Source organism: Pantherophis guttatus, chromosome 4 (genome assembly GCF_059756535.1).
Source record: "Pantherophis guttatus breed Tessera chromosome 4, ASM5975653v1, whole genome shotgun sequence".
NCBI classification, from domain to species: Eukaryota; Metazoa; Chordata; class Lepidosauria; order Squamata; family Colubridae; genus Pantherophis; species Pantherophis guttatus.
The window spans coordinates 133,881,431-133,953,519 of record NC_142066.1 but is presented as its reverse complement, the minus strand read 5'-3'; the positions used below and the strand labels follow the sequence as shown (position 1 = coordinate 133,953,519).

The window sequence follows — 72,089 nt, the reverse complement described above, 5'->3', positions numbered from 1 at the left end:
ATGTAATGGAAGCCACCATGCAAATTTCTGGAGCAAATAATTCTATTAAGATAAACTGGGCCCTTACTAGATAGGTGCATTAATATGCAGCAAATTGGGAAGTTGTTTTTTATTTTCTACACAAAGCATTCACTTATGATTCCAAAATTCTGGAAAGTATCTACTATGCAGCAAAATGAAGGAAGATACACAAGCAAAAACTGATAACCACAAGTCTTTTTAAAGCAATTTTCTTAGTCAAAGGAATGGTAGTAGGAATAGTTCAAGAGACTGTTCTTCCCAGCACTGGGAGGAAAGAAGCTAAATTCTGCTTTTGATATATTATTTGTGATTATTGTTATACAGTATAAGGAAGAAAAGTTTTCCATTATCTTATTCCAAACTTTTTCAAGCTCTCTGTTTTTAAAAAGCTTTCATAAACCTTGGTAAAAATTTAATAAATAATAAAGTACCTGTTTTGGATTGGTTATGATGGACAATGTGCTATCAAATAACAATTACTCAGACTTCACAGCTAGACTTTCTCCAGGATGAATGTGATTGAGTAAATAAATAAAACAAATCTTAAGCCCCCCTCTAGGTAGTGAGGTCTGAACATATCTTTTAAAACATATTTAAAAAACCAGCTGCCACCAGTTTGGCAGATCGAATCTCACCAGGCTCAAGGTTGACTGAGCCTTCCATCCTTCCGAGGTCGGTAAAATGAGGACCCAGATTATTGGGGGCAATATGCTGACTCTGTAAACCGCTTAGAGAGGGCTGTAAAGCACTATGAAGCGGGATATAAGTGCTATTGCTATTTATTAACCAGGAATAGAAGCTCTTCCTAACATGTCCAACCTAATAAGGTTTTACAAGGCACCAAGTTATAGATTGTTTTAACAACTGTTTGCTGAATAAGAATATCCAACTGCTTATAAATAGCAAATATAAACAATTTATACATAGTAGAAAGACACATCTTCTGTGAATCAGTTTGATTAAGGCACCAGATTAGAAAGTAGAAGACCATAACTTCATGTCCTGCCTTAGCCATGAAAGCTAATCATGGACTAGTTACTTTCTCTCAACTCAACCCACCGCACAGGATTGCTGTTTTGGGGAAAATAGGAGGAAGAAGGTGTGTTGGATATGTTTGCTGCCTTGAGTTACTTCTAAAAATGATAAAGATATATACATACATACATATACATATATATATATATATATATATATATATATATATATATATATATATATATATATATATATATATATATATATATATATATATATATATATATACATATACATATACATATACATACATACATACATATATATGTTTTCTGAGGTTTTCGCGGGTATTTGTATGTAGGTCTTTGGTTATTCGGGTTTTCTCCCGCATAAAATTGTAAGTACTTGGCGACGTTTCGACGAAGTCTCATGCGTCATCTTCAGGCTGGTGTCTTCGGCCTGTCGCCAAGTACTTCCAATTTTACGCGGGTCTTCTCCCATGTAAGATTGAGAGCACTTAGGCAACGTTTCAGCAGAATCTCATCTGCCATCATCAGGCTTATGCAAGGGGTCTTCTGCAGCAACTGCCGTTACTATTTCAAATCTGGTGCTGTTAGTCTGCTTTGCTGGGATGACCCCACCTCTTTGTTCTGATTGGTAGGGAGTCCCAGTCTGTGTCTATTGGCTTGGCTTCAGGTGTATGGTCGGTTTTTCTCCACCAGGTGGCAGGGCTTCATCTTTGTGGCTGGCTGGAATGTGATTTGGCTGGAGGTCTCGGGGTGTGTGTGTCTGGCTTCTGGGGTGTAGATTTTTCTGTCTGTGGGTGCTGGGACTCGTTTGTTGACAAGGGCTAGTTTCCAGATGTCTGGTATTTCAATGGCTTGAAATAGAAAAACACCCCCATAACATGAATAAATGTGAGATATCTCCCGCCTACCAGACATCTGGAAACTAGCCCTTCTCAACAAACGAGTCCCAGCACCCACAGACAGAAAAATCTACACCCCAGAAGCCAGACACACACACCCCGAGACCTCCAGCCAAATCACATTCCAGCCAGCCACAAAGATGAAGCCCTGCCACCTGGTGGAGAAAAACCGACCATACACCCGAAGCCAAGCCAATAGACACAGACTGGGACTCCCTACCAATCAGAACAAAGAGGTGGGGTCATCCCAGCAAAGCAGACTAACAGCACCAGATTTGAAATAGTAACGGCAGTTGCTGCAGAAGACCCCTTGCATAAGCCTGATGATGGCAGATGAGATTCTGCCAAAACATTGCCTAAATGCTCTCAATCTTACAAGGGAGAAGACCCGAATACACCAAGACTTGCATATATAAAATTTATACTTTATATTCAAATTTATACAAAGTAAAACACTTCTCATTTTTCAATAGAAAAACACTTAATCTCTCCCCTGGCTCAAGCTGATGAAGGGAGAACTTGTGGCTCAGTGGTTAATGCAACTGCCTAACATGCAGGCAGCCCAAGTTTGAATCCAAATAAGGGTATGGATAGCTGATGAGAGCTAAATAGATTGAAATAGATCTATACTGCAATGCTCTCTACATGGGGCTCCCCTTGGGATGCACCCGGAGGCTGCAGTTGGTCCAGAACGCGGCCGCGCGGGGGATTATGGGAGCGACGGGGCGCTCACATATAACACCTCACTTGCGCGAGCTACACTGGCTTCCTGTGGTCTTCTGGGTGCGCTTCAAGGTGTTGGTGACCACCTTTAAAGCGCTCCATGGCTTAGGGCCGGGGTATTTGCGAGACCGCCTTCTGCCGCCGATAGCCTCCCACCGACCGGTTCGCTCACACAGAGAGGGCCTCCTCAGGGTGCCGTTGGCCAGGCAGTGCCGGCTGGTGACCCCCAGGGGGAGAGCCTTCTCTGTGGCAGCACCTGACCTCTGGAATGACCTGCCCCCTGAGATACGCAAGATATCAGACCTCCGGACTTTTTGTCGGGCTGTGAAGACACACTTGTTCCATCTAGCTGGGCTGGCTTGATCCCATCCTCTCAGTTTTGTAATCGAATTTCGGTTTTAGTTGGATTGTTTTAAATTCGGGCCAAAATTATCTAATTGTTTTTTTAAATGTTTTTAAATTTTATACGCTATGTTTTATCCTGGCTGAGTCCCGCAGGAGAAGGGCGGTATAGAAATATAATAAAATAAAATAATAAATAAATAAATAATATACTAGTCTCCCTTTATTTCTTTATCAGCGAAATATAAATTTGGTATAAAATGGTTTGTCGTGAATGTGACTGCTTGAGGGCTCCTGTATTGGAGCTGAAAGGCAAAAGGGAAGCAGTATGCTCCCTCCCACATTATATTTATTTATTTATTTATTTATTTATTTATTTATTTATTTATTTATTTATTTATTTATTTATTTATTTATTTATTTATTTATTTATTTATTTATTTATTTATTTATTTATTTATTTATTTATTTATTTAATATACCGCCCTTCTCCCAAAGGACTCGGAGCGGTGAACAGATAAAATACAGAAAATACAAAAATTAAAACAATATTAAAAACCAATTAAATTAATTTGGGCCACAGTTAAAACACTCCCATATTAAAAAACCCATAATTTAGCAACTTAAAATTAAAGCAACTTAAAAAATATGGTCAGGTCAGCCCTGCTTGACGAAACAAAAATGTTTTTAAGGCACGGCGGAAAGTGCACAGATCCGGGATCCGCCGTATCTCCGGGGGCAACTCGTTCCAGAGGGTCAGTGCCCCCACAGAGAAGGCTCTCCCCCTGGGGGCTGCCAGCCGACATTGTTTGGCCGATGGAACCCTGAGGAGCCCCTCTCTGTGGGAGCGTACTGGTCGGTGGGAGGCTACTAACGGCAGAAGGCGGTCTTGTAAATACCTGGGCCCTAAGCCATGGAGCGCTCTAAAGGTGATAACCAATACCTTGAAGCGCACCCAGAAGACCACTGGGAGCCAGTGCAGCTCGTGCAGGAGAGGTGTTACATGGGAGCGCCGAGTCGCCCCCATCACCACCCATGCGGCTGCATTCTGGACCAGTTGGAGCCTCCGGGTGTTCCTCAAGGGGAGCCCCATGTAAAGAGCATTACAGTAGTCCAAGCAGGACGTGACGAGGGCATGAGTGACTGTGCGTAAGGCATCCTGATCCAGAAAGGGACGCAACTGGTGGATCAGGCGAACCTGATAAAAAGCCCCCCTGGCCCCAGCCATCATATGCTCTTCCAAAGACAGCCGTGTATCCAGGAGGACACCCTAGTTGCGAGCCCTCTCTGTGGGGGCCAATGACTCACCCCCAAAAGTCAGCGATGGTACCAACTGACTATATCGGGATGCCGGAAGCCACAGCCACTTGGTCTTGGATCGGTTGAGCCTGAGCCTGTTTCTCCCCATCCAGATCTGCACAGCCTCCAGGCACCGGGACATCACATCAAGGGCATCGTTGGGATGGTCCGGGGTGGAGATGTACAGCTGAGTATCATCAGCGTACAGATGACACTTCACCCCAAAACCACGGATGATCTCACCCAGCAGCTTCACATAAATGTTGAACAGAAGGGGCAAGAGAACTGACCCTTGTGGCACCCCACACACAAGGTGCCTCGAGGTTGATCTCTGCTCCCCTGTCAACACAAACTGTGACCAGTCAGAGAGGAAGAAGGAGAACCACAGCAACACGGTGCCCCCTACTCCTAACCCCTCCAACCGGTGCAGCATACCATGGTCGACAGTATCAAAAGCCGCTGAGAGGTCTAATAGGACCAGGACAGAGGAACAACCCCTGTCCTGAGCCCTCCAGAGATCATCCACCAACGTGACCAATGCTGTTTCCGTGCTGTGCCTAGGCCTGAAACCCAACTGGAACGGATCTAGATAAACCGTTTCCTCCAGGAACCGGGGAAACTGTCGCGCCACCACACTCTCAACAACCTTCGCCACAAAGTGAAGGTTGGAGACAGGACGATAATTTGCTGGGTCCAGGGAAGGCTTCTTAAGGAGGGGCCTCACTACTGCCTCCTTCAAGGTGGCGGGGAAGTTATCCTCACTCAGAGAAGCATTGATAATCCCCTGGAGCCAGCCTCGTGTAAACTCCCGGGAGGCCAGTACCAACCAGGAGGGACACAGGTCCAGTAAACATGTGGCCGCGCTAAGCCTGCCCAGAATCCTGTCCACGTCCTCGGGAGCCACAGAGTCAAACGCCTCCCAAATGATATTCTCAAGGCCCACCTCCATCACCCCGCCTGAAACTACCCAGTCAGAGTCCAATCCTTCCCGAATCTGAGCGATTTTGTCATACAGATATTGCACAAAGTCCTCAGCTCTTCCGTATAAGGGATCGTCCCTCGCTCCCTGATGGAGTAGGGAGCGGGTCATCCTAAACAGAGTGGCTGGGCGATTATCTGATGATGCGATAAGAGCGGAGAAATACTGAGATTTCGCCGCTTTTATCGCCACTAGGTAGGTCTTAATATGAGACCTCACCAGTGTCTGGTCAGATTCGGATCGGCTGCCCCTCCAACTGCTCTCTAGGCGTCTTTTCTGGCGCTTCATTTCCCTGAGCTCCTCGGAGCACCAGGGAGCCACACGGGATCGGCACTGGGTGAGGCCGCAAAGGCACGATGCGATCCAAGGCTCCAGCGGCTGCCCTATCCCAGGCGGTTACCAGGTCCTCGGTCAAATCGTGAGCCAGAACCTCAGGAAATGGCCCAAGCTCCCTCTGGAATCCATCCGGATCCATCAGGCGCCTGGTGCGGAACCACCTAAATGGTTCTGCCTCCCTGTGGCAGGGGGCAGCAGTACAGAAATCCAGTCAGAGGAGCGAATGATCAGACCATGACAAGGGTTTGATGACTACATCCCCTATATCTAGATCATTCAGCCACTGACCTGAGACAAAAATCAGGTCCAGAGTGTGTCCCCTGTGTGCGTCGGGCCATGAACTACCTGGGTCAGGTCCATAGCCGTCATGGAAGCCATGAACTCCCGAGCCGCTTCCAACATCTCGCCAACGGACGGCAAGTTAAAATCCCCCATAACCATGTCTGGGGGTATCCACCGCCACCCTGGCTATCACATCGAGCAGCTCAGGCAGGGCCGCTGCTATGTGGCAGGGAGCCAGGTACGCAGTCAGCAGGCCCATCTAAACTCCACGACCCCACTTCACAAGGAGGGACTCACATCCGGCTATCTGAGGAACAGTGGCCTCCCTCGGACTCAGATCTTCTTTAATAATAACCGCCACCCCACTGCCCCCACCCTGAGCCCTCAGCCAATGGAACGCGCAGAAACCTGGTGGACACAGTTCACCCCCCCTCCTGTTCCAACCAGGTCTCTGTAACACCCGCCAGGTCCGCACCCCCCTCCTGTATGAGATCGCAAATGAGGGGGGCTTTATTTACCACGGACCTGGCATTGCACAGCATCAGCTGAAAACCCGGGCCCTGAGGATCTGGACTACCCAGGGAACAAGAGGAGCCTTGGGGGCCGGAGCGCGCAATCGCTTGAAGATAACGAGTGCGCACTCCCCGAACATGGCCCCCTGCTCCCGCCATATCTGCCCCTCCCATATCTGCCATATCTGCCCCTCCCAACCACAGTACAGATGGAACAACCCTCCATAGTATGGACACTGCCCCCCTCCTTAATTCCGGACTGCACATCCCCTGTAACGCCGTCCCTCGCCGGGCTAGTCCCAACCCCCCATAAATTATCCCTCCCAGAACCCCTTAAAATACTATCTAAAATCTTACTCAAGAACCCCCTCAACCCCCTTCTCGCACCAGGCCACCTCTCGGGGTTCCAAAACCCGTCATTAAGGTAGGCCCTCGATAGAGTGGAGGGCCAAACCTGCAAGAGGGGGGAATCTCGCAGTGCACATAGCTCCGCTGCCGAGTACATCCAATAAGACCAGAATGGGAAGGCAGTTTAGTAGGGTCCAACAGAGTCCTAGGACAGGTCTTCATATAAGTAGCAGCCCGGGCTCCCCTGCTCTCTCACAGCAGCGGAAGGAGTCGGTTTATACAGTCATTCAGAAGGAATATGACCCAGGAGCTCCTGGAAGCACGAAGCCGAGAACACCAGCCTGAAGATGACAAATGAGACTTCGTCGAAACGTTGCCAAGATATATATATGTGTGTGTGTGTGTGTGTGTGTGTGTGTGTGTGTGTGTGTGTGTGTGTGTAAGTTTTGGTGTATTTGGGTCTTTTCCCATGTAAGATTCAGAGTATCTTGGCAACGTTTCGACGAGGTCCCACTCGTCATCTTCAGGCTGGTGTCTTCGGCTTCGTGCCTGTGCGAGCAAAACGTGATCGGAGCTGCCGTCTCTATATAAATACTGGTGGGGAGGTGTGGGGTCCTGGCTTTGTTGCTGTGAGCGGGTTGGTTGCCTGTGTTGTTACATCTTGATTAATTGATGGAGTTGATGTTTGCAGATTAGTTGGCTGTTTCATAACATCCTGTGTGGGTGAGGTCCTTGATGTGTGCCCATTAATCTTTTGTGTTTTAACGACCTGGGTAATGGGCTGTGTGTTAACATCCTGAGTTCTAGTGTTGTGATATCCTGAGTTTTTTGATGTAATGTCCTGAGCAGATGGCTGTGATGCCACATCCTGGGCTTTGGTTTGGCTCCGAGTTTGAGGTCTTGCCATGTGTTCATGGCGTGTGTCAGTTTGCTTTGTGTGGGGATCGGAGGGGCGTGCAGCAGCTGTATATACACACACACATATATATACACACATACATACCCTGTTCCCCAAAAATAAGACATCCCTGATAATAAGCCCAATTGGGCTTTTGAGTACATGTGCTAAAATAAGCCTCCCCCCAAAATAAGCCCGCCCCGAAAATATTTAAACGCAGAGCTGGAAATCAGGTAAGATGGCCAGAAGAGCCCCATCTTGCTCCACATGCCCTAAAATAATAAGACCTCCCCAAAAATAAGTCCACGCGCTTATTTCGTGGTTCAACAAAATATAAGACAGCGTCTTATTTTCGGGGAAACCATGGTATCAGTGGTGAAATTCAATTTTTATTTCCCTCCCTCTCTCCCTCCCTCCCTCCCTCCCTCCCTCCCTCTCTCTCTCTCTCTCTCTCTCTCTCTCTCTCTCTCTCTCTCTCTATATATATATATATATATATATATATATATATATATATATATACGTGTGTGTGTTTGTGTGTGTGTGTGTGTGTACAGTTAATATTTCGGGTTTCTTCCCGTGTAATTGTGAACATATCCCTAAAAGGGTAGAAGCGACGTTTCGACAGAATCTCATCTGCCATCATCAGGCTTATGTGAGGTGTCTTTTGCTGTAATGGCAGATGAGATTCTGTCGAAACGTCGCTTCTACCCTTTTAGGGATATGTTCACAATTACACGGGAAGAAACCCGAAATATTAACTGTACACACATATATACCCGTGAAAACTTACATAGATATATATATATATCTATCAGTGGTGAAATTCAATTTTTTTTTACTACCGGTTCTGTGGGTGTGGCTTGTTGGTCGTGGCAGGGGAAGAATACTGCAAAATCTCCATTCCCACCCCACTCTGGGGCCAGCCAGATTCCTAGTGGTCTCATAGATATAATTTAGTGGTTAAAAGTATAGAAGTAGCTACATAGGAACAGAATCATAAATCACAAAGGTTGGATTCACTAATGTTTGTGATGGACTGTTGTAAGGGATAGATTCCCAGGAGGAAGAAGGTGCATTCCAGAAAAGAAAGAGGCAACTCAGTCCAGATACTACAGAGAGAGAGGACAGCTCTCTCTAATAAAGAGACATAGAATATCCTGCAGGTGGGTCCTTAGTCTGGCAAGAGTTTGTCTATACGTGTGAAACAAAGACCTTGGAAGAATTATGACCACTGCCATTCTTAGTTTTTGGTTTGATATGTTTGAAGAACATGAAGCATGCAAAAAGAAAAAAAAATGGGGGGGGAATGAGGTTCTTTTTCAATCTTTTAAATAATCTGAAATAGTGAAAATATGCTCAGGCAAAAGCAGAGTTGATAATGGTAGCATGCCTTCTTTTTAGGAAAACGTTTTATTGTCATTTATATCTATTATGGGAGAAGGAGCATCTCTTAATTGAATATCCAGAAGAGTTTCAAAGTCCAAATCAGATCGGTAATGTAATGTATGCATTTAGCTAATTATTCAATACCTGATTATCAAACAAAGCATGGTGGTTAATAGAACCACTGTGTAAAGGCATGTTTCGTTTTAAACCCAGCTAAAGCAACACAACAGGCTAAGCTGAAAGCAAACAAAGTTATAACTTAAGTCCTCCTTTAAGGGGGTTCCCACAGGCCCATTAACCCTCTTGTCACCCTGGAGGTTTGGGGTTAAATGCTCCCTGATCCACCTAAGGCTAGGGTTACCTCGGCCATCTGGCCAGGGCAGGTGCTATCGAAGGAAGCCGGCTCAAGTTAGTGGGAGGGGACCGAGCGCCGACTGAACATGCTCTTATCTTCGGCGGCCACCGCAATAAATTATGCCGAGGGAAGCAGTCTGCCCCATTCCACAACCCCCGGCCGGCATTCCGGGCTCGGGCTATACTTAACCTCTCCGGCGGGCTCGAGGGATGACGTGCTCGTCTTGCTGGAAGTCTGCACCGTATTAGGCAATGCAAGCAAGCCAGGGCTTATCCCCCCCAGTCGCCGCGCGCTGCCCCGCCAATGCAGCCCCCTTTCTCCGCTCGCCACAGTGCCCAGCAGGTGCAGCCCCGTCGGTAGTTCAGAGAGGAAGCCTTTTGACCTGGGACGGGGAGAAGGAAAAGTTCCATTTTCGACCCACCACCGGCTCCACCGGCAACACCCCGCTCACCCGGCAGTCATGGTGATGTTGTAGAAGATCAGCCAGGCTGTGGTCACCGAGCTGCGAGGCCGAAGCACTTTCTTGCCATTCTCCTTCTCTTCCACCGACCCGTTGCCGGCGCCGCTGTCCTCTTCGTTGGACGCCATGGTCTCTTCCCCCGAGGCCAGGCGCAGACAGATCGAGGCACGCCGCGTCCGCGAAAGGGACGGAGGGGAGGAGCAGAGCAGGCGGGACGGGGCGCAGGCGGGGCGGCCAGCAGGACAGGATTTAGGCACTCGGGCGGCGGTTTAGTGGGGGCGAGGGCGACTGCCTCCGCCTACCTTTCCTTTCCTGCACAAGGTGCCTCCCACTCACAACTTTGTGTTGGGTTCATGTCGGCAAAGGAGTTGTCACTTGCCGGGGGCGGGTAAGGAGGGGAGAGGGCTTTGCTTGTCCTACGAAGGGCGATTTTCAAGGATAGCCAAATGAACATACTCCATCCCAGATATATTCGGAGTCGGACCTCCTTCCTCATTGTTTACACAATAATAATAATGGGAAGTGCAAAATCTTCTAATAGGAACGAGACTTCCCCAACCTGTTGCTGTCTAGGTGGATTGCACTACATCACCTCTTGAGTTTTTTTCCAATTCCGAAAGAAGCCTTTGGGTTTGCAAGTCGTGGTTCAGCACACTTGGAAGGCTTCAGACAGGATTCTTCTGCAAGGCAGTTTGCACATTTCAAGAAGTCACAATTCTCCTTATTTAGAGAAAGAAAAATGGGTGCAGTAATTACTTACATATTTAAGGATTTCTGCTAGGCTGAAAAGAAGGCTGGTTTATGTGTGATTCTGGTTCCTTTCTGATTACTCTTAACTACACGATTATAACCAGGCAGTTTCATGGGTTTTTTGGAGAGCAAAATGGAACTTCCAAATCAAAGGTAGCAGACCTCTGTGGGTAAACAATATATTGCAGTAACATACATATTCTGGATACATTCCAGGAAAGCTTGCTTCTTCCTTAAGGCATCACTAAACTGATGGGTGCAAAATCACTAAATGAACAGTGCAAAGAAATAGAAGAAAACAATAGAATAGGAAGGACCAGAGATCTTTTCAAGAAAATTGATAGATATGAAGGGAAGGTTTCATGCAAAGATGGGCATGATAAAGGACCAAAATGGCAGGGACCTAACAGAGGCAGAAGTGATTAAAGTGGCAAAATTACACAGAAGAGCTATATAAGAACAAGCTTAACGTCCCTGATAACCATGATGGGGTGGTCACTGACCTTGAGCCAAACATCCTAGAATGTGAAGTCAAATGGGCCTTAGAAAATCTGAAGAACAACAAAACTAGTGGAGGTGACGGTATTCCAGCGGAGCTATTCAAAATCTTAAAAGACGATCCAGTAAAAGTGCTACACTCAATTTGCCAGCAAATTTGGAAAACTCAACAGTGGCCACAGGTTTAGAAAAGGTCAGTTTACATTCCAATTCCAAAAAAGGGCAATGCTAAAGAATGTTCAAACTATCGCACTATTGCACTCATTTCACATACTAGTAAGGTTATGCTTAAAATCTTACAAGCTAGGCTCCAGCAGTATGTGGATCGAGAACTACCAGAAGTACAGGCAGGATTTCGAAGAGGCAGAGGAACTAGAGATCAAATTGCCAACATACGCTGGATCATGGAGAAAGCTAGGGAGTTCCAGAAAAATATCTACTTCTGCTTCATTGACTATGCTAAAGCCTTTGATTGTGTGGATCATAACAAATTGTGGCAAGTTCTTAAAGAGATGGGAGTACCAAACCATCTTATTTGTCTCACATATATGTGGGTCAAGAAGCAACAATGAGAACTGGACACAGAACCATTGATTAGTTCAAAAGTGGGAAAGGAGTCCGGCAAGGCTGCATACTGTTGCCCTGCCTATTTTAACTTATATGCAGAGCACATCATGAGAAAGGCGGGGCTAGATGAATCAAAAATTGGAATTAAGATTGCCTGGAGAAATATCAACAACCTCAGATATGCAGATGATACCACTTTAATGGCAGAAAGTGAAGAGGAACTAAAGAGCTTCTTGATGCAAGTGAAGAAGGAGAGTGCAAAAGTTGGCTTGAAACTCAAAATTAAGTAAACTAAAATCATGGCATCCAGCCCTCTCAATTCCTGGCAAATAAATGGGGAAGAAATGGAGGTAGTGACAGATTTTATTTTCCTGGGCTCCAAGATCACCGCAGATGGGGACTGCAGCCAAGAAATTAAAAGACGCTCCTGGGGATAAAAGTTATGGCAAATCTAGACAGCATACTAAAAAGCAGAGACATCATCCTGCCAACAAAAGTGTGGCTATTCAACCATAGCCAAGGCTATGGTTTTTCCAGTTGCAATGTATGGCTGTGAAAGTTGGACCATAAGAAAGGCTGAGCGCCAAAGAATTGAGGCCTTTGAGTTATGGTGCTGGAGAAGACTCCTGCGAGTTCCTTGGACTACAAGGCGATCAAACCGGTCAGTCCTAGAGGAGATCAACCCTGTCTGTTCTTTAGAAGGCCAGATCCTGAAGATAAAACTCAAATACTTTGGCCACCTAATGAGAAGGAAGGACTCGCTGGAGAAGAGCCTAATGCTGGGAAAGATTGAGGGCAAAAGAAGAACGGAATAACAAAGAACGAGGTAGCTGGATGGAGTCACCGAAGCAGTAAGCGTGAGCTTAAATGGACTCCAGAGGATGGTAGAGGACAGGAAAGCCTGGAGGAATATTGTCCATGGGATGGGTCGGACACGACTTTGCAACTAACAACAACAAACTGTTGGGAGGTTTGCTAATTTGACATGATTCAGCAGACTTTCTCTTTGTAACACAGTGTTTTCTTTTGAAAATGAGAATGAATGCATTGGCATGCATGTCTGAGATAGTTACTCTCATTTTTAAAGATATTGTCATAATGTAGACTACCTCATTCTCAATCCACCATGGGAACACTTTATGTTCCTTTTATGATGTCAGTTTTCAGGTAATGTATTTCTTCTTTTAGAAAATGGGTAGACCTGTATTCAGAACTAACTTGAGTGACAGGTTAATGGTTGAATATCTTCATGTTAGTTACCTGTCTGTTGAATATTTTGAAAGATGGCCAAACCCTCAAACCAGGCATTTACCCATAATTCCCCAAGCCTTCCCACCATATTTTAAGGAGAACAACTGACAACTACTTTTCCAACTGGGTGAATATGTAGAATGGGAAAGGAAATGAAGACTGGGAAAAACTACCAATTACTCTTTTTAAATTGTTTCATAGGAAATCTATGCAGACAGGTTCAGAGGAAGGTGAAAATTTGGCTGTAGCAGCTATGCAAATTATGCTGGTACAGGTAGTTTTCACTTTGATTATTCTTTTAATAACTGCTCAGAGTTACAATGGTATTAAAAAAGTGACCCATGATTGTCCCAAAGGTGCTTTTTTCAGGAGGCAACTGGATTTTCTTGTTTTTTCTTTGAAGATGCTTCTCATCGAAGAAGCTTCTTCAGCTCTGACAGGATAGTGGGGAATGGAAGGATTTATACTCCTTGCAGATAGCTGGTCATTTACATCCTGTCAGAGTTGAAGAAGCTTCTTGGTTGAGAATCGAAACGTCTTCAAAGAAAAAACAAGAAAGTCCAGTTGCCTCCTGAAAAAAGCACATTTGGGACAACCATGACCTGGATGACTGAAAATCTCTACAGATATTTAGCTTTGGGATGAACATCCTTTGAATGGTGTGGGAGTAGGGATGGAGGAACCAGGAGCACTACTCAGGTGACCTTGAGGACACCTCCAAGATAAACCTCCAAGTGCTTCAACAACCCTCTAAAAGGGTGCAAATGACCAGCTGTCTGTAAGGAATATAAATCCTTCCATTCCCCACTATCCTGTCAGAGCTGAAGAAGAAGTGAAATGTCTTCAAAGGAAAAAACAAGGAAGCCCAGTTGCCTCCTGAAAAAAAAGCACCTTTAGAACAACCATGACTGGATGACTGAGAATCTCTACAGACTTTTGACCCATGATTAGCTCTTGCACTTATGACCATCACAGCATCCTCATGGTCACATAATCAAAATTCAGGTACTTGGCAATCAGCAAATGGTTATGACACTTGCAGCATCCCAGGATCGTGTGATTGCCATTTGCGACCTTTTGACAAGCAAAACCAATGGGGTAGGCCAGTTTGCTTAATGGCTATATGAGTCACTTAACTATCAAAAGGAAAAAAGTCATAAAATCAAACAGAAGTTACTTAACAACACATCATTTTGCAAAGGAAGTTCAGGTCCCAAGGCCTACCTGTATACTTTTCTGCTGGTTTAAGGATGGGAGGAGGAATGTACGTTAACATGACTGAGGAAGAACACTTAAACAAACTAAAAAAAAAATAGATTCAGCAGAGAACTCCAAACAGCTGTTCTGCTCTGCAAAATAAAGTTCATAAATATGCAGAGAGCCCAACTGAGATTATGAAATACCTTAGTCAGTTTTAAGTCAATCACTTCTAGGCTGAATAATCACGTTACCTAGATGTTAAAGAGATTTCTTAGAACATGATAACTCTCATACTGATTAATATAAGAAAACATATTTGGATGTAACTTTTGTTTTTGGGATGGGATAAAATTTGTAAATAAGCTGGTGTTCATAAAGAACAAAGCATAACCATTTTCATTAGAACTACCATGGGAGATATGGAATTACATATCTTGAAAAACTGGTTTTTAGTTAAATCAGTAATTAAGTGTCCTAGAATGGCGTACAGTTTCAGTCTGTGATGAATGAAAATAAACTAGGATGCAGAATCCCTATTATATAATTATTAGTCTTTGGGTGAGAGATTACATGCAGCTTAATGGATGTGGGGTGCTGAGATTGGAGTTAATGAAATGACCATTTCAAAATGAGATGGAAAATAGAAATCACTTTGGAATTTTAAAAACATTGAAATAATATTTATTCATGTATTTGTGTAATGATAAATCTAGTCCTCTAAGCTTTTTCAGAATGCACATTGGTTTCTAAATTTTATATTTTCTTTCTTGATATTTATATTCTAGTATAATGAAAAATGTCAAAAGTGGGAAAACTCTGATTTAGGTCAATATATCAAACCAGGATTTATTAATCTGGACTTCTTAAGTATACTAATCCAATTCAAATAGATCTTTAGCCTTTTCTTTAAAAAGACTGAAGGATATGGTAGGAAAATGTCTATGGAGATTCTCAATCATCCAAGCTTGCCCAAGAGGCACACCTGCAGAATATCCAGCACTTACTCTATTATTTCCAAATTTAGCAAATTGTAGTGAGTTACCATCACTTGTACCCTCACTTGTACCCAGATGAACAAGAGATCCAAGGTTATGTAGATCTTATGTAGATTTTATGTACAGATTGTATGTTCCTCAGCATCTAGACAAATTGGGCCTTTTAGGCTTCAATACTCCTTTGTGCAACTGGATTCTTGATTTTCATATTGATAGGCCCTAGTATGTGTGATATTTCTATATTTCTAACACCATTTTCTTGAGCACAGGTTCTCAAGGTTGTGTCCTAAATTTGCTGTTCTTCACCCTGTTGACCCATGAATGTTGTCAGTGGTGGGCTCCAACTGGTTTAACAACTAGTTCTGTGAGCGTGTGTGAACGCACGCACCTAACATGCATGCATGTTCAAAATACAACAATTTGAAGCTCAGCTGCTTACCTTCTATGGCAGCCCTGGTAAGTAGACCAGCAGAAGCACGGAAATCAACTGTGGCACATAAATCAGCTGAGCCAGAAAGGAGGAAATATAGGACAGGATAGTGCGGGGTTGGTGGGCAGGGCCAGCTGATCCTCAGAACTACCGGTTCGCTAGAACCGGTCTGAATCGGCAGCATCCCACCACTGAATGTTGGGCAAGTTTTGACATTAACCATATTATGAAGTATGTGGATGATACAAGAGTAGTGGGCCTTATTCAGGACAACAATGAGGGTGCTTATCGCAAGGAGGTAAAGGGTTTGGTGAACTGGTGTATTAAAAACAGACTTGTTTTAAATGTTGGAAAAACTAAAGTGTTCACTGTCAATTTCAGAAAAGGCAGGCACAGCCACACATCTGAGTATTAATGATTCACCTATGGAGGTGGTTAGCAACATCAAGTTTCTTGATGCTAACAAGTAAGCTAGCTTGGTTGCTCAAAAAGTAGGCTAGCTTGGTTGCTCAACAGTGAGACACTGGTGAAGTGGACACAGCAGCCCCTGCATTTTCTGCGTTGCATGAAAAAAGTACATCTTCCTTCCCTTCTCCTTACCACTTTCTATAGAGGGATGATCAAGAACATCCTGTCCAGGGGTGGGTTCTACTTACCTTTACTACCGGTTTGCAACGGGCCGTGCACGCGCTTCACTCGTGTGTGCACACGCTCTTCTGCACATGCGCAGAAGCTTCTGCGCATGCACAGAAGCGTTCTAATGATATCGGGGTCAGTGGGCAGAGCCTCCAGCCGGTTTTACTACCGGTTCTATAGAACCGGTCCAAACCGGGGGCAACCCACCACTGATCCTGTCATATCAGATTGTCGCTTTGGACAGGAAGGCAGTGCAGAGAGTGGTGAAGATGGCAGAGAAGATTATTGGCAGTTCACTTCTGTCTATATACGACATAGCATATAAGCGATGCTTGAAAGGGTTCGCAGTATTGTCTGGGACACTACACAGCCTCTTCATGATCTCCTTTCCTTGTTATCTTCTATGATGAAGCTTTGTGGTATCTGAAGCAGAACATCCCAGATTCAGAAACAGTTTTGAGTATAAGACGCACTTCTCCCCCCTAAAAGTGGGTGGAAATGTCTGTGTGTTTTATACAGCAAAAGTTGCCAAAGCCCCGCCCACCTGCTGGCCTCCAGCCTTCAACCATTTTCAGCCTCCGTGCATCGCATTTTCAGCCTCCCCATGCCCCGCGGGGATCACCACAGCACATAGCCGCCAATCACTGCCTCCGCACATCATGGTTTTGGCCTCCGCGCAATGCATTTTTTGCCTCTGCACACCCCGTTTTTGGCCTCCGTGTGTTGCATTTTCAGCTGGTTCCAGGCTGCGGGGATCAGCAGCAGTGGCGTATATGTATTTACATGTATACGTGTGTGTGTGTGTATGTATATATATATACATATATATATATACATACACACATGTGTGTGTGTGTGTATATATATATATATATATATGATAGTAAAGGCTATCTATCTATCTATCTATCTATCTATCTATCTATCTATCTATCTATCTATCTATCTATCTATCTATCTCATCCCATCCCATCCCATCCCATCCCATCCCTCCATCCATCCCTCCATCCATCTATCATATTTTTCGGACTATAAGATGCACCTGACTTTAAAATTCACCTAAATTTAGAAGAGCAAAACAACAAAAAAAAGTTTTTGGGCTCCTTTTTGGGGGCATTTTTTGGTCCATTTTTGAGGCTTTTTTTGGCCCATTTTTTCCGAAAAGAGCTGAAAAAAACCCTCGAAAATAGGCCAAAAAAGGCCATTAAAACGGGCCGAAAAAAGCCTCAAAACGGGCCAATCCCCCCCAAAATGGGCTGAAAAAGCCTCAAAAATGGGCCAAAAAAGCCTTAAAAACGGGCCAGAAAAAGGCCCTTAAACGGGTCATATGAAGGCCAATAAATAGCTATCAGATGGGCGGGGCTTCAGCAATATTCGGTCTATAAGATGCACAGACATTTTCACCTTTTGGGAAACAAAAAAGTGTGTTTTATAATCTGAAAAATACGGTATCTATCTATCTATCTATCCATCCATCCATTTAGAATATTGAGGGAACAGATTTCCATCATAGGCATATTTTATAGAGGTGCAAAACAGAATTGTTTTATTGATAAGGATGCCAAATATCATTAATCAAAGATCATTCATAGTGAAAAGACACTGCAGCCACATTCCTTGAAATTCAGAAATTGCCAAGCATTTTCATTATTACATTAAATTGATCATAAAGATAACTAGAGAAGAAGATAAATAAGGAAACAAGCACACTATACTTTCTTAAATTTGCTTCATTTCACTGAACATTTAAATTCAGTAGATATTTTATTTATTTATTGGTTCGATTTATATGCCGCCCTTCTCCGGAGACTCAGGGCGGCTTACAACGCGTTAAGCAATAGCCTTCATACTTTTGTATATACCTGCTTAGTAGGGCTTTTGGCCCCCCCAAGCGGTGTTCTTTTTTTTTTTTTATTGCAAAAGTTTTACAATTACATTTTCACCCCTTTTTCCCCCCATCCCCCCCCCCAAACTTCCCAACCTCCCTAACCCTCCCTAACCCTCCCCTCCCCCCAGACTTCCCTATAATATACTCATAACTGGTAAAAAAAAACACACAAAAAAACCCCTTAGTATGACACTTATGTATAAACTTGAACCCCTCCCTCCCCTGTATAATTTTTCTTTTTACCTCATTACATTAAAATATTTCTAATACATTATTTTCAAATAAAAGCTATTTGATACTTTCTAGTTTGATATTTGTTCTGAACATATTCTATCCACCTTTTCCATTCCCATTCATAAGTCTCTTGTGAACAATCTTTTAAGTATGCTGAAATCTTCGCCATCTCTGCAAAACTGGCCATCTTCAAAGTCCATTCTTCAATAGTGGGCAAGGCTTCATTTTTCCAATATTTACCTATCAACAATCTTGCTGCTGTTATCATATACAATATCAATTTTGTTTCACCCGATGTAAAACCCTTAACTATACCCAATAAAAACAATTGTGGAGAGAATTGAATTTTTTTCTTCAAAACATTCTGCATGACCCACCAAATTTTTATCCCAAAAGCCTTAACTTTCCTACAGGTCCACCAAACATGATAATACGTAGCATCCAAACATTCGCATCTCCAACATTTTGGCTGAACATTAGGGTACATACATGACAACTTTTTGGGATCTAAATGCCATCTATAAAACATTTTATAGAAATTTTCCCTCAGATTCTGCGACTGTGTAAATTTAACATTCTGAACCCAAATTTTTTCCCATGTTTCCAACATCACTGGTTCTTCAAAATTTTGTGCCCACTTAATCATACAATCTTTAACTAATTCAGTTTCTGAGTCCCTTTCTAGCAAAACATTATAAAGCCTTTTGATATGCATTGGACCTTTCTCTTTTATATGTCTAACCAATTCTTCCTCGTGCAACATAATACCAGTTTTTTGGTCCTCTTTCCATCTCAATTGTAATTGATTATATTGTAACCAAGTTAAATTAATCCCTTCGTCCAACAGTGTCTGCAATGTCTTCAGCTGCCATCTGCCCGCATCTGTAATAAGAACCTCTTTGTATACCCCCCCCCCCCGAGTGACATTATATTTGTATTCCACAAAGTATGACCAAGATCCAGCCATAGCGGTATTTTATAATCCCATTTGAGTCGGTGCTTCTTCCAAACTCTCATCAAAGAGTCTCTAAGTATATGACTTTTAAATACTTTATCAACTTTGTCATCATAAAATAAGTAAGCATGCCATCCAAATTCAAGATCAAAACTTTCTGCATTCAATATTCCAGCCTTTTTACTTCCAAACCAATCACTTGTTAAAGTTAAAGCTGCTGCATCATAATATAACTGTAGGTTTGGAAGTTTAAGACCTCCTCTTTCTGGAACATCTTGCATAATTTTCAATTTCACTCTCGGCTTTTTCTTGTTCCAGACAAACTTATTGAGTCCAGTTTGCCAGACTTTCAATTGTTTATCACTTTTAAGCACCGGAATCATTTGAAACAAAAAAAGAAACCTTGGCAAAATGTTCATCTTAACTGCTGCTATTCTTCCAAGTAGAGACAGCTGCAGTTTTTTCCAAGTCTCCATGTCTTTCTGCACCTCTCGCCACAACACCTCATAGTTATTTTGAAACAATTTCATGTTTGATTCTGCAACCTGAACTCCTAGATATTTTACCTTAGGTACAGTCTCAAAACCTGCCCTCCTTTCAAGCTCATGTTTACGATCTTGTGTCATGTTTTTAACTATCATTTTAGTCTTTTTTGAATTCAGTCTAAAACCTGAAACTTTACCATAGTCTTGTATAATGTCCTTCATCAGGATTATTGATTCCATTGGTTGTGATAGGGTAATAACCAGATCATCTGCAAATGCCTTTATTCTGTAATCCTCTTGCCTAATCATTATACCTTTCAAGATGTTAGAGTCCCGTATTGTATTTAGCAAGACTTCTAGTGTTAGAATAAATAAAAGTGGGGACAACGGACATCCCTGTCTTGTTCCTTTTTCAATTTTAAACTCTGTTGTCAAACTTCCATTAATAATAATCTGTGCCTTTTGCTCTTGGTAAATTGCTGAAATCGCCTGTATAAATTGATCCCCAAAATCCATCTTTTTTAAAGTCTTTAATAGAAAATTCCAATCCACTCTATCAAAGGCCTTCTCTGCATCCAAAAAGACCAGCACTGCAGGAATCTGTTTATTCTTCTCAAGATATTCCAATAAATCTATTACTTGCCTTACATTATCCTTCATGTGTCTGCCCTCGATAAATCCCGCTTGATCATCATGAATCACCTTTTGGATTACTGGCATCAACCTGTTGGCTAATACTTTCGCATAGATTTTATAATCTGTATTCAGAAGAGATATTGGTCTATAGTTCTCTGGTTTTTTAGGACCGACTTGTTCTTTTGGTATCAAAGATATATAAGCTGTTGTCCATGATGGGGGTATTTTACCCCCTTGTTGAATATTGCAAAATAAATCTCTGAGTTGTTCCACCATTTCAGCTTCCAAAGTTTTATAATACACTGCGGTCAAACCATCCGTGCCAGGAGCTTTGGCTGTTTTTAACTGTTTAATTGCTACTATTATCTCCTCCTCTGTTATAGGATAATTCATTCTTTCCTTTTGTTGATCAGTAATTTTTGTAACTCTTTTATCATTTAAATATTTTTCTATAAGTCCATTCTGCACCTCCTCTTTGGCATATAGTTTGGTATAATAGTCCACAAAAGCTTCTTTAATTAATTTTTGTTGAAAAATTTCTTTCCCTCCAATATCAATACTATCAATAGTCCGTATACTTTGTTTTTTCCTCAATGTGTAAGCCAACCATCTGCCCGGTTTATTAGCGTTACAAAATGTATTATGCTTCGCATATTGTAAGTTTGTTGCAACTTGTTCCGCCATAAGCATTTGAAATTGGTCTTTCAAAAGTTTTATAGCACTGCATATTCTTTCATCTGTTGGATTTTTAATAAGTAACTGTTCTTTATTCTTTATTTCTATTTCCAATTCAGATCTTTTCTTTTGTCGAAACAGTCTATGTTTAGAGTTCATGTAGATAAGTACCCCTCTCATATAAGCTTTACTTGCGTCCCACACAATTTCAATTGGGGTACCTTTATTCAAATTTATTTCAAAAAATTCTTTCAAATGCTTTTTAAGTTCTATTGTATTTTTTTCATATCTAAACAAGTTCTCATTTAATCTCCAAGAACGTCTCTCAACCTTATCCATCTCAATTTCTATCCATACTGGGCTATGGTCAGTCAAAGTTCTTGGAAAAATCTTTGTTCTTTTTGTCTTGACAAGTAAGTCATCTGACAGCAAAATAAAGTCAATCCTAGAGAAGGATCTGTGTCTATCAGAAAAAAAAGTATAGTCCAATTCTTTTGGATTATGTATTCTCCAAACATCTTTTAGTTCCATATCTTCTTTCATGTCAAAAAAAGTCTGTGGTAATCTGATCCTAGACTTTGCCAGACTCTTTTTATCTAATTTAGAATCAATTACTCCATTCCAGTCTCCCATAATTAAAATAGATCTGTAGTCCCATTGCAGTATTTTAGTATGTAACATCTTATAGAAATGGTCCTGTTGTTGATTGGGAGCATAAATTCCAATCAAAAGAATTTGGCCATTTGCTGTAAGCAATTCAATTGCTACAAACCTACCATCTTCATCTGCTTCTATAACTTTAACTGTTAACTTTTTATTTACATAAATAACCACACCATTCTTTTTTTGCGAAGTTGAAGATATAAAATGTGTTCCTAGTTTGGAGTTTATCAAATATTTTTGATCTTGAGTTGTGATATGCGTTTCTTGTAAACAAATTATATCATTATTAAATTGTTTCAAATATGTAAATAATTTCTTCCTTTTCTGTGCTGAATTCAACCCGTTAACATTCCAAGATAAACACTTAAACGTCATCTTCATCTTTCTGGAGCAAAGAGCAGAATAATCGAAGGTCATCCGAAAGCTTCGATCTTGCTCCCCCCATGGCTCCAGTCTCTTGTGCAGTACTCTTAACTGCCTTATCTTGTCTTTCCTGTTGCTGTTGTTGCTTTTGTTTAAGTAACTTAGATTGAGCTCGAGTTATGCATTGATCCTTAACTTCGATCATCCGAACCGGGTCCAAGATTGGAGAAGATTCCAGCAAAGGCTCATCCAGAAAACCTCCTTCTGCGCCTTGCATTTCCTCTAATTCCTGCTTAGACTGTTCTTGCAGTTCTCGTTGAGGTTGCTTCTCATCACTCTCCTTAATCTCCAAAACTGTAGATGTACGTGGGGATGGTGTTCTTTCCTTAAGAATAGTAGTGTAAAAGTGCTCTGCCTTCTCCACGGTATTCAAACGATATCTTTCTCCCTTGTATCTGAAAATTATACCAGCTGGGGCGTCCCACCGAAATGGTATCTGTAAATTTTGCAATTCCTTAACAAGAAAGCCAAATTCTTTTCTGGTTTTCAGCATTTTAGAAGGTAATTCTTTATAAATTCCAATTCGTGAGCCCCCCACTTGCACAGAAGTGTAAAAAGATTTTTGCAGGATGTCATTTCTTATCTCTCTATCTGTAAAATATATGACCACATCTCTGGGCAATTGTCTTTGTCTGGCCACCCAAGAATTCACTCTGTAAATTTTATCTATTTTGTGAAAAACCACATCAGGATTAACTTGTAGAATCTTGGCCAGGGCCTCAGAACAAACCTGTCTCAAATCCTGTCTTTCCTCTTCTCGAATTCCTCGAAGCCGTATGGCAAACTCCATTGCCCTGAATTGTACCATCACAATCTCATTTTCAACTCTTTGCATTTTATTGTCAACATCAGCAATTTTATAATCATTGTCTTTCATCTTAACATTAACTTCTGATTTAAGTTCTTCAACTTTAGAATCAACTTTCACAATAAATTCTGCCAGGCCAGACGCCACTTCTGATATTTTTTTGGTCACCTTTTTTTGATTCTGTTTCACCATATCTTTAACTTCATTAATTTCCTGCATAAATTCCTGATGTGATTTTTGAAGTTTATCATCTATCTCCTGTTGAGATTTTTGAAATTTATCATCCAAAGTTTTAGAAATAAATTCTTTTAAATCTCCCACATCAAAATCTTTTTTCTGAGTCTGTATCTGTTATACTGGGGGAGGCTGTGCTTTATGTGTGGGAGATCCACCTCCTGTTGCCTTCGCTTCCTGCTTCTTTGAGGCCATCCTGCCACGTAGGCTGGTTTTACTAAAAAGGGAAGTTCTTCTTCCTCTCCCACCTCCACAAAGACTTCTGAAAAAGTCCCCCAGATTTAATCAAATAAGAACCAAAGTAAAGCAAAGTCCAGTATTGAAAAAGGAGAAATTTCTCTCTTATTTCTCTTGTTGCAAGCGAAGCAACTTCGTAGCAGTTTAGAAACTTTGTAACAAAGCAAGATGAGTTCAGCAATCCACACTCGCCAGCTCGTTAACGCTAAGGCTAAGCACCATGGTTTTACAGTTCACTTTCACTCATCCGCATTTTTTCGCTCAGATTAGAAAGCCAAGAAAACTCTAATACTTGCGATTCCGAGTTTCAGGGTTCAAGTAACAGTATGCTGCTTATTAAAGCTGGTTCCTTTTCTTTCAGTTTAAAGTTTCCTGTAGCCGGCTTGTTCTGCAGAAGCAAACTTGTCCCACGCCGCCCGGAGTTCCAGCAGGTTGAATGGGAGCCGCTCCTGTTCCCTCCCCAGAAACTATTCCCTGGGGGGGTTGCAGGGGCTCAACCTGTGCCCTGCGATCTCTCTTCAAAAATCCTAAAGATTTTTGAAGTTTTCGAGCCGCTTCTTAGTCGCGAAGCGGCTCTACAAGCGGCGGGGCTGGCGGAGCTTCAAAAGGCACCGCTGCCGCCGAAGACGAGGAAACCGGAAGTCAAGCGGTGTTCTTTTTATATAAAGTCAGCTTATTGCCCCAACAATCCGGGTTCTCATTTTACCTACCTCAAAAGGATGGAAGGCTGAATCAACCTTGAGCCTGGTGAGATTTGAACTTGCAGTAATTGCAGGCAGCTGGTGCTATTTAACAGCACTGTAGTCTGCTGCGCCACCAAGGCTCTTGAAGTCATTGGTAGAACACTGGCACACCTATAAAGAATCCAACAATTCAATATATTTTGATAACATATTGCAAAGTTAATAACTAAAAAAAGATTGCTAGGTTTTTATTTTAAGAGTTATTTCCATAAGGATCAAATGTAGGATTTTGTTATTTTACCAGCTTCATCTTTATTTATCAGCTTCATCAGTTACTTTTTATAAAATATAAAAGTTGCAGCAGCAATTGTGAGGGCAGGGTGTGGGTGGGGGTTTGTTCATTACATACTCAGATTGGTAGCTCTGGTATCAGAAATGAGTATTTTTGGCTATCTGCTGAAGAATAACTATCATATTGAGTATCTTAGTGAACCAGGGTCCACAAGAAAGCTTTGTTAGGGCTAATAATACTTTGAGATAACAGCAATAAAGAAAATTCTTTGCAATTGTGTGGATTTTTGTAGATTTTGAAACAGCACAGATTAGCTCTGTGCTGTTTCAAAGCCAGCTTTGAACCTGTCACTGGCTTTGAAAGATGAATTAGAAGAGAATTGATGCTGCTATAGGAGAAGAACAGAGCTGGTGAGGGAGTTAAATGCATCATCAGTTTAGAGTCCCTGTCTTGCCACAAGAGATCCAAATCCAGCCCCCCACCCCCTGAATTCCATTGACCCTTATCTAGCACCAATTTAGTGCTGTCTGTTACTTGATTATATATTTGTGTATAAACTTTGGTAATATTTCAGAATTACAACTTAGCCTATGGTCCTGATCCATTGTGCCTGACAGGTACCCTGTTAACAGCGAAGTAACAAGCAATGAAACAAAACATTCTATTTATTAATTAAATGTATATGCTATCCATCTCACAGTAGAACTGGAAAGGCTTTTAGGGTATGTTCCACCCTTGGCCCCTACTATGTTGGCATCAGTGTTCTCTCCTTTCCTCTTAAAGTCTACATTTTAAAGCCTTGCAAGAATGGGTAACTCTAAATTTTGGGGCCCACTGATTCCAGGACTATGGTTTGGTGCTAGATGATGTTGCACTGCCTCAGACAGACCCAATGCACAATTTAGGAGTCTCTTAGATTCACAACTCCTGCCCAATGAGCAAGTGAAGTTATGGCTAGGAGGTCTTTTGCACAACTTGGATCAGAATAGAGCAGGAGGTCTTCTAGTCCATTCCCCTGCTCAAACAGGAGATCCTATATCATTTCAGACAAGTGACTGTCCAATTTCTTATTAAAAACCTCCAGTGATGAAGCACCAACAACTTCTGATGGCAAGCTGTTCCACTGGTTAGTTGTCCTCACCGTTAGGAAGTTTCTCCTTAGTTTCAGGTTGCTTCTCTCCTTGATTAGTTTCTTGTCCTGCTTATAGGTGCTTTAGTAAATAAATTGACCTCCTCCTCTTTGTGGCAACCTCTTAAATACTGGAATACTGCTATCATGTCACCCCTAGTCCTTCTTTTCTCTAGATTAGCCAAAACAATGTCAAGGTTCTGACTGACGAACCCAACCCAACACCATTGTCACCAACCTCAAGGGGGAAGCTGCAGATTGGTGCTGGAAGGGGTGCTGGAATTAGGGAATGCTGATGCCTTCCTGGCAAAGCTCAGACTCAGATATCAGGATGACACCGAAGTCTGGCGAGCAGAATCAGAGATGTCAGGCTGGGGTTACATAATCCTGCAACCGTTCTTCGTATGTTTTACTCTCTAGGCCTTTAAGCATCTTAGTTGCTCTTTTTTGCATTTTTTCCAAAGTCTCAACATCTTTTTTATAATGTGAAGACCAAAACAGTATTCCAGGTGAGACCTTACTAGGGCTTTATAATGTGGTACTAATGCTTCATGTGATTTTGATTCTATGCCTGTTTATACAACCAAGAATTGTATTAGCTTTTTTGGCTGCTGCTGCACACAGCTGGCTTATGTTTCAGTGATTGTCCAAGGTCCCTTTCACAGTTACTGTTTTTGAACCAGGTTTTGCCTAATCTGGTTTTTCCTGCCTAAGTGTAAAACCTTGCTTTTTTCCACATTAAATTTCATGTTGTTGGATCGGGCCTATTGTTCAAGTTTGTCAATATCTTTTTGGATTCTGAGTTTGTCTTCTGGGGCATTGGCTATTCCTGCCAGCTTAGTGTCATTTGCAAATTTGATGAGTTCCCTTTCTATTCCCTCATCTAAATCATTTATGATGATATTGAAGAGTACTGAGCCTAAGACGGACCTCTATGGCACCCCACTGCATACTTCCATCCATGTAGATGTAGTACCATTAAGGACAACTCATTGAGTATGATATGTCAGCCAGTTACAAATCCATCTGTGGTGATGCTATCTATCCCACATTTTTCTAGCTTACTAAGAAGTAGGTTGTGGTCTACTTTGTCGAATGCCTTGCTGAAGTCTAGAAGTGTCCACAGCATTTTGCTGGTCTCCTAATTTAGTCACTTTGTCAAAGAATGAAATAGGTTCGGCATGATCTGTTTTTAATAAACCCATACTGGCTTTTAGTTATAACTTTGTTTCTAGATGTTAATCTTATGCAGTAGTTGCATCGTTTCCTGAATCAGCAGGCCCTACTTAAATCATGCCCTAATGACCTACAGACTGGACTCCTGCAACAGGCCCTATATGTCCTTGAAAAGGATGGTTCAACTGGTACAGAATGCAGCAGCATGAGTAGTTATGCACACTCCTAGAACAGTGTATGTTGCACCTATGCTCCTAAGCAACATTAGTTGCTATTTTGCTTCTGGTTCCAACTCAAATTGCTGATTTAAACCTGAAAAGCCCTTCATGCCATAGGATTGGTTATGGAACTAAGGAGATCTAAGGAACCAACTCTCCTTGGCTATTACAACCAACCACATTAAATCTGGCAGAGAAGTCATGCTACAGGTATATCAGCTAGGGATCTACATTTGATGGGTACTAGGAGTATTGCTTTCACTATTGCAGAACCTGCTTATGGAAGTTTCTTGCCCCCAGTCCTGAGATTAAATCAGCTCCATATCTTTTGACATTCCAGAAGTCTCTTAAAACAAATTTGTATTATTTGGCTTGGGGCTACGGAAATATGCCTAAATTGCACTATTGCTTAGGTGGCCATTTTTATCCTCTTTGCCTAGGGTTTGCATATTTGTTTTTATACAGTATTTACCTTTCAATATGGATTTTATATACATTGTTTTTATATTTGTTGTTTGCTTCACTTGTACCCACTCAAGAACCACTTTATGTGAGATAAGGCAGAGATATAAATTTGATTAGTAAATAAATAAAAACATTCCTCTATTCCATGCAAGAATCCAGAGTAAAGCATTCCAGATAGAAGGCTGCATAGTGTTTGTTGAAAGATCAAAGACTTTCCATGGCCAATGAGGGAGAGCGGACCACTTCTCTGGTTATTTGGTTCCATTGTTGAATTGGTACAGCTAATGGGATATGGCGGAGCTAGATTGCTATAAATGAGAACCAGATTTTAAATCTATAGCTAGCTGCAGAAGCTTATTGTGTGAACAAGCCAGTCATTTTTTCAGCCCAGCTGTCAAGATTATCATTGTAGGAAAGATAGGAGGATTATTGCCCTGAGTTCATGTATGAAAGGCTGGATAAAAATCTAAAAAATTAAGTCCTGTTACTGCTATTGTACTTTATTACATTTTAGATTTATTAGTAATTATTAATTTATTATTATTAATTTATTAGTAATTTTAGGTTGACATATTGTTATTGTAGTCCTCGCTGAGCTAACGGCCGGAATAAAGGTTTTGATTTCATTCAAAATTTCTCTTAATAGGCAATTGGGATTATAGTACAGTATAATTATAGTAGAGTATTCCAGGTGTGGCTAAACAATCCTTTGAGATAAGAGCCATAAGACCTCCAGTATTCCATTTAATTTACGTCATAATAACGTCCTTTAAAAAAAATGTGTTTTTCCCCAAGTAAGGTCCTCCTAAAAGAGCACACAGTAAAAAGATCTGATTCAAATTTCTTCTCATCTGTTCGAACAATTGGTCCCTAGGTCTACCAAGCTCTCTATTCTTAGCTTCATCTACAGCTGACGCTTTAAAAACAAAAACCTGGACTCTACTGCCCAAGTGGCCCTTCCATCTCTATGATTTTCTGCCCGAGGGGGCCTCATTGGAAGGCCCACCGGCTCTTGCCCTGACCAAGCCTGAAATTATTAAATGTTTCACTTCACCCGCGTATCCCTATGCCCTCACGCAAATCATTTTGAAATGTGGAGGAGCCTGTTGAAAAGCGTAAAACTCTCCCTCCCCCCCTGAGCCTCGGCAGCTGAAATGCCGGACTTCAGGCAATGCGGAAGACACCTCTTTCTCTCTCCCGACGCGCACTGCGTGGCCGGTTCCCACGGAGGCGGTGTCTGAAGCGCCAAGCGGCGAAAGAGAGAAACGGGAGGGGAGCTCCGGGAGAAGAGCGTGGAGCGGGTGCGGGGCGGAGCTTGGTCCGCTTCGGGTCGTCGGTGCCTTCGGTCGAGTCGAGTCGTCGGCGTCCGTTTTCTATCCTACCTCACGAGGTCGGTGGGGGGGAGCGGGCGCTACTCGCCTTGCTGAGCCGTTCGCCCACCTGGGAAAGATGCCTCTCTTTACCAGCAACCCCTTCGATCAGGATGTGGGTAAGTGGGTGAGGGAGGCCCACCTGTCGTCACGCCAGCCTGGGCCCTGTCCAGAGCGGTCCTCCTCCTGGACACTTCCCTCCCCCTCCCCCACCCCCCCCGCCTTCTGTCCTCACGATGTCGTCATCCGGGTCTTTGTGAGGCTCTGCTTCATCCCCCCCACCCCCTCCTCACAATGGGACCGTTTCTTCTCCCTTCCTCGGAAGAATGCCCTGGCTTGGATTTTGCCTCGGGGACTGGAGCAAAGCGGGGTTGAGTCCCCTTAATTAGGCCAGCCTTCTTTAAAACCCACCTTTCCCTGACACGGTGCCCTTCAGAATCATTAACTTCAGCCCCCTTCATCCCCCCGTTCGGGGGTCTTCGGAAGTGGGGAAAGCTAAAAACATGAAGGAACATCGAGAAAGTTCCCTTTTATCTTTTATTTTCTACCCCAAACCGTGCATAAGCGCACCAGCGTGCTTACCGTCCCTGTCCTAATGTTCCCTTTATTTATATTCATTTTATGTATTCAATTCATGCTTATGAATTGAATACATATATATATATATTATGTATATATTATATACATATAATATATACTTACACATATATTATCTAATACGTATTTGACAAATAAGTGTTGTTAACTTGTTTTCGGTCTTGCTGTAACGCCCAACACCCCCCCCCCCCAAGTTGAGAGTGATTCCAAATTAACCACGTTTACAAAATAAACCATTCTCCCAAAATAATAGCTCCAGTAATTAATTTTAGTGCCATATACCACATGGGATTTTGATTTGTCTGGTCTTCGGTTTAGAAACATTAAATCATGGAAATGTAGTACCTACTGTACTTTTGACAATTTTTAAATAATACTGTTTCCCTGAAAAATAAGACCCTGTCTTATATTTTTTTTGAACCCTGAAATAAGCACTTAGCCTTATTGCTATGCGCTCAAAAGCCTGATTGGGCTTATTATCAGGGGATGTCTTATTTGGGGGAAAACAGGGTATTCTCTTGAGCTTTTTAACTATCTTTTCAGGAACTTTTTAAGTTGATACAACCTCAGCATCATGCTTGAGTATTATTCGATATTAGTAGTTTTCCGTTTTATTGGCTTACTGGCTTTTTCTGTTGTAAACAAATATGAGGAAAGCCTTATAATAATGAAATAGCTATTCTTATGTAGACTTTCATCTCTATGATTGGAAGTAGCTTTTAACCTGAAATATATGAGGAACACTCCTATACCAACATTAAATCATTGCATATTATAACCAAAATGATATTTATCATTTTCATATTTTATTAGTGCCTTTGGTGTAAGAATTTATACAGTGCAACTGTATTGTTATTCTGAAAAATTGATTTGATTATTTGCAGTGAATTATTAAATAACTCCTCTTTTTCCAAGAGAAAGAAGTGAACTGAGAGTGCAGAGGTTAAGACAGAGTAGGCAATCTAGTCTTTTGAGTCAACATATTATCCTTGGTCAACATTGCCAAAATATCTCAAGAGATTGATTTGGAAATACAAATCAAAGCTTCCATACAAAGCTTAATACTAAGAATCTTCAAATTTAAAGTTATATGATATGTAGACAAATGGAAATGCAGACTACTGTAATTTGTCACCAACAAAGCATGAAGGATATTCAACAAATATGAAATAAAGTTAATTCTTTTTATAACTTCATTAGTTGCAGTCATCAGTGATTCATAGGAACTTGTGACATGTTTGTCACAAGGTTGCATTAGTTAATATGCAGTAAACAAACAATATATGAATGGAAAATGCTTCATTTGTATTAAAGTCTAGAGAAATTCAAGGATGACTTCTCGGAGTGACACAATGAATGTTTTGACAAGCCCTGCCTTGTTTTATCAAGCTGGTAGAGAAGCAATTCGTTAATAGATCATATTCTCCTATCTACATTTTACTTTCCTGTCATGTTTTTTTAACAGAATGTAGGAACAGGCTTTTGTTTGTAAGCTTTTCAAATCACCTCCCTATACCTTCCTCCAATAATGAGCTGTTTAAATATTTGAAATTTCAAGATTTGAAATTAAGGCATAGAATAAGAAAAAAAGGAGATATAACTAAATCTATACTTTTAATTATATCTCTTGACATCTCTCTATTTTTGCAAAAGATAATTACCACATTTATATACCTTACCACATCTATATACTGCTTCATAAACTGTCTTTTGTTCTTTAAACATCTCACTTTCTTTTGAGAAGCTAATTAATTCTATCCAACCATGATTTTTCTGTTTTTCCCCTTCCTCTCAAGCCTTTTACTTTTCCTGAATATATCATTTGCTATTCAATGCTCATTCATTCTGTCAATTTGAGTAGATCACTTAGGTCTTTCTTATTGGTCATTCAGTTTTGTGGTTTATTCACATTCATTCAGCATCCATTCATTTTTTTTATTGTATCCACCACACATATATCTCAAGTCACCCATTCCCACCTCATACAACTTTTATGTTTCTTCTGGCATAACAGTTTCTTATTTTCATACAACATAATGTGCAGAAGCACACAGCTTAGTTCCGTGATGGCTTCCGATATATGACTTAGTTCTGTGATGGCGAACCTATGGCACATGTGCCACATGTGGCACGTGGAGCCATATCTGTGAGCACGCGAGCGTTTCCTTAGCTCAGGTCCAGCACACTTCCGGAAGTTGGGAAACAGGCTGTTTCTGGCCTCCAGAGGGCCTCTGAGGGGTGGGGAAGGTTGTTTTCACCCTCCCCAGGCTCCTAGAAAGGCTCTAGAGCCTAGGGAGAGCAAAAAACGGGCCTTCTGGTCCCATCAGAAGTTGGGAAACAGGCCGTTTCTGGCCTCCAGAGGGCCTCGGGGAAGGGGGGAGGCCATTTTCGGCCTCCACAGGCTCCAAGAAAGCCTTTGGAGCCTGGGGAGGACGAAAAACGGGCCTACTGGGCCCACTGTGCCATTGCATGCCAAAAGCAGGGGGAGCACGGGGGGAGGTCATGCATGGGGGGCAGGGCATGACCCCCCGTGCTCCCCCCGCTTTTGGCACGTGATGGCAAAAAAGTTCGCCATCACTGACTTAGTTGAATAAACTATTCCTAGTAACAAACCACATACTGCTTTTTTACTGGAATTTCCACATCTTTAAATTTCTCCATCAACTTTCCCATCTTTCATGAAATGTTTTGTTTCATGAAACAAAAGCCCAACCACCAGCCCATGGACTGGTCCATGACCTGTACTGGACCATGATCTCTTAGGTTTCGGGTCACACATGGGCCAGACGAACAAGCAAAGCTTCATCTGCGCATGTGCGGGATTGAGGTGGTGTGCAACACCCCCTTCCCCTAATCTATGGAAGACAGTTTTTCTTCTGTAACTGGTCCCTGGTGCTGGAAAGGTTGGGACTGCTGAAGGTACACATTTTTATTTTTTATTTTTTATTTTTTTGCCATTTCTGTACAGGTAGTTCTTGACTTACAACCACCAATTGCGCCCAACATTTCTGTTGCAAAATAAGACATTTGTTAAATGAGTTTTGCCTCATTTTATGAATTTTCTTTCCACAGTTGTTAAGTGAATCACTGAAGTTTTTAAGTTAGTAACACACTTGTTAAGACTTTCCCATTGACTTTGCTTGTCAGAAGGTCACAGAATATGCTCATGTGACCCCAAGACATGGCAACTATTGTAAATATGAGTCAATTTCCAAGCATCTGAATTTTGATCATGTGATCATGATGCTGCAATGATCGATCGTAAGTATGAAAAATGATCATGTCACTTTCTTCAATTGCGTTGTAACTTTGAATGGTCACTAAATGAAGCTGAGGATTTAAGTTGAGGACTACCTGTATAATATGAAAATAACTATGATTTTTACATTCATAGCTCACATAACTTGTCTTTTAATAAGGGAATAATAATGACATTCTTCATCAGTTAGGATGGAGTATTCACACATGCATAAATAAGCAAACCATAGCTATACTTTAATATTTTTCCTGCTACCAAGTTTACAGTTGCAGCCATATTATTTTACAGGGTTCTTACAGCATTAAAGTATTTTAAAATGAAGGACATAAATAGTTTTGATTGTAATGTAGCAAGACTTTTCTTGAAAATCCATTCTATTTCTTTCTGTCTCTCAGTATCCTTTACTTATAAGATAGTGACTAAATACTATTCAGTCTACAAGTCTTTTATATCTTATATATCAATCGTAACAAACTAAAAATTGAAAAGATACTAACTAGCAGTGGCATATAGAAGATGTACATTATGTACATCTGTGCATTTGATTTAATTACTTTAATGCTGACTGATTATGTATTATGGCTTTACATATTTATTTATATCCCTCTTTTATTATTTTTATAATTAACTCAAGATGGTGAACATATACAACTCACCATCTCCTCTTTTCCTCACAACAACAACCCTGTGAAGCAAGTTGGGTTGAGAGAAAGTAAAGGAATTCCCGAAGGTTACGCAATTGGGTTTCATGGCGAAGGGAGGATTTGAACTCATGGTCTATTGCTTTCTAGCCTGGTGCCTTAACCACTAGACTAAAGTGGCGCTCTACATATCCTACTAAGTTGCATACTTCCTTATGCTTAGGCACCATTGTGAATAGCTGGATTCATATCATTGATTACCATACTTAGGTTAATTAAGGTTCTGTGTTTCTTGTGCCTGTAAAGCTATAATAATTTATATTTTAATTAAGAGTAGCATGAAAATATAATATTCTGCAAGTTAATTTAAGATCTTTTAAGACACATGTTGTTTCTTTTTTGATGTTTTAAATATTTTTGTATGGTTAGCTGACTGTAAGAAAAAATCATTTTAGAAAGGAATAGATATTTGTATGCATTATAATTCATAAAATCTGTCTTGAAAAATCAGAGATTCTCCAAGATTATAGGGAGAAGATCCCACTCCTACTCCTTTGTGTTTATTGCTATGAATTTTTATTTTAATATTTTTGTCCCTGTTTTTATAGAACTGTATGCTATACAGAGTTGCTTGACAGTTTGATAGGCTGGCATATACATTTAATAAATAAAACAAATTAGCATATGGAACAGCAATGGTAAAATCATGCTAATTATAGAAGCATAATGATATTAGATATTCAGTTGGGCAATTATATTTTGTGTGTATCTACCCTGTTTCCCCCCAAATAAGACATCCCCTGATAATAAGCCCAATCGGGCTTTTGAGCGCATGGCAATAAGGCAAAGTGCTTATTTCAGGGTTCAAAAAATATAAGACAGGGTGTTGTTTTCGGGGAAACATGGTATGTGCACCTCTGATTAAGTGTTGATTCCTGTCTACTGCCTGGGCTAATCCCTGCAGTTTTCTTGGGAAGATTTTTGGAGGTGATTTGCCATTGCCTTCTTCCTAGACCTGAGAGAAAGTATTGGCTCAAGAGCATCCAACTGTCTGTGCCTAAAACAAGATTAGAACTCACAGTCTCCTGGTTTTTATTCTGATACCTTGAATCACTACACCAAACTGACTCTATCAAATCTATTTTACAAATAAAACCTTAGTTAGTATAATGTGTTTGATCCATTATTGCGAAAGTTTTTTCAGTATATACTGGTAATTTGAATTATATTTTGCACATGCAATTCCCTGGCGCAGATAAGTTCTAAATTTTAAGTTTTAATGTAGCATCTTTACTTAGGTTTTGGTAATGTGAAATGGTATGCAATCTCCCTACTTGGACAAGTATTTACAAAATAGAAATGTAGAATAAAAATCAAACATAAATATTTTTTAGAAGGTGTGTTGTATTATGGGGATGATTGGCAAGCTCAGCATGACATGTAAGCTTAAATTGTCAGGTTTTGGATTTAGACTGTATAATTAAGCATGATTACAACAGATGGCAAAGACAGCTGTGGCAAGAACTACAGAGCACTCACAACTATTGCCACATATTTCCCATTATTTCTGTGAACTAAAGACCCACTTTTTGTATTGTTCCTAGCTTAGACTTAGAAGTCAGAAATCATGAATAATTCTAAATTATGTTTAAAAGCAAATATAGAGCATGCAATGAGAAACAAATTATTATTACTGGCTTGTAAGATATACAGTAATAGCTGTAGCATAAATGTGTTAACTTGATGAAGCAATGTGTTAATGTTTTCAGTAATGAAATTCTGCTGTTAAATATGTTCATATTACAAGTATATCTTAAAATAGTAAAAAAAAAGGCTATGCCTGCTTAAAAGAAAACTTTATCATCTTTTAACAATAGAATGTCTTATATCCACTTAAAACTTACGGTACGTAATTCAGCACAAATTTTGGTACTAAATTTTTACTCATACTTCACTTCTCTTTTTGTTAAGAGAAAGCAACGAGTGAAATGAATACTGCTGAAGACTGGGGACTCATCTTAGATATCTGTGATAAAGTTGGACAATCACGGACTGGGTAAGTATTATCTTGTTTGAATTAATTTGGCAATATTTGAAATGAAGAGCCTAGAAGTCTAAAATGTGTAAGGCACCTCTTGGGGCAAACATAAAATTATATGTGGTAATGCTCAGGTTTGCAAATTATTTATAGTTTTAGCTTTTTTTTGCAGAAGGATAGGAAATTTAAGAATGCATTTAGCAGAATTGTGTGTGGCTAATAATATAATATTTTATTAAGGCCTGCATTAGGTAGCCCATAATTGTATCTTTTATTTATTACAATATTCATGTACTCTTCAAATTGCAGTTGATCTTGTAAATAAGATGAATTATTAGTTGTTATTTTCAAATTAAGCATTTCTGAAGTACTGACTGATCTCTTAAGAGCTGAATTCTAAGAGTTGGCATCTAATTATCATAATCAAAACACTGAAGTGATTGAATAGTTTGGTATTGTTTTTTCTGGTGGGCTGCTAAAATATTTTTACCTGATGTATAAAATTGTATCAAATAAAATAAAATTACTTTTAATTACTTTTTACTTATAAAATTCTGTTTTTATAAAAATACCCAATCCTCTTAATAATTTTGGAAATCAGAAATCAGATTAAAAATAAAATAGTTTATTTTAATATTTTAATAGAATTGTTTGGTATGTAAGTGTTCTAATTTGTTCTTGTACGGTAATTATTAAATATTGCTTATGTAGCACTATATTTTCCTCAGTTTTTTATTTTGATTAATTTCATGAACAAACACTTTGGACACAAACATAAACCAATTTCATTCATTTAGTTTGCCTTAATGAATTTGTATGTTTTAATTTGTGTCAAAAATGTAACACGGTGTTAATTTCCTTGTTCTTGAATTTGTTTGAAACAAGAAGTTTAACACTATTTATTTGAAAAAAAAATTCTATGAATAAGGAAACTTTTAGAAGCACTGTGTAATATGGAGTGTCATATTTAAGGCTTAGAAATTTAAAAGTTTCATTTAGCAGGGTAAAGACTCAGATCTGAAATTATTACTTGAATTTTATTTTCTAACTGCAGGCTATCATTCTGTATAATAATAGAATTATTTGTTGACATTATTTTAATTTAGCCTGAGATTATGTCTTCTTGATTTCTATGAATTGATATAAACTTTTAGATTATTGAAATGTACATACAGTATTTGTTCCAGTATGATAGCCATAGTTAGTGTTATTTTTGAAATGTTAAATAAAAAAAGTAATACAATAGCTTTTAATGTGTGTTGTTTTTAAAATAGGTTAAAGGGCTAGAAGAATATGAAAAGCACTTTAAAATTATGAACAAATAGTTCTAGATGGAAAAAAAAAAGGACTTTCTGGAAGCATATCATTTATATAAAAATAACTTTCTAAGTCTTGTACTAAGTACATGGCTTAGGCCCGGGATATTTGGGGGACCATCTGCAGCCAGCAACAGCTTCCCATTGCCCGGTGCGTTCCCACAGAGAGGGCCTTCTCAGGGTGCCGTTGGCCAGACAGGGTCGGCTGGCGACCCCCAGGGGGAGGGCTTTCTCTGTGGGTGCACCTACCCTTTGGAATCAACTGCCCCTGGAGCTCCGGGTGGCCCCCGACCTCCGCTCTTTCCGCTGCAACCTCAAAACATGGCTGTTTCATTTGGCCGGCCTGGACTGATGGGGTTTTAATTCTAATTTAATTTTAACTTGTTAGTCTTAATTGTACTTTTAACTGTTAAATTATGAGATTTGGATTTAATTTTTTAACTTTTTATTAGATGTTTCTTAACTGTTGTGAGCCGCCCTGAGTCCGGCTGGAGATAGGGCAGCATATAAATCTCATTAATAAATAAATAAATAATAATAAATAAACCAACACTTGGAAAACAAAGGTTGTCATATAATTTAGTATATATATCTTGATACATTTATCTTTTGTGACTGCTTGATGGATTATTTACAATGCTTTTCTGTAACATTATTGTAGTTATTACTACAAGGCTGTAATATCAAGCATTTGTTGATATGCTGTATATTATTTCTGCTTAAAGATTCTCTTGTGTTAGTCAGTATGATTCAATGTTGTTATGATGATTCAATGTTGTTATGCCCTTTAATTACATTCAGACCTACTGAGTCCCTGAACTAAGCAAAATTAAAATTCAGCTTTTCAAATAAGACTTTTAAATTATGTGCAATTGAATTATTTGTTTAATTAAATAAATAAGTTTCAATTAACTAGTAGAAAAGCAGAATGAAATTATTGTCATCAAATAACAAAATAAATTTGAACTAATATATTGTATTATATGCCTTATTCGCTAATACTATCTTAAAATATATGGCTGTAATGATAAATATTCATTTTATTACATGCCTTCCTTCATTTTTCATATAAAATAAGAACATAATTATTTTACCATTGTTTTTTCTTCTAATTATTTTTGTAGAAAATATAATGGAGACTACTGCCTGGAATATGACAAGATTGCAGTTCCATAGAGTGTGAAATGATCATATTATTTGGCTTATATTTTATAATTAGGAATGCCAGAATGATGCAGCAATTTACAAAACATAGAGACCACCAAATAAAGATAACCCATATGCAGTATAATTAAACTATAGTTCCCTTCTGCTAAATATTGATACTTGATGAAAAATACTGCATTTTTATATCATTATTAGATTTTGATTATACCTGTGTGTATTTATATGTATATGAACATAGCTAATATTTCTGTCTCCTATTTTTTCCACAATAACAGCCTTGTGAAGTGGGTTAGGCTGAGAGAGAGAGCTATTGGTTCAAAGTCATCCAGCCAGCTTTCATGCTTAAAGGAGGACTAGAACTCACAAACTCTAGGTTTCAGTATCTACACCAAAGTGATACTACATGTTAACATAATCTCAGTTCTTTATTTGCTTACACTTAACAGTGTAAGCAAATAAACTTTACACTTTGCTGGACTAAAGTTATAATTGTCTAACCTAATATACCTGGGAAATTCCAGGATGTGGCTACCCTGAATCTTTTCTTCCTCCCTCATTTTGTTCAGGATGGAACAGTCTTTTGCCCCTTCTCTAAAATGTGCTGTCACTTCTTTGGGAAGCTGCAGTGTTACTGCAGACAACCCCTCTCCCTTTTAGCTGTATATTCCATCAGACTACCCTGAATATACAAAGTAGAAATCTGTACAGGGAGTACTTGGTTTATGACTGATTGAAATTACAGGGCTGCTGAAAAAAGTGGACTTCTAACCCATGCCCAAAGTTATGACAGTTGCAACACCTTTAAGATCATGTGATCAAAATCCAGGCACTTGCACTTACAGCTGCAAGGGTGCTTCAATTCTCCTACCTTCCTATCTCCCACCCTGCTTCCCTGCTCTTTTGGCTGCCTTGCACAGAAACACTCGGCAGCACAGTGGATGGGACTGAAGAGGAAGCCCAGGACCTTCAGCAGCTTCCACTGTCCCATGCCTCTAATTCATCCTTATTGTTGCCACTGTCTCTGAGAAATGCTGCCTCAAGCCTCAGACTACAGTTAGCCACCATAATACAATAATGCCAGTTGTCCTGACGTCTTGCATTCCACAAGCCTGCTGTATCCACTGACTTTTGTGGTCTTTCTCCCGCTGCTGACAAAGCATATCCAGTCTTATCCTATAGTATGCAAGGCTGGTCATTCCGGGCCTTTTTTCCAAGACACTTGCACTATTCATTATGATGTATTTGTTAGGTCTACATTTTCTCATATTCACTCAAGTTAAATATCTCTTGGACAGAATTTTGAGATGTTGCTTGGGATTCGTTTGAATCTTGAATTTCAGGTGAAGCAGATTATTTGGATTCCTTCAAATCTGGATTCAGAACCAAAACAACATTGCTTTCTGGTAGATGGGCTGTGTTGGGATCTAGCTGGTGGGAAAATAACGCCATTCATCCAGACATCTCTCAGCAGCTTTTGATATTGACAGCAATGCTATCGTATTGGACCACCTGTAGGGGTTGGGAGTGGGAGAAACGTTTCTGCAGTGGTTCACTTCTACCTTAATAATGGCAATTCCAGTCAGCAGTGGTAGAAAAAAAGCAGTTCTATTACTGAGTGCTCCTGTCTGTGTTGCAACAGGACTCTGTTTCTCCTCACTACAAATCAGCACCTATAAGACATTTGGAAGAAGTCATGTGTTGTTTTAGGGTGAGGTATCAACTGTGTACTGATGGTATTCAATTGAACATCTACTACTTTAGGTTATGCTGCAGATGCTGTTGAAGTGTTAATCCAATATATATATATATAATGGTATGTAAGAATGACCTTGGGAGATAGGAGAAAGGGCCATAAACTTGACAATGGTCAGACAAGCGGCGGCTAAATCAGCAGAAAGAATGTGGGTATAGGAAATCGCTCCGAAAGGACTCTCCCTAGTTTTTTGGATTGTAAGGTGAGGGAAGGGAAGGAGAGATTTACTTTCAGACTTGGGAAGATTCTGTTAATGTAATGTTACAATAAATTTAGAATTAGTAGCCACAGTGCTGGAGTGGTTAGAGTGCAGTATTGTAGGTTACTTCCGCTGCCTGCTGGCTGACTGTAAATTGGCAGTCCAAATCTCACCAGGCTCAAGGTTGACTCAGCCTTCCATCCTTTTGAGGTGGGTAAAATGAGGACCCAGTTGTTGGGGGCAATAGGCTGACTCTGTAAACCGCTTAGAGTGGACTGTAAAGCACTATAAAGTGGTATATAAGTCTAAGTGCTATGCTATTAATAGTACTTATGGGTATGCTTTTTGTCTGGATTACCTTGCAAATTCGACAGTGTGAAGTTGTGAGGTCTAGATGGATAGAAACAAACTCCCAGCAAGAGGTAATTGGTGTTTGTCTTAAAACACCTGGCTTCAAGTCTGTTGGCTTTGGATGGAATCACTTTTCTCCTGCAGGGGAAGGTCCACCCAGAACTTGTCTCTTTCTGGAATGTCAGGTGGGAGTCACGGCCAGGATGTCATTTGATGAGCTAAGGCTGGTTGGGCCATTTGGTTCTTTACCTAGGCTGGGATATTTTTGGCAACAATAAATTATAAATTTATCACCATCCACTTAGGTGACTGTACACGTGATTAGTTTGAAAATAACACAGTTGATGCAGAATACAGCAGGGGTGCTGATGGGTAAGAACTACTATGCAAGCATAACAGCTTTTTCCCGTTCGTTACATTGGCTGCCAATTATCTCCTGAGTCCAAGTCAGAGAGCTATTTTTAACCTAGGTATAAAGTCCTCTAATGCCTTTACTTCAGAGTATCTTAGGAATTGTCTCCTTCAGGCTGTAGCAGCCTTTGTCAATAGATTTTAAAAATACGTATTTTATTTCTTCAGGCCTAAGGACTGTCTTCGTTCTATTATGAAGAGGGTGAACCATAAGGATCCTCATGTTGCTATGCAGGCATTGACAGTACGTGGCTTTTTATTTTTCAAGCAAATTTTAAAATAAATTTATATAGTTAAATACTTAATCTTGATTTTTCCTTCTTCTCTTTAGCTTCTTGGAGCATGTGTCTCAAATTGTGGTAAAATATTTCATTTGGAAGTATGTTCAAGAGATTTTGCAAGTGAAGTAAGCAATGTGCTAAATAAGGTAATATAGTTTAAAACTGGTTATACAGCTGTCAGTTTAGAAGAATCATAGTATAAAAGATAGATATGCTTCATCATGAATAATATATATAAGGATAGATAACTATATGATTACCATAGGAATGCTGTCTTTCAATGAAAATAAAATAATCAGCATTTTTATGTTGAAGCAAGCACTAATTCACAACAGTTAATGCCGTGATAAATGAATTGGTCCTTAAAGTGCTTATATGCTTTTGTTAAATTATAATAGATAATTGGGAAGGGATAATTGGGAAGGTTGGGAAGGGAAGACAGAAAAAAGTCCTCCAATGTTTTCATTGTAGGTATCAGAAGTCTCAGTGTATACATAACTGTATTGATCAGAATACATTTCCAAGGAAATGATGTTCATGTTGTCTCTACTCTTACTAATTGAATGCAGTGCTTAAACAGAATTTTGTGATAATAAAAATCAATCATTAAAGTTTATGAAACTTCTAAATGAACGGGGTTTTTTTTGAGTCCCACATGGAAGCCTGAAAAAACACAGTTTTTAAGAATAGCCAAGAAGTTTCTATGTTTGCATGAGGTTCAAAGTACATTTTCAGAAACATTTTTAATAAAATGGTTTTGTATCCTCTGAATGCTATTAGAAATTAGTCCATTTGTCCAGTGATATCAGTCTGAAAAATTAAGGCTGAGTCTGATGATCTTACAGTAAATACTTTATCCTTTTCACAGGGTCATCCAAAAGTCTGTGAAAAGTTAAAAGCACTCATGGTAGAATGGACAGATGAATTCAAGAATGATCCTCAACTCAGTCTAATATCTGCTATGATAAAAAACCTTAAGGAACAGGGTGTCATGTTTCCAGTTATTGGTTCACAGGTAAAGTGGTAATAACTAACTATCCTTACAAACTGTTCTTTTTTCCATTTCTACTCCTTCTGTACTTCTAGTACATTTCTACATAATACTTCAATTATAACCTTTTGTTCTTTAAACTACATTTTTCTCTTTTTTTGGCCTTCATTGGTTCCATCAATCTTTATTTATTTTATTTTTATTCCACCTTTACTCTTTTTATAAATAACTCAAGGAGGTGAACATACCTAATACTTTTTCTTCCTCCTGTTTTCCCCTGGTGGATTTGGCTGAGAGAGAGTGTCTGGTCCATAATCACCCAGATTTTTTTTTTAAATACCAAAAAAATTTTTTTTAAAAAAAAAATACCAAAATCTAACTATGATTTCCTTGGTCTTCGTCTTTCTCTTGCACAATTCACTCTTCCTTTATATGAAAGGAATGAAATTTAATTCTCTCTGTAGAACTGGTTCACTTCAACATATTCTTTCATATTATTCACTCACTTGGTATTCAATTCATATTTGTTCAGCATTTATTTATTCTTCACCCTATCCTCATTTATCATACACATTTCTCAAGTTAACAGCTCACGCCATATTGATTTTCTGTCTAGGGCAAGCAACTTGGTTTCTAATACATTGATTTTCAGATCCTCCAGTTCATAATACAAATTGCCTAATGTTCAGATGCTAATCATTTGAATTCCCAATCACTGAAGAAAGAATTAACAAGTCTTAACTTGACATTTTCTAATCCGCTAACAAAATTTACCACTGCTTGTGCTTTTGCAAGCAGTAACACTTGCCATTGTTACTATATTCAGGACTATTGATCTTAAAACTGATCCTGTGCCAGAAGCTGTCAGTTATGTAGCCTGAATGGTGAAGAAGCATGTCTAGTGAAGCCTAAATAACCACCAGCACTCATGAACTCTTCCCTAACTTTAAAAGATTGCATGCCTGACCTGTTATAGCAACTATAGACTAATTTTTTCCTGACCTCAACAAAGAAATCAGTGGAGTGAACATAATGAAGTATCATATTCATATCCGTAGGTGATATTTTTATAATGAGAAAGATACTTAAGTGCAAAAAGATTCTGCTTTTTAATTAATGAACAAGTTACAGTTATGTAGTTCATATAGATTATATTTTAGGTGTTACATATTTAGCGAATGTCAAAGAGATACACCAAGTTCTGTCAATTCCTGTCATGCATACATACCCATGAATTTAGACTGAAACTTAAGTAGTTTTCTTTCTGAGTGGGTATTTGCAGAATTGTGTTTTTTAGAACAGTATGCTCCCTTCATAGACCATTGATCTATTTGACTTTTCAAAGCCAATTGGAAATACTTTAAAGAAAACAATGGGACCATTTTTAATAGATTGAATATATTGCAGTGATTCTTTTAAATTTATATAAGTGTTGTTCCTCTATGTTTTGATCAGGCTGCAGAACAAGCAAAAGCAAGCCCAGCTCTAGTAGCCAAAGATCCTGGAACAGTAGCAAATAAGAAAGAAGAAGAGGATTTAGCTAAAGGTTGGTTTAAATGCAGAATATTAAAGAATATTAAATGCAGACACGAGAATCAGTTCATGAACTTTATCTGTTTTAGTAGGCATAATTGTGTATCTTCAGTATAAGTTGTGCTGGGCTTATTTAAATGAATATTTCAATTTTTTTTTACTTTTAAGGATATATTATGCAAATAAGCACACAACTGAAATGGCATAAATTTAATGAGAATTTCTTTTCTTTGTTTTTTTTTTACTTCACAGCTATTGAATTATCACTGAAAGAACAAAGACAACAGCAAACTCCACTTTCCACTCTTTATCCAAACACTACAACTCTCTCAACAAATCACAAACATGAGGGGCGAAATGTTCGAGCAATTTATGATTTTGAAGCTGCTGAAGATAATGAATTAACATTTAAAGCTGGAGAACTTATCACTGTCCTTGATGACAGGTAAAAGGAGTGTCTCTTGAAAATACAGAATAGTTAAATACTTTGGTACATATTTGTTATTTTCAGTTATCATGGCATTTTGATGCTGTCTAGTTCAGTAGGACTGTGGCCTATGTTTTAATGATCTTCAGACTTTTTAACATTTTATATTCTTTTGATTGACATGAATGAGATGCTTACCTGTTAGACATAATTCTAGTAGCCTAGTATTACTAATTTGTTTTTTCAATCTTTGTGCTTTTTTTTAATTAAAGGATCCACTGAAATGAAAAGTCTTTAAATGTCGTGGCTGAATACAGATATGCCACTTCCAGAAAAGAAGGAAAACCATTAGTACTATATGTGAATACAATTGTTTGTTTAATTTGTTTGTTTAATGTGGATTTCAAAAGGCTGATGATGATCCTTGCATTTAAATGACCACATTACAATTTCGTCTTTAGACCCGTCCTGCCTGAATATATTGAGGTTGGGAAGTGGTGGGGCAGAGCTGCATTTGTGATCTGTTTTTATTCCAATTTGAGCTCTCCAGACAAATGTCTGAATGGGGCTGGTCGTTCAGAGCTTCAGAAAGTATGGTTTTGTAAGATGTTATGCCATAGCCTCTGGTTCACACATAGCACTTAGCCATTTGTTTGGGATGTTAGTGATATGCAAACACAGTCTTCAGTTTACATTTAAATCAGGTAACTGTGGCTTATTCAGTTAGTACCTTCTGGAAGTGCATCTGTTTTGGAGCATCAGCATTATTGAACAGATTCTTTTACGTGGCTTAATTTTGGAATTAAAAAATAGTTGGGGGTGTATGGGCAGAATGAATTCATTTATTGTCATCTGAGAAATCTAAGGCAATAGCATACAACCATTTCCTTTTGCAATGTAATTGCTGTAGTGGCTTACTATTGAGTTGCATGCCCGTTCCCCAACTGTTTGGTCACTATAATAAAGCATGGCCTCTCTTATGAAATTCTTGTGCAGCATTCTTTTGCTGTATCAGAAAAACAGTATTTCCATGAAGATTCTTGGGAGTGAAATCAATATGTTGTCTTGGAAACAGTAATCATATTCAGCAGGTTTGTATATCCATAATCTTTTCAAAAAGTGACGGACATTGTTTAGAAAAGACATTAGATGGAAGCAGCAATGAAAGGTCTACAGAAAGATCTACAGCAGCAATGAAAGACCTAAAGTCTAAACGCATTCTAAAACATCAATAAGAATGCATAAAATATTTTACTATAATGCAGTGAGTATATGTGACAGGATACTAAAAATAAAACCTGAGTTATAGAAACAGAAAAGACTAATTTTAATTAATAAAAATAAAATGGATAGAAAATACAAGTTCTATCTATTAATGTTAGACTATTAAGTAAAAATATAGAAATATATTTTTCTATTTATAGAAATATAAATACACATAGAACATAAATATATACATATAGTCCAGGGGTCTGTAACCTTAAACTCTCACACAGTAGCCATTTGGATCTGTTTCCCACAGAAAAAACATCGGGAGCCACAAAACCTGGGTGGCCATGGCCAACTTGACATCACTCATTCCCACCCAGTAACATGACTGTCTCTCTCTGGGTCTATCTCTGTCTCTGTGTCCCTCGTATCTCTTTCTCTCCCTCTCTCTCTGTCTCTCTCTTTCATTCCCTCTCTCTCTTTCCCTCCCTCTTTCTGTTTTTCTCTGCCTCTCTCTTTCTCTCTCTCTTTCCTTCCCTCTCTCTTTCTCCCCCCTCTCTCTTTCTCTCCCTCTTCCTTTCTCTCTCTTTCCCCCCTCTTTCTCTGTCTCTTGTCTCTCTCTCTCCCCCCCCCTTTCCCTCCCCCTCTCTCTTTCCCTCCCCCCTCTCTTTCTCTCTCTCTCCCCCCCCCCTCTCTCTGTCTCCCCGGGGGGGGAGGTATCTTTGAACTGGTGCTGGGTAGTGGGAATATAGTGTCCGGAGACCAACGAACCCAGGAGCAGCTTGCTGACAATCAGCTGGTTGGCTGAGAGCTGAAGACCAGCTGGCTGGTGGTGAGGTGGGATATCACAACAACGGTGGCTCTGTAGGAAAAGCAACTGACATCCTGGAGGTGAGAGTGAGCCACCGCCGCTGCTCTCCTAGTAAAAGTCATGGACTCCAGAAGGAAGGGATCCTATCTCCCCCATTATGAAAAAATTCACTGTGCTGCGCAAGATGCTGCGAGAGCAGCAGGCAGGTCATGGAGGTAGCAACAGCAAATGCACCACGACAAAGGCGGAGTGCTGTTTCGGCAAGAGCAGGGGCACTTCGCTCCCGCACTAAGGCTCCTGCCATTGCCACCACCATGACAGGGTGACAGCTCTTTCCTCCCTCTGCTGTGTCAGGGAGCCACAGCAGAGGGATGAAAGATCTGCATGCGGCTCTGGAGCCGCGGGTTGTCGACACCCAATATAGTCCTTCAGTTACAACCATTCGTTTAATGATGGTTTGGAATTACAGAAGTGCTGAAAAAAGCGACTTAAACCTTTCCTTAAAGTTACGACCTTCACACCCCTGTGGTCATGTGATCACAATTTGGGTGTTTGGCAACTGACTCCCAATCAATGACATTGCAATATCCTGTAGTCAATTGATTGTGACTTGTGACCCAACTATCTTCCAAAAAACAACATTAATGGGGGAAACCCTTCATTTAGAGAGTTTTCACCACTCAGTCATCATGCTGGTCATATATACATTCATACATGCATGCATACATACATAACATGCCTATAATAGATAAGATATAATAGGAGCTAAAATCTGGACATAGTGTTAAGTGATATTTAAAGAGTACAGTAGTTTCCTATGTAGAATAATAGAAATGAAAAAAATGCTGGTTATGTTAAGGCTTTGGTCTTATAGCAAGGCATAAATTAAGTTGTCCACAGGCCTACAGAAAAACTGAATTCAGTATTTTTTTGAATCCTTTCAAAGTGAAGAATAGAATTTTGCAGCAGTAATATATTTGAAATGGTAAAATATCTTTGGTGATGTATTTTATTCTATTTATTATTTTCATTTCAGCAAATACAGCTTAATGCTTGCATTGCCTGAATAGGAATTCCGTTACTAGATAAAACAGTTGTAAAGAATGATGTTATGTGACTGTGCTTCTTAGGGATGACACTTCTGGTTGCCATTGTTAAGCAAATTATCAATCATTGTTAAGTGCACTGTACTATGGTCACCATTTGTAATCTCCTGCCTCCTTTTCCAGTAATTTTGCTTGCGAGCTGGCAGTGAAAGTTTCAAATGGCAATCATGATCTCAGGGCACTACAGTGTTGTAATTGTGAGGTGGTCACCGAGCATCTGGGTCACAATCATGTAACCATGGGGACACAGCAATGGCTGAAATTTTGGGAACCAATCTTAAGTACTGCTCTTTCAATGATATAAATTTTAATGGTCTCTGAATGAGTGGTTATTAAACAAGGATCACCAGTACTGTAATGGCCAAATGCATTATTTTAAGCAAGAACACAAGCACAAACATTTTAGCTCTAATAAATCTAATAAAGCTTGCCACTTGATTGAAAATTGTTTTGGATTATGGTTCCGTCTTAATTATTTAGAAAAAAATATTAGCTCAATATTATCTAATATGAATGTAAACAGAAATGAAGTCTATTCAATTTCCAGTTTATTTATTTATTTTATTTAAATCAAGGTATTCCAGTACCCAAGTTCTTGATAATTTATCTCTTCTTAAAACTGATTGAAATTCAGTTTGGGTTTTTTAAAGTCACTTTCTTATATATCTGCATAAAGCAGTGTTTTCATCCTAGTGCTGTCCAATTTAATTTTGAGCAACTAATCTAAGAAAGCTAATGCAATTTGGTATTATAAAAGGGTGCTAATCTAGAACATTAATTTAAATAATTTTTTAAAAGTTTGAAATCATAATCCAAAGAAGATATTTTTAATTTTTATGACAGCAATTAATTTGTAATATAGTAAAATTCCCTGTCAGCAAAAAATATCAGGCAATGACCAAATACTTAAATTTAGATGTTTAAATTGTTTATTTACATTATATGTAAATTATGTAAAATTTATTACACCCCATAAATCGAACTTCAGAAGCTCTTAACTTTAACTAATACCATGTTTTTCTTCCTTTGTAAAATCAAGGTTTTACTGAAATAATGACTTTTATTAGGAGAAAGCCGCTTTTTAAAGATTCTTTGTGTTCCATATTCCTTAATCCTCTGAATAGTTGCTCTTTATCTTATTAGTTTCATATGAATTATTCATTTCTTAATAAACCTACAGATAAGTAGATAAGAGGGTGTATTTAATTTAGTGGCTTCAAGAATTAATGAAGGATGCTGTCCAAAGTATTTTGGTGAGTAGAAATAGAATACAACTTGTCACTGCTCGACCCTTTGTTTTTCCATTCTAAGTAATTATTTTCTTCATCATTCATAGTGATACAAACTGGTGGAAAGGTGAAACTCATCAAGGGACAGGATTATTTCCGTCCAATTTTGTAACCGCTGATCTTACTGCTGAACCAGAAATGAGTAAGTAGCACAGTGAGAGGAAAGCCATGGATAGATGGTGCAAGAATAAGAAAAAGGCTAAATCATTCCCTTCAAAAAGGATTTTACTGCTATAGAAAATATATTTCTTTATATTAAAAGTCCCTTAGTTTTAGATTCTATTTCTTTATTTTACTCTGTGTTCTTCTATCCTAGTCTCTATCCAATTCTAATTCATTGGTCCTATATTCTAATTAATATCTTCTAATCTATTTTCTATTTTAACTTAATCTGGGATACTTTTTTTTAGCTTTCAACATCCCCATAATCCTTCCCCACCTCTGTTTGCAATTACTTATGTGGCCTAATAGCTCGGTACTGGGAGTGGGTGGTGGGTGGGGAGGGAGGAAGGGCTGGCATCCTGCCTGCTTTTTCCATGCTTTGTGAAAGCTGCAGTGCTATCAGAGATTTAGTGTTGCTGTGATTTAAAGTCAGGACTCTCTTTTCCTGATTTATTTGCCTAGCCAGAATATACCGTAGCTTTCTGGAATTTCATATTTCTGATTCTGTCTACTTCTCACTTTTCATTGCTGTGTTGCATGATTGCCAGAACTAGTTACAACACTACTGGCATTATGGTTTTTGCTGTTGGTGATACTGTACATGTTGGTTACTTGCTGGGTCTTGCTGACCAGCTGTTCCTATGGGGAAAGGCTGGGATCTTCCCTTTGCTGAGCTGAGTTCTGTTCCTTCAGCTCTTTCCAGGGCTTCTTTTTTTCTCATGAATTCCTTCTTTTTTGCCATTAGTGCCACAGTTTCTTTTCAGACACCTTTAAAAATAGAGCCTGTTAAATAAAGGAAGGGCACGCAAGTCAGTAAAGGGAGAACAGCGGCACAAACAGCTTTTTTTGCTGTGCATCTTTCCTCTCACACTATTAAAACGCACAAGCTTAATTGTGACATTTCTGACTTTCCCCACTTTTGCTGTGACGAAGCCAGATTGTTTGCAGGCAGCCTTGACTGTTACTAACTGAGTCATTCGCTTTGCTACTGACAAATCCTTTCACAGTTCCCATTAACCATGTGAGAAAGTCTTTTATCTCCTAGCATATTTATTCCTTTTAGAAAATAGCAGTCAGAGAAGAATGAAGCTATGATGTCAGTGCTGAACTAAACTAACACACATAATGGAACTACAGAATGGTCTGACATCAGTTCTTGGGAATTTTTTAGAACTAATCAGAAAAGCATTAGTGTGTAAGCACCTTATGAGCAATGAAAAATTACCAGAAGTCAGTATGTGTTTGTCAAAAACAAGTATTTGCCAGGTTTGTAGCTTTCATAGAAGATTATGGAAATGCTGAAGACATATCTTTATTTCAGCAAATCATTTCACATAGTACCTCATTATATTCTGATTAGGCAACTAATAAAATGGAGCTGGATCGGATGACAATTATGTGGACATAAGTAACTCACTTGAAAATTATATTCAGTTCACCAAATCAAATTGGAGTGGAGGCTGGGATGCTGTATACTGATTTCTTTTTGCCCTTCTGATTTCCTCCTCTGTGTCCTTTCAGCCCCTGAAATTGCTATTCTTCCTAACTGGCAGCCATCTGCCAGCAGATCTAAAACTCATGGTAATATTTTGGCTGCTGGTGGGAAGTTACTGGACATTTGAAATGCAGTAGGACTCTAGATTAACCACTGATGTAAACTTATTTTCCATTGTAAACTTTTGTCACGTGGTTCAGTATTCTTTCATTTTTTTGTTTCTGCAGTGAAATCTGAAAAGAAAACGGTACAGTTTAGTGATGAAATTCAAGTTGAAACAATTGAACCAGAACCTGAACCAATGTATATTGATGAAGTATGTACAAAATCCAGCCATCTGTAAAGAATACATGAAGTACTGTCTTTTGATTTCAGAATTGGCTGAGTGCTCTCAATAGATGAAAGTACTAAAAAAAAAAAACCTCAGCCAAAATTTCTTCTATTTTAAACATATTAAGTTATCCCAATAGCTTTTGTTTTCCCCCTATTTTCCCCTTAGTAGCATCTTCCTTGCTCTTTAATTAAAACATTAATAAATATATGTGCTGGGAAGAAAATAAAATAGAAACTAATAATTAGAGTTGTGCATGCTTCAAAAATTATTTTGAAGAAATGGTTCAGAATTCGCACCAGCACAGCACTTCTCAACTTCTCGCTCATTCAGCTCTTTTTAGGCTTTCTCAGCTCAGTGTGACTCTTAAAACAACACAATAGAAACTGAAAAGAGACCTGAATAATGGGAAGTACACAAATTCTTCCCTGAATCTTTTCTTGTTTGAGTGCAAAGATTTAATATTTTACCTCATCCATTGGCTCATACTCAATTATTACTTCTATGGTCTACTGCCTATTCCTATATGTAGATATATTTATGGAATGGCAAACAAGTCAAATATTTATCAAAAGTCAATCGTTGTTCTTTTATTTGTATTTTTATTGTATTATAAGTTACCCAGAGTTGTTTTGGATCGTGAAATGGATAGCATATAAACAAATAAGCAAATAAATATCTGTTTTCATAAACATTACATAAAATGATTTAAACATTTTAAGGTCCAGTTTCTTGTTTCATTCCAGTAGTTACCTTTTATACCAAAAGATTTGTAAAATGCATGATTTAGAATAATTTAATGAATTTGTGCCACATTATATTTGTGCATTTCACTACTCCCTTGCTTCATTTTATTTGCTATTCAATCACTAGGTGGTGGTGTTGCTATAGTTAATGACTACCAGTAGCAATCAGGTTTCTATTCTATTGCTTCTTAAAGATTTCTAAAATAGCTTATATATGTTGAAATGCTCTATTTATATTAATGATAGTGTAATTGGAAATTATTCATAGTATTGTGAATTCTTTATATTTCTGTAAGTCACCCAGAGTCACTGAGAGTGAGTGGATGGCATTCATATTTATCTACCTACCTACCTACCTACCTACCTACCTACATACATACATACATACATACATATGAAATGTTATTTTATTTTTGACTGGTTAATTTGTTGAGGTTATCAAGTAATATATTTAAAATTATATTTATAGTTGTAGAACAATTGTATAAAATTTAATTTGACCAGTATTTCTTTAACTCGGTGATACTTATTAATTTTTTTACATGAATATATTAAAATGTATGGTGTCAGTTTATACAATTTGCTTTCTAGAAAGGATATTGTAGAACTTCCTAGTTCATATAAACATATGTTTCATTGAAAGAAATGTGGTGTGAAAATATAACTGTATTATTAAACCTACTTGCAACTAGCTTGATAATACTTGTACTGCTCTCTCTTAAAAGTGAATATTTGACTATTTGGCATATAATTTAATGTCATTGAAGAAAATAGTACTATATAATCCATGAGAACCAGTTGGTATAATGGCTAAGATGCCTGGCCAGAACCTAGAAGACTGAGAGTTCTAGTTCTACCTTGGCACAAAGCCAGCTGGATGATCTTGGGAAGCCCATAGTCTCCAGGAATAAAGAGTACTGTAACTTGAAAGCGTACCCCCTTCCCCCCCCCAAAAAAAATCCCTGATAACTCATATATAGAAACAATGTATTTATTTCTGCATGTTGCAATGAGGTTTGATCTTCTGGGTTTTTTAAAGTCAACAGGATCTCCATGCCACATGACAAACCTTTTTGCATTTAAATGGACTTTTAAAATTAAATTCTAATCTCTCAGGGCAATTGAGGGTAGAAGAAAAGGATTCCATTTTGAAGAAAAGAAAAAAAATCAAGTATAGTCAAGTTGTTGCACACACACCTCATGCTGTTACAAATAAAGAATTTTATGTCATGTTCTAGGATAAAATGGACCAGCTGTTGCAAATGTTGCAAAGTGCAGATCCAGCAGATGACGAGCCAGACCTTCCAGAGCTGGTCCATCTTGAAAGTAAGCTTCCAAATGCTACATAACAATGTCACACAACAGACCTTCTACCTAAAAACCACTTCAAAAATTGTGCTAAGCTAAACTACCCCTACCATTTCTGCAAAACTAGCTTTCTTTAACAGTCTTTTTAAATCTTTTTATTTGTTTATTAATTCAGTGAAAGAAACAGTGCTTAGTTCTGTTGTCTAATAACATCATTTATCTACAGCACTTGTTTATTTGTTTGAGATGTTATAGAATAAGGAATCTGGAAGTAATACAATGTTAACGTTTATAACAGCTGGAGCAAATAAAGCATATTAATATCTCTATTTCTAGCAATGTGCCATCAAATGGGACCTCTCATTGATGAAAAACTAGAAGATATTGACCGGTAAGAATAGCAGTAAGCTTAGTATCTTACAGTAGGGATTGGCAGCCTTTTTATCCAAAGACATCACATAACATTGGAGGGGGACAGGGAAAAAAACTACAACGTTTTGAGGCTATATCACAGCCATGGGCAACACTGGTTTTCAGAAAAATTTTTTGGCAGGTTTATAACTAGTTGGTCTATTTTAGAGTTTATACCACAGTTTACATTCCTACACAATATTTTTTTTTAAATGATATGTGTTAATGTTATTTAGCTTTTTTAATAGTAGCCATTGTTTCCATTTTCCCATTTGAGAAGGCATACAGTTGGCTACTTGAGAATCAGGCCACATATTCACTACTTTCGATGGTCAACTTTTTTTTTTAAGGTATTTTCATCCTGTGACTATTTCCTTGCAATTCTTTACTTGTTTAAGAAGGTTGGAAGGGTTTTGCTTGCTATTACGTAGCAAAAGAGTTGTATCTGCTGCGAACTCCATAGGGCTTCAGGAAGTGTATCCAGCTAGTAAACGTTCAGTTCCATCCAGTTGCCCCAACTCTACCCCGAATTAAGAGATTACAGGGTCTTAAAAAGAGAGTTAGGAGGCAAGAGGGTTGTCCTTCTGTAAAAGCCTATTACTAGTAGCTTTGTGCTTCTACTTTGGACTTGCAATGGAATAATTTTTATTTCTTATTAACTGATAAGCTGTTAACAAATAACTCATGATGCAATCTTGTATTTAAAAAATATTACTTATTTTTATTTGTTTCACCCAGGAAGCACTCAGAACTTTCGGAACTCAATGTAAAAGTGATGGAAGCCCTCTCATTATATACTAAGTTGATGAATGAAGACCCAATGTACTCCATGTATTCAAAATTACAAAACCCTCAATACTACATGACTCAATCTAATGTTTCTAACTCTCAGGTATGCACCTGAATGTTTTAAAAACCTGTAGAGATATTGTCCTATTTTGAGCCAAATCATTATAAAGTTGTTAACATATATTAGTCATAAATATTCAGTGCTATTCAGAATGTGGGAGGTTTGTGTTGTACATTTTTTGAAAATTAATGGGAAATTATATCTTAACAAAATATAATGATGAGACTATATCATCTATCCAGAGTTATGAAGTCAAATTTATTATACCCCAATTTTACTGTATAGGACCAAAATACCAGTACATAGTAAATTACATTAATCTTGGAAAGAAATGATTGCTTGATGGATGGATTATGTACCATCCAGTTGGTATTGATTTGTAATGACTACCTACAGATTTTATCCATGATAGTCTCCCCCTAATTTAGTCCTTCAGGTGTGCACTGACCAGCACTAATTGAGTCCACATGGAGAGAAATGACTTCAAGTTTAACGATTTGTGAGAGATGGGTGTACTAATATTCTTGGATGTGAGGAAATGTACTGTCATATAATAGACATTATGAAAAGATGTTAGTGAGCCTGGATTCTTTTTCTTAAGCTGCAATTGAATATTGCTATGTCTTTTGTTTGGGAGGTAGGTTAAATTAATAAGCATAAATTGGCAATGAATTAGCTTATTGTTGTGATTTCTTTCTTCCTATTTGATGTTTTTTAGGTTTATCAAGGACAGCCTCAAAGCAATGCTTATTTGGTGGGAGGAAATACACAGATGAGTCACGTGCAAGGCTACAGCCTTCCATCTGATCAACTTCCATCTCTTAATCAAGGCACAGTTCCTCCAGTAGCAAGTCCCGGGTTAGCTAGCCAGCCAGTCCAGGCACCTTACACAAAGTAATTGAAAAAAAATAATCTAAGTTTTAATTTAAACTAAACTAGCCAGTCTTAAAGTAAAAATTGACAAGAAACTTTCAGCATCCAACTGTGTTCAATTATTCATCTCAAAAATCTGATTTTAATGTATTTGATTTGTTCTTCATTTTAAAAGAATATGGATAAAATCAGAATAAAAACACTAATTGTAATAGAGTTCCATAATTTAGTTTTATTGTTTAGGATTACTCAGGAATGAGCCTCATTTTTAGTGTTAATTTAATAAGAAATTTTTAAGATGGTTTGAAACACTATTTTGGGAGAAAAAGCTATAACATTCCTGTTTGTTGTAGTCAAAAGACTGCAGGCATCTTAGAAATAATAGGTATCTTCTAGATCTCTGGGTGACTTTTCTTTTCTTACCTGAAGTCCTTTGATAAAGGTGCCTTTTTGAAGATAAATTACAGGTTACCATAATTTGAGAAGCTCTTCCAGTATAAAAAATTGAATGGATTTTATAGAGTAGTATGTGAATAAGATCCATGAAAACTTGATATGTCCTCCAATGGTATTTAGTAATAATTCTTACTGAATATTAATAAATTATGTCACATAACTTAACTAGCTTTCTGAGAGGTCAGTTTGGATTCTCTTTTAAATTGTATTCTATTTCAAGAATAAAAACAGTGAAAGAAGTTAAGGCAAGACAGTAGTTTAGAAAATAGAAGAATATCAAAAGACAAATGTGCTAGTTTATCCCAGCCTAAATAGGTACAGTTAAGAGATTATTCATGTAAACCAAGAACTGTTGAAACAGTTTTGTGTTCCCTGAAGAAACTGGTTTAAAAGACTGGGCTGGAAAGATTTGACTAAATGCTTTCATGTTTCTATTTCAAGTACTTTTTCTTAACTATTTATTCACTGAAGTTGGAAAAGAAGCTCAAATTTGTTGTGTATATATGTTTATAGAAGAATTTGATTACTTTGTCAACCTTGTTTTGCATCCTTTTGTTTATCTTTCTTCCTTTCCTATCTCTATTTCTAGCACGATGGTTGGTTCTGTTCCAGGAAATACTTACTCCAGCCAAGCTGCAGTCTACAGCCCAACCCCTGCAGCTACTGATGCTACTTCTTATCAAAATTCTGGAACTCTGTCTCAGGTGCCAGGTTATAATTTAGTCACCTCAACTCTTCCCCAGCCTCCAGGAAACCAACCACCACAACAGCCTCCATCATCACAGAAGGCATTACTATAGGATATAGGACTTTGGATTCCTAATCTACTCTAACCTCTGTGGAAGGCAGTTTACAAAGTTATGAGTTTATTTCTTTAATATCTTAAATATGGGTTATCCTTGGCTTAATAAGAATCTCTCTTGGTGAAGAAGTATGATGATTCTATTTGCACTGACTTTTCAGATTTTTGTTTTACCTTTGGAAAGGGAATTAAAATATTTAGAATATTTAATTCCTTTAAAATGCCTAAACATTGGTACAAAGTTATTTATGTCTGCTGAAATTGTTGAGTTTGTGAAGATCCAACTCAGCAAATTGTTGTGGCATATATGTAATGTACATACAATATGTTTGTGTTAGTGATTGTTCTGAATTACTATAGTGATCACGTGAATATAAAAATGTGTTAAAATTTACATTATTGTTTTATTAATCGTGAACCATGGTCATAGATGGACCATGTTCATGGATTTTATAAGAATGTTTGCTTTAACCCATATACTGTATGTCAAATATTTACAGGTTGTGGATATGTTATTGAACCTGAACTGCTTGGTTTTCATTAATAATACACTGAATGCAATTGTGTTGTTTTCTGCCTTCCTGTAGCCTGTGGATGCTATGAAATGACTATCTACCAAAGTAGGCTAGAATTTCAGACACTCTTCATTCAGAAAATGTTTTATGGTTATCAGTAATGGTTTCAAAACAATAAGTGGCAGGCTGCTAAATTTATGGAACCATGAAACAACTGTTTTATCTTTACTGTTTAAATGATATGACTTACATTTTCATGCTAGTTTTATGTAACCTGCTGAGTGGGACACTTTGGATGTGAATGAATGACATTTCTAAACTGGAATAATGAAAACACTACATTTATTAAAGTCTTGTTAAAGGCTGCCATCATTGCCATTTTTCTTGACTGTGTGTTTTGTAAAAAAAACTCTCTTTATGGTCTTTGTTGAATTATTATTCTTGTAGTCTTATGGGGTAGAGAGCAATTTCAATTATCAATTTCAGGGACAGAGAAATGCTCAAAGATCAAGTTTTATTAAGGAATGAAATAATTTAACTACTCATGGCTCAAGTTGGGCTATATGAATATAGTCCTGAAATTTATTACCTGATTCAGCAGTACAGTCATCCATAGTTAATGGAACTAGTTTGTTGGTTTCTCTGACAAATATTCTTCTGAATTGAGAATTGCTTCTAAAAATACTTTACTAAGCAGCAACTTCTACATTCTTTTGGATTCTTTCTTAAGTTGCGGTGTGTAGTTTTGGATATTTATTTATTCATTTTTAAATAGGGCATTAAGAAAATTACAGTTATGTTTATACATTTTTCAAACCATTTCTTTAAGTTTCTAGAGCTACAGCCACTTACATTTTAGGTATAGTTAGAAGCTAAACACAGGAAACTCATTCTTTTACTTTCCAGTAGCAAAACATGTAGGGAGCCAAGATTTGCCATGATTTTGATTAAAATAGAAACTTCCAATCAGTTTCCTGCTCAATTTGCAATGATCAATCAACTCAACTGTCCTCAACAACAGCTCTCCTTATTAAAAATGACCATTACTTGCTTGGGGTGCTTATAGGGACTGAACCTTAATCAAAATATATATCTTTTATTTATTCAGCTTCAGTTTTATTAATACACAATGCTAAATATACTTGCCTTTAGGAGTAAAGCCTATTTAATTCAAACCACTTTAAAACTCATGAAAACATTGCATTTTTAAAATATGACCTTGTTACATGTATATTTATCACTATATATTTAACAAATATCATTAGAATATATAAGTACCAATTGAGTTTAGGAACCGTTGCTTTCTTCATTTTGATTATGATCTTTCAGTATTTTAATTGATATCCATATAACTCTTATTATTTGCTGTTTTGTTGCCTATTAGGCTAGTTTAAAGAAAAGGATTTACAGGTCACTGAGTTAAAAATATTTCAGTGTGTCCTATTTGCAAGCTAATGCATATTATCTATATGAATAAGTAGCACAGGTTTTATTGCGTATCCTTGTGAAGAATCTCACTTCCCTCCATTGTGAAAGCTTCCCATGTATTCCTGCTCTGTATTTCCTGTCCTTTCACCAGTTGCTAATCTATAACCTTCTGGTACTCCAGATAAAGTTCTGAAACTTTTGCTGGATTGAATTTGTCAACAACCTTAACATAGCTTTTAACAGAAGAAAAAATAAGAAAAATTAACGAACATTTAACCTGAGAACAGAGATACTGAAGATAAGTAATTAAATCTTCCGATTTTTTAAAAATACTTATATATTAAATTGAACTATGTATAATAATTTATTCAGATGCCTCAGGTTTTTGGAACAGCATATTGAAAATGGTACTTAAGAATAATTGGATGAATATAAAATTAAAAGGGATATAATTCATCAATAGAATAAACATTTAATTAAGCCATGTACCTAAACTACTGCTAGTTGGACTACTTCAGCTTTTCCCTTTTCCCTGGAGTTCATTCTAAAAAAGTATATTTTCCATAAATATGGGAAAGGTGGAATAAACAACACTATATGATGTCACTTTCAAATTGCACACAGACTAAAAAAAAATCAAGCCTGAAAAGTATAATATTGTTAATACTTGTTTTTAATTTGAATTTACATACTGATTTTAAAATTACAAAATTGGCAGAAAATTCCCCTAATTTAATTGGAAAAGAGAAGTTGAACACAAATCTGTACATTTCCACAGCTTGTGATAGCTGATCTCAGTTGTCAGAATAGTTTCAGTGTTATAGTTCTCCCTAGGAGCATACCAATAAAATAAAAATTTTCATGAAAAAAAATTAATTTCTTGTGTGTATTCATCTTTAATTCTCATGTGTAAAAACTGAGCTGCATAATTTATCATATTAGACAGACAGACAGATAGATAAAATATTTATATATATGTGAATAAGCATTTATCTGGAGTTTCTGAACTTTTTTCATTATTTTGCCATGGAACGTTTTCAGAGATTTTGAATCCTTATGATGATTAATCTGTGTAAAAAAACATCAGAGCCTGGTGCTTTTCTTTATGAAGTATTATGGAATATTATGCTGTTTGTCAGCATAAAAAGTACTTATGCTCAGTAATTGGTTGTATCAACTTAGCGACGATAGCTTTGAATGCTTCCTTGAACTGGCATGTAGAATTTTAGCCAATTCCTCCATTGTGAATTGATTCAGCTCAGTAATACTGCAGTGGCATAACCTCAACCAGTAGTTAATGCAAGAAAGCCCTCAAGTATTCAAGAATCAGGCTTACACTTTTTAACAGAACTGTTTCTTTATTTACAAATAAAGACATGTAACATGATGTGAAACTGCAAATTACTTCACTAGCATTTAATTCATAAACATCTAGGTATTAATTGTCTTAATTGAAGTTTTGATTCATCCCTTGCCTAAGTCTGCAGTCTCGTTCATTTTGTGCTAGGATCCCTCGATAAGCTCATTGTCTGTCAGAACAAGGTGTATGGTAATTTACGGATTTTTTTTTCCTGTTCAACATCTTTTTGGACAAGATCTACCTCGTCATTAGAATTTCTTTATAACCCTAATATAATTAACTAGATTACAAAATTCAATTTTAGGTTTTTGAAAGAATAAGAACAATTGGGTATTTCCATTACTAATTTAGTTTTTACTATATTTCGTTGTTGGCATATTTCCTGCACATTAAGGAACATCGGTGGGACAATCCTGCATCCATGTAAACTCATAAACTTCACATAGTATTAAGAAGAAATGAAGATTGATTTCCTGTAACTACTTCAGAAAGCTATCTGAAATTACCTAGGCAAAATAATTTATCTTTCATTTTTTGCTAAGATGATTGTATGATACTTGACAATGGATTGAATGTTATCTATGTCTTTTCAAGATACAACTTTAATTTTTTTTTAAAAAAAATCCATTTAAGCAGAAAAGGCAGGACATTCCCTGAATTGAATTCTAAAGTCTGATTGAGGTTTGCTTTGTAAGCACAAAGAACCCTTTTTTGAGATTGCATGCCTAACTACTCAAAAATATAAATAAGCAAGCTGGTTTTCTTCATTTCCCCCACCCCCAGATCTAATGCTATTAAGTAGAACTGTCTTTAAATGCACATATCTTATGACATTTTAAGTCATGCTTTTGCTATTTATCCATCAGATTTAGAAACTACCCATCTTTCAAAGAGGAATCCATATTTCCACTATTGTTGGATAACTTGGTGTAAATAACTTTGGGATTCTCAGTAGCATAACTATAACTGAATGTTACATATCAAGGTATTAACAGTGGTATTTTCAAAATTGTTATTAGGCGCTATAGCAGGGATGAAATGTTCCCGGTTTGGACCGGATTGCCCAATCCGGTAGCGATGGCGGCGGGTGGTTCAGAGAACCAGTAGCAAAAATCCCTGCACGCGCACACACACACCCATGCCCAGTTGAGCCGCGCGATCATCAGAGGCTTTTTTTTTTTTACTTTTAAAAGCATTTTTTCTACAACCTCTTTGGCCGAAAAAATGCTTTTAAAAGTAAAAAAAAAAAAACGCCTCTGCTGATTGCGCGACTCAGCTGGGATTGTCAGAGGCTTTTCAAAGCATTTTTTTCTGCAACCCCTTCAGCTGAAGAGGTTGTAGGAAAAAATGCCTTGAAAAGCCTCTGGCGATCCCAGCTGACTTGCCTGATCATCAGAGGCTTCTAAAAGCATTTTTTTCTGCAACCTCTTAAGGTTGTAGAAAAAATGCTTTTAAAAGTAAAAAAAAAAAAGTTGGCCATGCCCACCCAGTCACATTAACCCCCCCACATACACACCAAGGCACACCCACAGAACTGGTAGTAACAAATTTTAGATTTCACCCCTGCGCTATAGTACTCACAGTTTCAGCAAATAATGTTATTGGAATCATTTTTGGTGTTTGATGAACTGTAAACACAATTGAATGTGCCTCCAGAAAGTAATTGTTTATCCTTCTAGCAAAATTCAGAATTCGATGAATAAATTCATGCAATCCACACTCTATTGATAGAAACACAAGGTAGGTAGGTGTTGGAACTATAATTATAGAGTAGATTATCTCGGAGAGCAAAAGTGGTCATATCTTAAAAGGGTAAGCAAAAAATGCCCTGAATAATAGTCAATCTGGCAGAGATAGCAGTGTGTACATATGAGAGCGACATTTTTATAACTCGGAATACAGCAATTAGTTATACATATATTCATTTTTATAAATGTAATATTGAGATCCACATTAATTTTCTTAAATCTAGTCTAAAAAGAGTTTTGGATTCCCAAGAGTAATGTTTATCAACCTCACTAACTTCGAGATGTTAACTAACTTCCCCAGCCCCTGCTCTAGACAAAGGGAGAATGTGAGATTTTATGTTGGGAAATAAATTATAGTGTTCTTGAACCAATTATTTCATGTAGTAAAACTGAACAGCACTTTAGAAATAATGTGGAAGGGACCACAAACACTGCCTATCTGCAACTCTTTAAAGCAGCAGTCCTCAACCTTTTGGGCACCAGGGACCAGTTCCATGGAGTGGGTTTTTTCGCAGACCAGAGGGGGCGTGGTTTTGCATGCTACCTGCATCTTGCAAATGGGACTTTGCTTGTTTGCACGGCCCAGTTTTTGGCACACCGTGGACAGGTGCTGGTCCACGGACCCGGAGTTGGGGACCCCTGCTTTAAAGCATCCACATCTTTTGCCAAGATTGAGCTGCCATTAATCCCAGGAAAATGCACAGCTGCATGCAGGAGTTGCAAACAGAGGCATTCTTTCCTCCTCCAAAGGAGCTTTGAGGAACATAATGCACAGCTTCATTCACCAAAATAACCTAATATCTAATAGATAAGTATTTCTGTTTTGCCAAATATAGAACTCCGGTTCTCAGTGTTAATGTTATTCTAACTTTCCTTGTAGCAAATCTCACAATATTCTCTCCTTGCTGAAAATGTAAAAGGAAACAAAAAGAACTAGTTTGGATGAGTCCTGATGAATGGTTAGTATGCTTAAAGCATAACATAAGATATAATTTGTAGGGTTGTATGGTGCTTTGAGTCCAATTTAAAAAAAATGCTTCAGAACAAACAGCAATGCAAACATAGCACCTGTCTGCCACCTTTTAAAGTAGCCTCATATTGTGTTGAAATAAATATTTCTGGGAGATACATCTGCTGTAAAAAGTTTTTTTTTTTAAATTAAATTTACCATGGTGAACACTTTGCTTGCAATAACTATTTGTTTAAAAGCAAATTATATTTTATATTTTTTTTCACTATAAAACTTTCATTGCATATTTTGTTACTGTTTATGCTATAAAATATTAAAGTTTAGATGTTTCTTTTGTCTTGTATGTTGTATATGATTTAAAAGCTTCTATCTGGCTAAGAACCTTTGAAAGTAAGTTTAATGCAGGGTGCTAAAATTGGGTATTGTCAGACAATCTCATAGATTTTTTTTTCTTCTCTCATTCAAAACAAGGACAACAATGCAAAAAAAGTAGTAAACATAAAATGTATTAATATGACCCCAAATTTAGAGATGATTGGGAAAATTAAAGTATGTTTTGGGGCAACATAAAAAAGGACATCGCATCAGGACATGGGCAAGAGTTTGTGTCTCCCTGGATCTACAAGGGCAAAATCTCTGCAAATAAGGATCCCCCTAAAATCTTCCCACCATCAATGCTGAAGAGACTTATCCCAGTGGGCTCTGGAAATGGTATATCTATATTTGTTTAGGGTTAGATTGTATAGATACACTGATCTATTTAAGTTTGCCAATAGAATTCAGGAGCTCTGGGCTATTTGGGCAATCAATGTCCATAATTCTTTTATTATTCATTTGGGCTTCTCTAAGATTAATTGACCTAAATATTCAGATGAGAGGCCAAGACTACAAATGACATCGGTAGCTGTCTGTTGACAACAGAGGCATCAGATTCTAACTCCTGAGATTAGAATTGAATATTAGCTTCTAGCCTAAGACTGCATTAGTCACACATTTTGGCATTCCCAACTAAGTCCTAAGGAAATTTAATTGAATAGTTTCATAAGACCTTAGGTTAATGTATGGATCAAGTTGTATCCCTTCTAACAGTTGGACAACTGTTTCAGCTGTAAATAATTTGATTGCTATTGTAATGTAGTTTGCCCCGTTACCTATAAAATTTAGTTATTACTAGTGCACTCTTTTTGGGAGTAGAAGTGGAATAATGTACTTGGCTGTTGATTTCCTAGAAATACTACACCCAAGTATTAAACCATTTGACTTGCTCTAATTCATGGGAATCAACTGTCCAAAAAAGTAAAACTAACGGGGAAAAAGGAAGCTGCCAGGGTTCTTAGTACTCACTTCATTCTATGAGACAATTGCATTGTCAGCATAGAGTAGATTTTGGAGACGTCAATTAGCTATTTTAGGCACATGAATATCAACTCTCTGAAAGATTTTAATCAGACAGTTCATAAGATATGTTAAAAAGCAATGGTGATAAATTACATCCTTGTTTTACCACTCCCCCACCCCCACCCTGATAACCTGGATAAAGTCAGAAAGATCCTCTACCTGGCTATATCATATGCTAAGCCAATTTTATTGTATAGCTCATAAATTAGGACCAAAAATCCTGACAGAAAGGTTCAAATTGGATAAAAAGTGCTAAGGATTTGACTTTGTTAAAAATGAATGGGAACTTTCATTATCTGATAATGATGAACATATTATTGCTAAGATTTGTAAAATGTTATTGAAATTGAATTTGGAAAATGAACATGTTAACATTGTATGATTCAGTGGGCAAGAAATTTTGGATATAATGTGATGCTTGAACAATGGGAAAATATGTGGACGAAGGGTTTAAAATTTACATTAAATTATAATCTAAAAGAGAATTTCTATAATATGATGCATTGTTGGTATTTAACACCAGTTATCCAAGATGTATAAAGGCATGTCAAATGAATGTTGGAAGTATAAAAATAAAGAAGGAACTTTTTATCATTTATGGTGGACATAAGATAAAGCAAAAAAAAAAATGGAGTATGATTCATATTTTAATACAGAAAATTCTAAAAACGGAGATAAAAATGAAACCAGAACTTTTTCTTTTGGGCCTCATGGAAAAAGAATTGGAGAAAAAAATTGGAACTTTGTTACTATATATGTTGACAGCAGCAAGACTATTTATTGTATATGCAAAAATGGAAGGATACTTCAATTCCTACCATGGAAGAATGGTTGCAGAAGTTCATGGCATTGGCGTAAATGGCAAAACTGACTACTTTGATTAAAGAAAAGAACGTAAGTACTTTTGTTTCCACATGGAAACCGCTTCTGAACTTCATGCTTGATGTGGAAAAGAATGTAACTTTCACTTTGGGTTTTATAGATTAGATTGAAAGATCTTTATAGAAATGACTTGTTCCTACAATTATGGAAAAGCAAAAAGCTGTGATTTGATGTTAATGCCTTATTTTACTGTAACAGAGAGCCGGAAGTCAACACTTCTTTTTCTTTATTTCCCCCTATCTTTCTTCACTTCACTTCCCCATTTCCCCTCCCCCCTCACTGTTCTTCTATTCACTTTTGTGTTTTGTATTTTATAATACTCTATAACGTAATAAAAAAAGTAAAATAATAATAATAAATAAATTAGGACCAAAAGTTTTATGGCTACATAGGATCTGCTTAGAGTGTCCCAGAATCTAACAATCTTCATATTCTAATAGTAACATTGTTGATAGCATATATTTAAGTAACCATATAAGATTACTAGATTCTAGTAACTAAATGCTCCATAAAGGCCTGCTAGAACAGAAGAGTGGTATAGCTAAGCTGGCATCTGTCTGGAGCCCCTTAGATGCCTATTCAGCAAGAGCTTCTGAATATGGGGATCCAAAATATCAACCTAATCTATTTACTTTCATATGACTGAATGTGCCTGGGTTAATAATAGATAAAATAGTCTCCTCAGGCAGGGATGGGAAGCTTTTGGTGGTCTTGAGATACATTTAATGATATCATTTCTTTGAATTCATTGGAGAAAAAATACATAATGAAAACATCAAAAAGAGTCTGTTAAACTAATCAGCTAACTCCAAGAAAATAATGTAAACCTAATCTTCATGGTATTACATGAATGTAATCCAGTTAGATCTGTTGTGGAAGCACCAAAGTCAATCAATCAATCAATTTATCATTTACATAATTTCTGTAATTGCCCAACTCAACCAAGTGAGTTTGACAATTTACTTATCTAGTCCTATTGCCTATTGCTGCTTCAGCTTATATGGAATGATCTAAAAATGTCACAGCACCTTAGTAAGTGTGATTTTTGCAGAAGGGACCATGGAGCACTAGGTACTTCCTGGAAATAGGTCAGGAATCCATGTTGCAGAAGGTAGTTCTGTATTGCTAAAGCCAGTGGGAGCATTTGAGTGGACTATTGGCTGTCTGGTCTCATTTCTACAACACAACCCAAAGTGGAGAAGATGAGTGTTATGGTGGGGAGGTGATAATGTAAAATAGATGGAGCATCAGCCAAACCTCTAAAATCTAATAGATCCTTGATGGAGACAGCAGCAGGGCAGTGAGACTGAGAAATTGAGTGATTTGACTAATCAAGTAGACAAAATAATGACAGTGGTAGCAGGATAGTTAAAGCAAGGAAGCAGCCAAAATAGGAGGACTAAAGCCACCAGAAGGCATTAGGTGAAAAGCACTACTGCCAATAAAGGTATGGAATTCAAGTGAAATTATCATTTTTGGAGGGACCAAAACTGAAAGTATCCAGTTATGTATTTTATGAGATGGAATAGACAAGAAATAAAATAATGTGAAGACTAGAGTGGTCAAAATATCAGGTAATATCAACAGCAATTCATAATTTACCTATCATAAATTATAAAACATTGCTTCTTGAAGGGTGGTTTTTCTATTTGGAAATGACAATGGAGTTGTTTGATTATCTGGCCTTTGGGATATTTAAGTTTTGGATCAAAAATAGGTCAGTTTTTCACTTCAGCTTTTGTAGTTTTCTGAACAGAAGTTCTCCATACTTCTGTATTGTATGACTCAAATGTTCTGCTTTTAAGAGCTTCATGGGATGCTAGATTTCAGAGCAGTGCTGCATAATTCACAGTCCATGCTATTGCTCAGTAAAAGAGCATTTACATTCAAATGAACATTTGTGTATAATTACATTGATACACTAACAAATCTTAGGCTAAGTGATTAATTTTACTTACTATCTTGGAATTACTATCCATTGAAATGTTTTGATAGGAACCATGGCCATATCAAGTCATTCACCCATCTATCTTGCTGTTACTTAAAATTCGAATAATTTAGTCATTAAGTCCTTGGGGGAATGAGGGAATTTCACACAGAAATTCTGATATTTTTCCTTCAATCACAGGGCTGAGGAACTTATGACAAAAATCAAGCTCATTTCACTTTCAGGAATATTGAGAAAAACATCTCAAGAGGAAAGATGTACCATTACTTGGTCTGCTTAAATTGGACAAACAATCATATGTGACCTCCAAAATCATTTTACATACTTAATGGAGCTTTCTTGAATCATAGATGTCCATAATTGGTAGAATGTTTCTTGACCTTTTCATGTAAGAATCATTGTAATATATATCCTAGAACAGATTTTATGAACAGCTAGTCCATAACTCACAACCATAATTGAGCCTGTAATTACAGTTTTAAATCATGCCAGCCATTAAGCAGATCATCAAATGATTGATCTGATTATACAACTTTTTTTGTGGTAACATAGATGCCAGTTTCTAGTAGAAAAGTTGTAAATTGCAGTTATATGATTGCAGGATGCTGTAAACAGCCTGTTGGAGAGTCTGTTATAACTTTGAACAGTTGCTAAGCAACCAATCATTAAGTAAGGATTACCTGTACAGATTCTTGATGTTAGAATTAGAACTGAAATTATTTTCAGGCACTTCAGCTGCCAATATGCTATTAAAGATTTTAATGACAGTAATAACAACCAATACTGGACTGGACTTACGAACAGTCACTTAGGTTATGATGGATCCACAAAAGTGTATTTATGACCTGGTTGAAAGTTCTGACAACTGCTTCCCTCATGCTTTCATGTGATTGTATTTTAGGCTTTTGGCAACCAGCCAACATTTAAGATCATTTGTAACATCCCACGGTCATGTGACTACAATTTACAATTTTGGAAAAAACTAGTGTTCACTTCCATTTATGGGCAAAAAAATGTACATTGTGCAAAATGGGTTTACTTAACAACAGCAGTGTTTGTTTAATGACCATGACATTCTCTTAACAACTGCCACAAAATATGATTGGTTTGATCACATGGGTGCCTTGACTTATAACCATCATGACAAACAACAGAAATTCTGGGCTCAGTTGTAAATTTGAGGACTACTTGAAAAAATTAAATTCAGTGATGGAAAGGAAAAAAACAGAAAAGTATAAAAGATGGAAAAAGGAAAGGAAAAAGAAGTAACACAAAGAAAAGAAGTCACTTCCAATTTATATTTACTCTATACATAAAGTATAAAAGGCCAGATTCTTTCTTTTTTAAAGACCTGTCCAAAACTCAGCTTGCTTACACGTTAAAGATAGATCAATTACTGAGAGGAAATAGAACATTCTGTGGAAACGCCATGGCATTCACTTGCTGTTCTTTACCTAGAAGGAAACCACCTTCCCTGTTTCGCAATATGTAACAGATGCTTGGCCCACGCCTGAAGTAAAAGCAACCTCATTGCACTATTGATTTCAACAAGGAAACAGATTTCACTATCCAGGTCCCTGAAGGTTACTGTTTACTGAGCAATACTTATGTTTAATGAAACGAACATACTCGTTATTTTTCAGAAAAGGATATATTGCTTGCCAAGATGAATTCCTTTAAAAAGAATTACATTAATAAACTAGAACATTTATTACGGCAATGAATATACCCCTGTACTTCCTAGTTAGATGTGATTATTATTTGTTATGGGCAAAATTACAACTAAAGTAACAAGATGCCTTTTTTTTTTGATGCATGAGTTTTTAATATATTAAAATCACAAACAAGAAGCTTAAAAAAAGTTTTGCTGGATTTTTGATGGTGAAATTGCAGAAATTGTAAGGGCTTTTGGTGGTGGTTGGAGTTGCAATGCAAAAATGGTTTGACATTTTCTTCTCCCAGCATGTTTTTTTCAATGTTGCAATCCACTTTACAGCCTTAGCTTTTTTTAGTGGCTTCTCATTCAAGTGTGGATCAGCACTTGAACCAGCTTAGTATTTCAAAGTCAGCCAAGATTCCCTGATTACTACATTGTGCAAATTTTAGTTGAAATCCTTCCATGGGATTTCTATGGTTAAAAGTCTGATAGGCTCTTTTCCCCCTTTTTGTTTTTCTCAAAAGAACACTTATCATGCTAGGTTTGGAAATCTTTAATCCTATATCAATAGTCCACATTTAGATAAGAGCTACAATGCAGAACAAAATTTTACATTTTCATCATTTCCATCCAAGGGTTCTGATATAGACTGAATATTATTTTTTCCGATTTCTTTTCTTTTCATTTTCAAAATATTATTTTTAAAGACATTTAAAGAGTGAAAATGAAAAGAAGTAGGAGAAAGAATAAAAAAATGCATAAGAACTTTGAGAGGAGGAATCTATGGAAAGCACAGTAGCTTTTCTGTTAGACATGTAAAAACATCAAGGCAGTGACCACAGCTAGGTAATCACATGGTCATGTCTACCATTTGCCTTCCTGGATGCTTCGTTTTTTCTTCATCTGGGATCTGATTGTAGCTAAAGACCCTTGACCATCTAAACAATTGAATTACAATGATGTGCTCATTTTATATCTTACATTTGCTTTTTTGATTGACTCCTATGTAAAAGAGGTGGATGAGCTTAAGATCCAGACTTTATATGCAAACCCAAGCTTCGTTTGTGGCCATTAGAACACCATCAAATGTTGCCACCAAATTTTAGTGTTAAATATATGCAAAGAGAAAGATATTATATTAATGAAGAAACCATATAATTAAGTTTTAATTAAATTATATGGTAATTTTATGCTACTTCTTTATTCTAGGTCCATTTTTTAAAAAGTGTGATCTCCTGGGCACAACTCAAAGGCTAAGTATGATCCTTTGGGGTGTGTGTGTGTGTGTGTGTGTGTGTTCTATTGCCTAATATTCCTTCTAGTTTTGTATGTTAGAGATGCTATTATGACATCCTTTTAGTTGGTTAATGGATTAAAATAATTAGTTAAATAATCAATTAAATACCATGGCAAGATGCTGAACAAGGTAAGTTAAAACTAATAACTTAGATGTTTAATTGTTTAGCAATCCAACAATTTTATTGAAATAGGTATATTCATAGGGTGTGGTCAAAAAAATCAACATGACAGCTATAATAAACTTAAAAAGCAGGATGAACTTAAATCATAATATAGTGATTATACTTATGGATACATTGTGGAAGAATCAAACTATAGTAAAAGATGCAGATATTATTAGGCTACATTGTCTAAAATATTCCTAACTTTAATGCAAGGTACACAGTGATTAGAGCTTTAATGCTCCAAATTTTTTGATCAGTTCTTAACTCAAAGCTTACCATTGAGTAAGTATCCTCAATATTATTAAACAGTATCAAGCATTTTCAATGCATGGGGATGACAATAAAATCATTATATAAGATTCAGAATTATTACAGTTTTGCACGGTTGTAGATGGAAAACCTCAACAGTGGTTGCATTTTATAGTTAACGGAAATGAACATCAGGAACTTCTAATAAAGAGTATTTTTTGTCCTTTGTTTTTGACAAAGGAAACATGAGGTTTACAATAGTTCCTATCACACAGTATATATATTGCTTCACTGGCAGCAGCAAAAGGACTCTCACCGAGAATCTGAAATTTTAAAATTACTTATTTTTCAGCAGTTCTATTCTGGTCACTAGTGCTTCCACAAAATCCAGGTTGCCTAATGCAGAATTATAAAGATTTGCAGAAAAATATTGCTCTCTGTTGTGGAAGAAGATTTAATATCAACCCTACCAGATTCCAGCAATAGAAAAATGTAAAAACTAGAAACAACTATTTTGTTGTTGTTACTTTTTTTAATGAAGATTTTGAATAGAAAAAGTGATACAGATGAATTGGATTGCTGTAGACAATAGACAAAAAATCAAAATTAGGTAGACTACAGGTGTTAAATTTGCTGTGTCAAGTAGCCATCATGTGATGTATTGTGACGGTTTTTCCCTTCACGGAGCTGGGGTGGGCATGGCCTGTACATGATGCATCTGGCCCATGGGCCACCAGTTTGATACCCTTGATGTAGACCTATACTACTTTTAACATAAAGTTATAGTCACTAAATCTTGCAAACCTGAATACATTTCCCTATTCTCTCCTTTTATCTTCATGTGAAGAAGAGAGGAGCTTATCTGAGATTTAGATCAGGGTATAGAAGGGGAACTCATCAAATTTGCAGATGACACTAAAGTGGCAGGATTAGCCATTGAAGGCAAACTGAGGATCCAAAAAGAACTTGACAAACTTGAACAATGGGCCTATCCAACAAAACAAATTTTAATGTGGAGAAAAGTAAAATTTTACATTTTGGCAGGAAAAACAAAGGTATAAGTACAGATTAGGTGAGATTAGCTCAAACAGTGACTGTGAGAGGGGCCTTGGAGTCCTACTGGACGATCACTTGAATATGAGCCAGCAGTGTGCAGCAGCAGCCAAAAAAGCTAATACAATCCTGGGTTATATAAACAGAGGCATAGAATCAAGATCATGTGTGAAGTATTAGTACCAGAGGTGGGTTTAAGCAAGTTCTGACCAGTTCTGGAGAACTGGTAGTGGAAATTTTGAGTTGTTTGGAGAACCAGTAGTAAAAATTCTGACTGGCCCCGCCTCCATCTATTCTTTGCCTCCCAAGTCCCAGCTGATTGGGAGGAAATGGGGATTTTGCAGTAACCTTTCTATGGATTGGGGAGGGAATGGTGATTTTACAGTATCCTTCCCCTGCCACACCCACCAAGCCACGCCCACCAAGCCATGCCACGCCCACCAAGTCACACCCACAGAACCAGTAGTAAAAAAATTTGAAACCCACCACTGGTCTGGAGGCTGAAACATACAAAGAACGGTTACAGGAATTGGATATGTCTAGTTTAATACAAAGAAGGACTAGGGGAGATATGATAGCAGTGTTCTAGTATTTGAGAGGCTCCTACAAAGACGAAGGGATCAAACTATTTTCCAAAGCACCAAAAGGCAAGGCAAGAAACTAACCAAGGAGAGAAGCAACCTAGAATTAAAGAGATTATCTGGCACCTCTGCATTAGCTTCTCGTCCTGTCCTTCAAGGCCATTCCCTCTGAGTTCTATATAGCCTTAGTCTCTCAATAATATGGAGCTAGAAATGTCATCAATGAATGGAAAAGTTAGGGGCAGGGCTAACAAAAGAGGATGTATTCTTTGAAAGCAGGCATAAGAATTTTGTGTGGGCTAGAGGCATACTGAATTGTGTGGGAATGTGTGTATGGGACAAAAGGCATTGAAGAGGCACATTTATGGGGCCATATTTATGAGTAGGTTGTTCAGGAAAAGAGCCAAGAGAGGCTCTTTTGGATCGATGCGAGGCCCAGCCATTTGCTAATCTTGTCATGTCATCACACACATTTGACTTCTGTCATTTGGACAGAAGGAGTGTCAGCCTGTGAACCACACCGTGAGCAGGTGTGTCCCTTTTTTTTTTCTTCTCCTTTTGCAGGGGAGAAGGGATATAGTTTTTTAATTATTTCTGAACTAGTGCTTTACTATTTCTTCTCTTATACTGGTAGGAAAGTACATCTCTACTTTTCACTGAATTGAAGTAAAAAAAATTTTTTTTAGGAGCCACTATAGGTTTCAAGGCTTCACATAGCTTTTGGGATTGTAAATTTAGATTGTAAAGTCTAAACTAAACATTTTTAAAGTCCCAGTTTTCATACAATACAACATTCAGCTGAAATTTGATAACCAGTTGCACAAAAAAAGTGGAGTGTTTTTCCAATGGCTTTGTTTGAGAAATGGAATGTGTTCATTTGTATGTTACAAGAATGTGTATCAGATTTCCAAAAGACTTCAAATCTCTCCATTAAAAAAGAAAATCAGCCTTACAATTTAATTTTATTCCTCCAATCATTGATTATACTGAGAAGACATTGTGTGAGAATTGAATGTTTTCTGAATATTTCTTTGGATAAATTGCCTCAAATTGAACAATGATATAGATAAAGATAGAAGCCAATTTGATGAAGAAGCTCCTATCTTATGCCGGAAGGCAGCAGGATAACCTTTGTCTAGTCATATCATAAGCAGTCAAATTAAACATCTTGGATATTACATAGATTCAAGGAACACTCTGGTAGTGTTTTTTCCAGGGTGATGTCTGGTTTCACAGTCTAACCTATACCCTTGGGATTCCCTGGCAATAGCTTATTCAA

At 37.8% G+C, this 72,089-nt stretch overlaps 2 protein-coding genes and 1 long non-coding RNA gene across 5 annotated transcripts in view; 2 read left to right on the top strand and 1 right to left on the bottom strand.

Annotated features, from left to right (window-relative positions):
• The window catches only part of HACD1 (3-hydroxyacyl-CoA dehydratase 1), a 24,706-nt gene extending 12,789 nt beyond the window's left edge, over positions 1 to 11,917 (bottom strand). For all 3 annotated transcript variants that reach the window (XM_034401864.2, XM_034401865.2, XM_034401866.2), the window contains exon 1: positions 9,839 to 11,917. In XM_034401864.2, the coding sequence (XP_034257755.1) occupies positions 9,839 to 9,975 (137 nt within the window). In that variant the 5' untranslated portion in view covers positions 9,976 to 11,917. The remainder of the gene's footprint in view (positions 1 to 9,838) is intronic.
• Positions 11,918 to 28,528: 16,611 nt separating this feature from the next.
• STAM (signal transducing adaptor molecule) lies at positions 28,529 to 56,438 on the top strand. The gene is made up of 14 exons (XM_034402404.3): positions 28,529 to 28,864; positions 35,214 to 35,298; positions 40,646 to 40,721; positions 40,809 to 40,904; positions 41,627 to 41,773; positions 43,205 to 43,295; positions 43,535 to 43,727; positions 48,172 to 48,266; positions 50,009 to 50,097; positions 52,097 to 52,184; positions 52,503 to 52,557; positions 53,316 to 53,469; positions 54,146 to 54,321; positions 55,346 to 56,438. Exons 1-14 carry the CDS (start codon positions 28,825 to 28,827, stop codon positions 55,554 to 55,556), a joined length of 1,596 nt encoding a protein of 531 aa, XP_034258295.1. The 5' UTR covers positions 28,529 to 28,824; the 3' UTR covers positions 55,557 to 56,438.
• A 3,285-nt stretch (positions 56,439 to 59,723) lies between these two features.
• LOC148114356 (uncharacterized) lies at positions 59,724 to 63,875 on the top strand. Its single transcript, XR_015734065.1, has 3 exons — positions 59,724 to 59,846; positions 61,490 to 61,568; positions 63,634 to 63,875. It is a non-coding gene; the product is annotated as an uncharacterized LOC148114356 (long non-coding RNA).
• Positions 63,876 to 72,089: the final 8,214 nt, after the last annotated feature.

Excerpts from the sequence above, each read along its gene's own strand:
- STAM (XM_034402404.3), top strand. The coding sequence starts at position 28,825 with ATGCCTCTCTTTACCAGCAACCCCTTCGATCAGGATGTGG. Across the intron at positions 40,905-41,626 it reads TAAGCAATGTGCTAAATAAG|GGTCATCCAAAAGTCTGTGA; the intron begins GTAATATAGTTT and ends TCCTTTTCACAG. Across the intron at positions 43,296-43,534 it reads AGAAGAGGATTTAGCTAAAG|CTATTGAATTATCACTGAAA; the intron begins GTTGGTTTAAAT and ends TTTACTTCACAG.